This window comes from Saccoglossus kowalevskii, chromosome 8, assembly GCF_978046115.1.
Source record: "Saccoglossus kowalevskii chromosome 8, keSacKowa6.1, whole genome shotgun sequence".
NCBI classification, from domain to species: Eukaryota; Metazoa; Hemichordata; class Enteropneusta; family Harrimaniidae; genus Saccoglossus; species Saccoglossus kowalevskii.
Window position 1 is genome coordinate 38864349 of NC_140648.1, and position 72089 is coordinate 38936437.

At 34.9% G+C, this 72089-nt stretch overlaps 2 protein-coding genes across 2 annotated transcripts in view; one reads left to right on the plus strand and one right to left on the minus strand.

Annotated features, from left to right (window-relative positions):
* The first annotated feature begins 2585 nt into the window (after positions 1 to 2585).
* On the plus strand, positions 2586 to 30299 carry LOC100373423 (ras-related C3 botulinum toxin substrate 1). Its single transcript, XM_085502592.1, has 6 exons — positions 2586 to 2788; positions 7645 to 7716; positions 21577 to 21694; positions 25609 to 25671; positions 26491 to 26625; positions 29670 to 30299. The coding sequence occupies exons 1-6, from the start codon at positions 2754 to 2756 to the stop codon at positions 29823 to 29825; spliced, it is 579 nt and encodes a 192-aa protein (XP_085358718.1). The 5' UTR covers positions 2586 to 2753; the 3' UTR covers positions 29826 to 30299.
* Positions 30300 to 69212: 38913 nt separating this feature from the next.
* The window catches only part of LOC144355844 (four-jointed box protein 1-like), a 6459-nt gene continuing 3582 nt past the window's right edge, over positions 69213 to 72089 (minus strand). The window contains exons 2-5 of the mRNA XM_078010877.2: positions 71445 to 71624; positions 71159 to 71342; positions 70862 to 71008; positions 69213 to 70263 (exon numbers count right to left, since the gene is read on the minus strand). Of these exons, the coding sequence (XP_077867003.1) occupies positions 69777 to 70263; positions 70862 to 71008; positions 71159 to 71342; positions 71445 to 71624 (998 nt within the window). The 3' untranslated portion in view covers positions 69213 to 69776. The remainder of the gene's footprint in view (positions 70264 to 70861; positions 71009 to 71158; positions 71343 to 71444; positions 71625 to 72089) is intronic.

Consider the following 72089-nt stretch of genomic DNA (forward strand, 5'->3'; position numbering starts at 1 on the left):
TATTCCTTGGAGGTATCTTATTAAATCCATGGTTTTTTTTTTCCAGCGATTAACCGTTATAATGTTCTTATTATTTTTATTTTCATTCATATATACTGCTCCCCCAGCTACAGACAATATATATGTGTGAGTGTATTCACATTGGGTGAGAAAAATGGTATAGATGATGTAACAATCTGGTAATAACCGCGTTGTGTTTTTAAATATATATGCATTGTATACATAGCTTGGTTCCGCGCATGAAGCATTGTAGCCTTTTCCTGTTTGCCAAGCACAGTGACAAGTTAAAAATAAAGAACTTTTGGTGAGTAAATCTTGCATAAATCTTGTTTACCCACTACAAAGCCATCCGTGAATCGATCTAAACATGGAACTATAGTTCCATGATCTAAAACACTACTGCCTTAGTTCATTTAAACACACCGTGGGTTAGCGCCGATTGTGAATCACACTTGTAGCCTTGTCAAATGGATTATTATCACGGTGACATGAGTCAAGACGCATGTGAATCATACTCAAGCATAGTCCATTATTATATGGCCGAGTCTCGTGCCACGCCCGTGGCAGGAGACAATGTGGCTATTGCCACGCCCCGGAAGTAAACGTACCGACGTTCTATGTGTAGTTTCGGTCGTCATATACAGATTTTTCACTTGTTTTACCATCGGTGTTTGAATAAAATACTTTCACAGTGGTGTCGTTGTCAGAAATAATTTCAATTCGCGCATTTTATACGAAAATGCGAAGTCCAACCATTGACGGAAACTTCGTACGCCCTCCGGTGTTGGGAACTTGGAACACTACGTTTACCTAAAGCCAACCTCGGCGTTTATCAATCTAGTAAAACTCGCAAATTACGGCGTCGTTACCGTAGTTTTAAAGTTTTAAATAAAATTAATATAGTACCAATAATATATTATTTCCTCTTTTTTACAGTCAGAGAAATGGTTAATGTTAAATGTAACTGGAAATTACCAATATTCAATAATATGCAACAGGTGATACTTTGAATTATGACGACGAGGCCATCGACTGTACGAATGAAAACCCAAGTTATTTTATCCGAATAATAAAACAGGTTTTATAATTGAAAGTGAGCTTATAACAGAGAGCATGTAGCACGACGAATATCAATAGTGTATTCATTGTCATTGCGACCTGTTGTTTTTTTTAGAGAAAAAACCTTGCAACTTAGCATAGTAAATTTCCACAGTATTTCCACATTTACTTTTAAAACTGACTGTGTGGTACCTTCACACTATTTCGCTGTTATACAAGTCGTTAATCGACGCAATTACACCATGATTACTTTGAAATATGCCCGAAACTTAGCATAGTACATTAACAATTTTTACATGTTCCCCTATTTAGTCAGCCGTTAATCTATGCAATTATTACACTAGTGAATTTTAAAAAATCCAACAACCTTATAGTTTATTAATGTGATGAATGCCTTCAGATTCAGAAATATGTATACACACGCGATATAGATCGATTTTAGAATTATTTTCCAATTCGATAGCTGCAGTATTTGCTCAGAAGGTGTCATCTTTTGAACCTGTTGCACATGAGATGGTGCAGATATACTAGTAGTTTATTTTACCGTAACATAAAGTTTATCTATAACAGAAGTGATTTATTAAATGCAACTCGTAAATCTTCACAATATTTTGTAATGGATCTGAAAAATAAAATGCATTAAGGATCACACAATAAAATGTTGCGCCATACAAAACTGCTACAAATTGAAACATTAGTTTTAGTGTTTTTACATAGCAGAGCTTTTTCTTTGAAAACTTGCGTCACTGAAATCGACAATGTTCAGCCAATGTTGAAATCAACAACTTGTACATGTCGGAGAACCAGTAGCGTTTGTGTGTGTATGTAAACTTGCGTTGTTGAAATCGACAATAAAACAGTCACGGGAGTTAGTCAAAAACAGTCAGTGAAACGGATGCGTCACTGGGTATGTTGTGTAGCATATAACATCTGGAAATAAAATGCCGCCACGGCAACAGACGTGAAAGAAGGTGACAATGGTTGACCAATGACCAGTTTACACCTCGACATTCACAACTGGCCGAGTTGTGCATTTTTTTCTTGGCCGAGTTGAAATCTGGCCGAGTTCGGTTGTATTCGTACGCTTACAAAAAATAATGAACTGACGATGAGACTCAGTACTACTTCCTGTTATTCTGCAATTTGCACTTACTGAATTTGCTTTGGTATTGTTTTATAACCGTGGAACAAACTGAAAATGTAATCATAGTTAAAATGACTGGAGATTCCTATATTAACAAGTTTTAGGTGTTCCCGGTCGACCGTACTGTCATTGTTGTCTACTCCCTTGTGTGAACGCAATTGGGTCTAGCCAATATGCAAACGTATGAGACTTAGCCCGTACTTGATGTAGCCTGAACATGACTATTATAGTTAAGTTCAATCCTAACACAAACAATATTGTGAAACAGATGGTTTGTCATTGGATAAATAAAACGATTTCATTGTATACGAACGATTTAAACTTCCTGGCGGCTGAGGGCGCAATGGCTGGCAACATAAATATCTGTGAAATCATCGAGCTGTTTTTAGAACCTTCGCAGGGGGTGTATATAAAGGCACGCCATTTTGCGTTTGTTACACACCCTATCCTATGCCGGACTGTGAGATTTACTTCTGTTTACAGTCGTTTGCTGCTCGATGCTGACAACACATTCACATTTCTTACTCAGTAAATTTCACATTTAGACGGAATGCAGGCTATAAAGTGTGTTGTCGTCGGGGACGGGTAAGATATCACTTTTACCTTCATTTGGCGGTATTTTACATTCCAAGTAAGGCAGTGGAGAGTTTTACCAATATGGCGACCGTGTTAAGAGGATACCCTGTTTCCGCGTACATTTTAACCCAAGTAATTTACCATTGCAGGCCCTACATACACACCAAAGTGTCATTTATAAGCTTTACTCCGCTGTTTATTATTAGAACTCACGATGACACGACAGCATTAACGCGATCTGTGGCTTTTGATTTTAAGTGTGTTATGGGCATGTATCTGCACCATTTTTTTCATTCTATTAATGAGTATACACATGGGTGATATTTGCAAGGCCACGGATACTGTCCACGACTTTCATGCTTAGTGAAGTGATTCGGAATCAAAAAGTTGCAACACTGTCTGGCAATACAATTAATTTAGTTTGTTAAAAGTTGATTTAATTTAATAAGTTCCAGGGTTCAAGTTCAAAAAATATCCCCACACCATAACGCTTTGCTAAAAATGTTAAGATTAATTTGGTAACTGTAAGTGTGTGAAAACTTTGTAAATGAGTGATCTCCAAATGTGTGAAAACCTTGTAAAACAATGGCGTGGTGTCAGTTGTGTAAATATACAGGCACTTTTGTTTACCAACCCTACAAGGAAGTACATGGGACGAAACAGAACACTTCCTGGAGGGACGGCTTTCAAAAATTTCGTAGTTGAACAAATAGGAAATAACTGCAATGATATGTAAATTTTACTTGGAGTGCATTCTTATTTATCCAGTGTTACTTCCCTTTCATTTTTCTTGTCAACAAATGGTAGACATACTTTAGTATTTACACCCTTTATTTATGTTTATGTAAACATCTTGAGTAAAAATAATCATTTAGCCATTTTTACTAAATTTGTTCTCACCAAATTGACAATGGACTTTAAACCCTAATGTGACAATTGTTTTCCAATATGTCTGTACATGTTGTACCTCAGACAAGATGAAGGGTAAAATGCTTTAGAAAGGATCTCTATAATCTTTACCGAATGAGTTATTTCTACTTTAGTTTATTAATGTTTTTATAAATATTTGCAAACAACAATGTCTAGTTTTCATTCTAATTCAAATATTTTAATGTTGATATGGTCAACATTGTCGATGGGCATACATCTGCAGGACGTGCTTGCATGTCAATCAAGAAATAATTTCCATATTGTTTATATCATTAATACGCCAAAACATAGACCCTATAAACATTCATTTTGTGTTTTTTCATGCATTGCACTATAGTATGTAGAATACTTACCAATATGTGCATTTCATCTGCATTTAAAATTTGTATTACTGTAGAATACTTTATTTTCGCTTGGAATTTATTTTCGCTATTTTCGCTGAAGGGATGATTCCGTGAAAATAAAATCCAGCGAATACTGTAAAATGACTAATGTTCACTGCGTTTAAATTTCACTGATTTACCATTTCAGGCATATTCAGTAGGTTTTAAATTCACGGTTTTATCATTTAGATAATGTATTTTATGCTAAATTTTACATATTCGCTGGGTTTTAATTTAGCGCATTTTCCCGTCAGTGAAATAAGCTAAATTAAAACCCAGTGAATAATTACCCCCTTTACAGTATACTTTTTTTCCTATATTTCACATTAAACTCATGAAAAATCAGTGAAAATAAATTCCAAGCAAAACGCTCACAAATCCTTTTCAGCGAAAATTAATTCCAGCGAAAATAAAGTATTCCACAGTATGTTCATAAAGAAGGACCAGACAATTCGCTGTTAATCTGAGCAGGTCACAAATTTCAAATGAATATGACGTATCATGCAGAATCCAAGAACATGGCTATACATTTCTCCAATATTGTTGTAATTTTGATCCTATTTGTAAGGGCATATATTTTGTTCAAAGCCAAAATATTGATGGCAGGATTTGCAGCCACACACTTATTCAAAATGATCTGGTTACTGATTGCATGATCTGAAACTAACATCACTAAATTGATCAGCTGGTATTCTAACAGTCATGATGAATTTGAGAGCCATTTTTACCTTGCCCGTACCATCAAAGATGGAAGGGAAAGGTATATTAAGGGGAAAATTTTGTCCGGCGTTGTTGTTGTTGTCGTCGTCGTCGTCGTTAATAATTGTTATTGTGTGCATAATAACTTTACTAATTCTATTCCAAACTTTATCAAACTTGGTCACCTTATTCATCAGTATAAAGTCTTCCCTGAGTTTGAACAACAGATGTCCTGTATGAAAATATCATGTAAAAATTGAGAAAATCTGATAAAATATTTTGACTGTTTCTACTTGACTGATCACTGGTGATACATATCAAAGGTCACTGATCTCAGTGGAAATATGCATTGTTGTATGTGTTCAATGAAGCAAATGATTTATCTTGTAATAATATCCTTGGTAATGTATCTCAGAATCTCATATTGGGTTTCAAAACCAACTCATGGAGAGATTGCACAGTCTGATACACATTTGCAAACCTACCAATAAAATCTTTACAGAAAACAAGATGTCAGAAAACCACTCCTATGAACTGGGTGCCTAACTTTGATCAAGATCTGAAGCTAATAGAAAATCTGTTTAGTTCAAAGTTATCAAATCAAAAACAATACATAAAAAATACATTAAAAGCAAAACATTTCATCCACATTTTAAAAAGAAAATTATTCTAAAATATATGTATTCTGTATTTGACAAACAGTTCATTCGACAAATGAAAACTCACAGGAATATGTTTCAGCTATTAGAACAGAAAGATAGAGTTTTTATAATACTGGTTTAAAAACGCACTTCAAAGATTGCAGTGTTTGAAGATGTAGATTTTCAGGAGGCAACAGTACTGTTGACTTCTCCCTCCACTGGACACCAACTAACTATTTAAGTTGATTTGCATACAAAGCAGAGCTTGAAACATGATAGCTATTCATAAAGGGTGTTTTTTTTTATTTTTCATATACCGTACTCGACCGCGTTAGCGCCCAGGGGCCTCAACTCGGAAAATCACGATTTTGTAGGGGTGGGCGCTTACGCGAGCACCCCCCTCGAAAAAAAGTGCAAATGAAAATTTTGATTCATCAAGTGACAGATTACGTCTTTGAGAGAAAATCAAATTACTAAATTAGTTGCGTCGTCATTTATTTTCACAATGAATAAACAGAAATTATCACAAAAAATACGTACATTTTATTACAATATTAATTACGTACCGCCATAATTTACGGAATTAAAAACATTTGAGTTTGTTGGAACACAGTCGAAGTCAAAATTGTCATATTTCCACTGACGAAGTTGTTGGATCGTACGCAAACTCTCGATGAAAATCACTTTCCGCCATGATGCAATTGCAGATTTGACCTACAGCAGCGTCCTTTGACCTAATGGGTCAAGTTGGTTATTAACTAATCAGAATGCTGTGTTGCACTGACGCGATTCTTCGAAAATTCCCGAAGACTTTCCGGTAACGCAATGCGGAAGTGAATAATCGATGTTGAAGTACGATCTCTTGATTTCAGCGAATAAACGACATGGTTTTCCGAAAAACTAGTAACTAGCCATTTTTGAGAGGTAAACTGAATATGGCATGAAATATTTATCGCATTTTACTTGTATTAACAGGTCATTGTCGAAACGTAATTTACGCACGGTTACCGTGTTCTACGCATTCACATGTTCACAGCGATCGATATCCACGCTATATCATATAAAAACGATTACCAAGATTCATTACGCAAGACCAAGTTTTAAATTAGTTGCATTTTGAAGGGGTGGGCGCTTTGCCAAATGTGACCCCAAATATAAAAATTGTGCAAAAGTGGGGGGTGGGCGCTTGCCCGGGCATGGGCGCTAACGCGGTCGAGTACGGTAATACAGTGGTCACACAATGAGGCAGTTCATATTTGTCTCAGTGAATCATTAATTTTTGACAGACACCTGTACAAAATACTTGGACTAAAGCCAGCTAAAATTTTCTGTTATCTTGCATGTTTTATGAATCTAAATGCAGCACTTTTTTTTTCAATGAGACATTTGTTTTTATACTAAAATATCTGAATTATGTCCCTTAAAATAATTAAACAAATAAGGCACCAATGTTTTTGTAAGATATTTACATCTTTTAAGGACATTCGGTAGACTGATTCCCCACTGTTGGTTCAACCCCAAAACTTGTTTGTATTCAAAATTAATTATGACAATGCATATTTATATTGAAACAAACTATGATAAAGGGAATTATATTATATAACAAAGGGCAACGCCACCAGAGTTCAACTATGTTTTTTTATTTTATGTCATTCTAAATATTTCACATTTAGTGAATCTGTAATTGTGTCAGCAGTTATTTTTTATCATACCATTGCCCTCACCCACTCCAATAATCCAGCTGGCAGGCAACCATGCTACTTGTTGCTTGCAACTTTTTATGATAAACATTTTGTAATGACAGTATATAAACGTAACTGGTATTTCCCACGCCCTACTCTTGATTTCCACTGACGTGATACTTTACATGACAAATATTAGAACAAAATTGTCTATAAAACATTATATATGTTACTATGTTCAACGGTATTAGGATATTTAGTTTCTCATAGACTTAATATTCCATACCCCTGCTAGCGAAAATATAATTTTAGCCACCTTGGTTGAGCCAAGTTAACATCTTGTTAGGCAAATTGGGCTATATTGTAATAAAGGCTTAGTTTGACCAGGAACATCGTTATTCACAGAAATAAATGTGCTGCTAATAGTGGAATAATGATTTTAATGTGTGATATTATTAATTGTCAATTAGTAATGCCATAAGCCATCATACAATCATACATCATATGACATTATTTTTGTTCTCTTATAGTGCGGTTGGTAAAACCTGTTTACTCATCAGTTACACAACAAATGCATTTCCAGGGGAGTATATCCCAACTGTGTAAGTACGTCTTCTATTACAAACAAAATGAACATCTCTGTATTTTTTTTCAAACATGGTTTACATCATTTCATGGATCATGATATAGTACATAATGTACATAAGCATATTTTATATATATATATACACGGTGATAGAGGAATTAATACACAACTACATGAATATTGAAACTGGACAGCTCTGTTTCGTAAGGTACAAGTACCTCACTCATCAGGTGCTTTATGTTTAATAGTTCACTGCACCAAAGAGCATACATTATAAGCTTCGCAAATTAACATATTAATTAAAATTAAATGGAAAGTTTAATTGTTACATATTAGAGCTTTTGATCTGTGTCGGCATGATGATACAAGTTCATTTCTTTTGTTTAGTGTGGAGTGGTGGGGTCTAAAAATTATTATAAATTTTTCATTCAAACATAAAATGCATCGTTTGCTGGAGCTATTATACAAGCTACCATGAGCATGAATTTTCCATTGTATTTTTACCTTGCCCGTACCATCAAAGATGGAAGGGAAAGGTATATTAAGGGAAAAATTTTGTCCGTCGTTGTCGTTGTTGTCATTGTCGTCGTCAATAATTGTTATTGTGTGCATAATAACTTTACTAATTCTATTCCAAACTTCATCAAACTTGGTCACCTTATTCATCAATATAAAGTCTTCCCTGAGTTTGAACAACAGATGTCCTGTATGAAAATATCATGCAAAAATTGAGAAAATCTGATAAAATATTTTGACTGTTTCTACTTGACTGATCACTGGTGATACACATCAAAGGTCACTGATCTCAGTGGAAATATGTATTGTTGTATGTGTTCAATGAAGCAAATGATTTATCTTGTAATAATATCCTTGGTAATGTATCTCAGAATCCCATACTGGGTTTCAAAACCAACTCATGGAGAGATTGCACAGTCGGATACACATTTGCAAACCTACCAATAAATTCTTTACAGAAAACAAGATGTCAGAAAATCAATATAAGCACTTTTATGAACTGGGTGCCAAACTTTGATCAAGATCTGAAGGTAATAGAAAATCTGTTTAGTTCAAAGTTATCAAATCAAAAACAATACATAAAAAATACATAAAAAGCAAAACATTTCATCCACATTTTAAAAAGAAAATTGTTCTAAAATATATGTACAGTCAAACCTGTGTTAACGACCACCTGTGCAGAGCGGCCACCTGCTCATAGTGACCACCTTAGTACAGTCCCTTCGCAATTTACACCTTAAAGACACTGGATATAGCGACCACCTGTCTAACGCGACCAGCGACCACCCTATTGTAGACCTATTCACACTTTAGCCATTGTATAAAGACCACCAACATTTCCGTCAGACGGTATCAGCAAAAAGACAATACCTACTTGCGAATCGCTAACAGGAAAGTGGCCATGTGTTACGTTCAGATTACCGAGTACGCAATCTTTAGGGCTAAGAGACAGGGGTGATCATCGCAACTTGGTTTGTAAAGTTGCGAAAAAGTAAAAACAAAAAGTTGAATATCATCTGAATGTAACGTCTGGAGACTGGAAAATTTTAACAACAAATTAAAACAGTTTCATTTAAAGTTTGAAATGACAAACTAGCTTGTTTCTGATCGGTACTATACTATGGATCCCCAGCCGGCCAGCGGCACTTCTGTGGACTGTCTCGCACATGAAGAGCAAATACCTCCCGTCTCGAAAACAAAATAAACAAATGAACCAGTTTTATTAAATGAGAGATGTTTTATTTACCTTGTCGACATGAAATATCCAAACAAAATTGTAAAACATTCGTTTATTTCGTTTTCATCGCGGGATTGCAAAATCCAACCTATTTTGGCCGCCATGTTGTTTGTTGTTGATCGTTATAAATTATGCTAATGAAGCTAGCGCATGGGCAAAACGTATTGTTATTGAGGGGTCATCTCAGGATTATTCTCAACGAAAGATGTTTTTGACTCCCATGTGCGAAGCACAAAATGGGAGTCTTTGCAGTTAGTGTGTCTGTATGTGTGTATGTGTGTATGTGGGTATGTGTGTATGTGGGTATGTGTGTATGTGTGTATGTGTGTATGTGTGTGTGTATGTGTGTATGTGTGTCTGACTGTTCCACTGCTATCTCAAGAACCATACATCGGTTTTTGATGAAACTTGGTGCATAGATGCTCTGGGCCAATGCGCAGATTTGATTAGGTTTTGGTAAAAATCCATGCTCGTTAATTACCTAATTTGCATGATAATTAGCTAATTTTTAGCTGTTCTATGACTGTTCCACTGATATCTAAAGAACCACTCATTGGATTCTGATGAAACTTGGTACATAGATGCTCTGAACATATGCGCAGATTTGATTAATTTTTGGTAAAAATCCGTGCATATTAATTACCTAATTTGCATGATAATTAGCTATTTTTTAGTGGTTCCATGACTGTTCCACTGATATCTAAACAACCACTCATTGGATTTTGATGAAACTTGGTACATAGATGCTCTGAACTAATGCTAGGTTTTGATTAGTTTTTGGTAATAATCCGTGGATACTAATTACCTAATTTGCATAATGATTAGTCAATTTTCGGTTTTTCCACTGATATCTCAAGTACTAATCATCACATTTTAATGAAACTTGGTACATAGATGTCATACGACACTGCACAGACCTGATAGTTTTTATGGTAATATCAGTACATATTAATTACCTAATTTGCATAATTAATTAATTTTCAGCATTTGATATAAGTAGTTAGCATTACATTTCAATGAAACTTGGTACTTACATACTCAAGGACTATGCAGAGATTGATTGTTTCCGATAAATATTTGTGCATATTAATCACCTAATTTGCATAATTAGTTAATTTTCAGCTTTTCCATGGGTATCTCAAGTACTAATCATCGCATTTCAATGAAACTTGGTACATAGATCCTTTAGGACTATGCAGAGACCTGATTAGTTTTAGGGTAAATAATTGTGCATATTAATTACCTAATTTGCATAATTAATTTTCAGCTTTTCTACTGATATCTAAAGTACTAATCATCACATTTCAATGAATCTAGAATTATGCAGACCCAATTAGTTTCCGGTAAATATTTGCGCATATTGATCACCTAATTTGCATAATTAACCAACTTTCACACTGATATCTCAGGTACTATACATCACATATCAATGAATGTACATGGATGCTGTAGGACAATAGACAGACCTGAATAATTGTGGGTTACAATCTGTACATATTAATTACCTAATTTGCATAATTAACCAATTTTAAGCTTTCACACTGATATCTAAAGTACCGTAAAAACTCCAAAATTTCGACCGGTTTTAAATAATTGGTGTTAGAAATGTGACGTGTTTTTAGAGTCAAAATTAAGGTGCTGTCACGGGGTAGGCTAGCATCCGACCACAAAGTGATAAGAGGCACGCCTTCACCTCGTGTTGTGGGTTCTTTGACACCCTACTGATTGAAATATCGAAAATAAGCCAGCTAATGCCTGGATTGTTCCCTGTACAACTTATGGTAGTACCAGACCCACTCGCACACAATTAAATGCACAGTAATATCGTAAAGGATGGTTTAATTGTACAACCGGTTATGATACACAGAATTCGCTGATATGAATCAACGTAACAAAGATATAGGTCGCTGTACAATAGGAAAAATTAACACGCATGTCAGGGCAGGATAAAGCAGTGGCGTCCCATGAATAACCAGTTTACTCAACCCGAAACCGGGATGATTCACAATAGGCAATGCACCTTTTACGTATGGAACGACGCCGCTGCTTAACTGCGCCGACGTGCGTGCGAAACGTTGAAGCAGGAAACGGGCTGTCACAAAATACAATTAAACTAATACTGTTACAATTTCAAATAATACAATAATTTAACCACTAAATTAGCCAAATAGTTACCCAAAATACATTCAAAACACAGCCAATGGTCCCTAGCCTAATGTGCGTGTAATGAGCGTGATAATTACCGGCTTCTGTCGGGTTATAGTAGAAACGTTGCTACATGTAGATTCAGTTCGATACTCAGGCCTGGTTTCTCGTAGGATACCTTGTAGGATTCGTGTCGAACACAAAAGTTCCGTGGAACAGCACGTAGAAAAGGAGCCCAGTCTTCCACTGTATCTACACAACGTCCGTCGACTAGGCGAGTAGCTTGCACACCACGTGGGGATGAACTAACTCTCCCCGTTCACTCGCAACACAAGGCTGGCTCCGGTTGCTGTCGCTGCCTCAGTTCTTAATGTTCTCTCCCGCGGCTGCGTCTACCTTGACCTTTTATAACGTCCCCCACCTGGAATCATTGTCATGGCAACTGAACATAGTTGGAATCTGCTTACACAATACACTGGTGCTATCATTCTTGGTAGTCACTTAACCGGTGTTTGTAATCAATAGCCGGCACACGTATGGCACGCGTCTCTTTATGAATGGAGTTTTGGGGTGTGTAAGTGTTTCAAAGTCTACTAGCTCGGCTGTGAAATAATCCTACCTCTGGCTGTATTTTAATATACCTTTTCTCCAAACCCTAAATTTAACCCGGCATGTATACCATCACGAACCTTGTGACAGGTGCATTTTCGGACGGTCGAATTTTTCAGAATAGAAATCAGCAAATGAAAAAATGGGGATGATAGACAGTGTGCTTCATTAGTTTTTAAAAAATGCAATGTCCGTCAATTGACGTAAACTTCCTCATGTTTCACGGTAAAAGCAAAGGTCGTGGCCGAGTTGTAACTCAAAATCTAAACAAAGTCATCAATCAGTGAGTATTATGACAAGCAAAACAAAACATCAAGGCGGAGAAGAGGTCAGCACAAAACTAATAGGTCAAAAGACAAAGCTGTCTCGCACTACCTAGGAAAACTTGCGAATGTTTGAAGTACAGGTACCCATTGGACAAAAGATACATGGAAGTTTAGCAAACTATCTCCCCGACCCAGTGCAATGTATCCGGTTAGAATCAAAGCTCACGTGTCCCTTATTTGCCGTAAATTCGCCCTTGGATTAAAAAATAAAATGGGATTTAAGAAAATAAAATGGGACTTTTAAGGTGTATTTTGGCGTCATTTTTCGGACATTTCAATCAATCCTGCCGGCTAAAATAGAGTCTAAGTTTTACCGTAGTCATTGACGTCTGTCTATTCAAGAGTACACGTGTATGATTTTTATCGTGACTAGCGTGAGCGGGTAAGCTTCCTTTCGAGAATGAGCTGTTATCACTGTGAACAATGTTAAATTATTCTTCAGATGACCAGTTTATTTTTTAAAAAAACTAATTTTTTTATTTAAAAAAAATCATGCCGTTTTCGCATCAAAATCCAAGCCAAAATATCGTACTACAACATCAATCTCTTCCGCATTGCGTTCAATAACATTAACATATTTAAATAAGCTATGGTAATTTGAACACGTTGGCATCATCCAGCTTTTTGATTGGTTAATTAGCGATTTGACCTATTTGACCTAAGAGAACATGGCGGATATCCTACAGCATCAAACGTTTATACGAGACCGGAATCATTCGCTTACGATGAAACTAAGTTGACTTTTATTTGTATTTCATAACCATTCAACAAATTTATTTTGTGTACATTATTATAATCACTACTGAGTACAGTAATAATCAACAATTCAGAAACGCAGCATGCCGAGATTTTTGTGTTCGTTTTTATTTGAAACTTCGTTTATTTAGAATATATTTTCGTTACCAATAAAATAAAAATCTCTCAGTCAATCAGAAACCCGGATTCATGCCTTCGAGGAAGGTCCCGTTTGAACGCTCACATCGGTTTTTTTTTTTCGTTTGGGGGAAAACTAAAACTGGTCGCAATTTTCGAATAAGAATGAGTCGGCAATTTTTAGTGGAGTCGAAAATTTGGAGGTAAATAAAACACCGAAACCCGGCAAACAAATAGGCGATCGAATTTTTAGAGGGGTCGAAATTTTGGAGTTTTCACGGTACTAATTATTCCATTTCAATGATACTTAGTACAAAGATGCTCTAGGACAATGTACAAACCTAATTAGTTTGGGATAAAAATCTGTTCATATTAATTCCCTAATAAGCATAATAATTCATAATTTTTTGGTTCTAATCACATTTCAATTAAACTTGGAGACATAGATTTTCTGTTACATTGCGCAGACCTCATTAGTTTTACACTCAAATCTGGTCATATTAATTTTCTGATTTGCATAATTAGTTTTCAGCTAAGTAATTTCGAATTATATTTAATGTGTCTCCAATACTCTCAGCACATGGGAGTTCTTTCTAAGCTTTCTTTGATTTATTTTGATCCTTTTTTTTTTATAAAAGATAATATCAATAATTTGCAATCGAGAAAATTCATTTCGTTTGGGCAGTTTTGACACGTCGATGCTTGCAACAAATAACTGTAAAATTGCGTGTACGATCATTGTGTTTCATTTCCGGTTCGTTTGACTTTCTGATTCAACACTGACAGTTGGATCAATCGTTATGAGTTTGGTAAATTTTGTTTATTACCAATGCTTCTTCATTTTTAATGCTTGTTTGTTTTTTCAAACACGGCAACTTTGCCTGTGCATTTTGTCACAGTCTACAATCGACAATACTAACGATGGGACTGATTACCGCCTGTGATGGAATATGTGTAAGAGACTAGGGAATAAGACTGCATGGCGAGAGTCTGAAAAAGCTGAAACGCCAATGCGGCCGATCGTTGACAGTCGTTCTGATGCATTAAATACATGAATGAATCCATGGGCAGAATCACTTGGTTTCAGTGAATTTACATGATATAATTTGTAGTAAAAAAATAAAGCTGTGTAATTATCCAGATGAAAATGAGTGGCTTTTATTAAAAAAGACCTGTTCATTGTACAATGTGTAGGTTTGCTTTTATGTTTTACTTATGATCTCCCTTAAAATTCCCGCCCTAATTAATATTCATGATTGAATGAATAAATTAGGCCACCTCCATATAAAGACCACCTGTCTATAAAGGACAGTTTGGCTTAGTCCACTGACTGTCCTTTATAGACAGGTTTGACTGTATTCTGTATTTGACAAACAGTTCATTCGACAAATGAAAACTCGCAGGAATATGTTTCAGCTATTAGAACAGAATGATAGAGTTTTTATAATACTGGTTTAAAAACGCACTTCAAAGATGCAGTGTTTGAAGATGTAGATTCTCAGGAGGCAACAGTACTGTTGACTTCTCCCTCCACTGGTCACCAACTAACTAGTTAAGTTGATTTGCATACAAAGCAGAGCTTGCAATATGATAGCTATTCATAAAGAGTGTTTTTTTTTTTACTTTTCATATAATGCAGTAGTCACACAATGAGGCAGTTCATATTTGTCTCAGTGAATAATTAATTTTTGACAGACACCTGTACAAAATACTTGGACAAAAGCCAGCTAAGATTTTTTGTTATCTTGCATGGTTTATGAATCTATTCACGTCTAAATGCAGCACTTTTTTTTTGTGATGAGGCATTTGTATTTATACTAAAATATCTAAATTACTTTGAATAAAGCTGGAAATTATGTCCCTTAAAATAATTAAACAAATAAGGCACCAATGTTTTGTAAGATATTTACATCTTTTAAGGACATTCGGTAGACTGATTCCCCACTGTCGGTTTAACCCCAAAACTTGTATTCAAAATTAATTATGACAATGCATATTTATATTGAAACAAACTATGATAAAGGGAATTATATTATATAACAAAGGGCAAGGTCACCAGAGTTCAACTATGTTATATTCAATATCTTTTTCTTTGAGTGACCAGACGTATGTTTACTTAGTTTTGTCGCATTTCTGGAGGCCTGATTGTGAAATGAGTGTGGTTTCTGTATCTTGTTTTGAACTCATTACTGGTAAGTCTGACGTATGTTTCGCTGGTGTGTTCGTCTATACGCGTAAATTCTGCTTGGTATACGACGCCAGACTGCAAACACTTCCCGTCTAGTGGACATGTTTTTTTTTTCTGGCAATTGCATAACTTGTTGGCTTTCATTTCGTCAGTGGTAGTGTTATTTTTGGTCGCGAGTCGGTGTTTGCTTTTCTTGTTGATGGTATCTTTGATGTTGTTCATACAGCTATAGCTGACTATGATTGTATTTCTGTTAAATATTTTCTTGAGGTTGTTGTCGGTTTAACGCCCAACCATATAAACGTACACTAGTCTCCTGTTAATTGGTGAGAGGAGCAATATTGGATGCCTACTGATGTTAGTGTTATATTGGGTGCCTACTGATTTTAGTGTTATATTGGGTGCCTACTGATTTCCAGTGTGTATTGGGTGCCTACTGATTTCCAGTGTGTATTGGGTGCCTACTGATTTCCAGTGTGTATTGGGTGCCTACTGATTTCCAGTGTGTATTGGGTGCCTACTGATTTTCAGTGTGTATTGGATGCCTACTGATTTTAGTGTTATATTGGGTGCCTACTTATTTCAGTGTATATTGGGTGCCTACTTATTTCAGTGTATACTAGGTGTCTACTGATTTTAGCTTATATTGGGTGCCTACTGATTTCCAGTGTATATTGGGTGCCTACTGATTTCCAGTGTGTATTGGGTGCCTACTGATTTCCAGTGTGTATTGGGTGCCTACTGATTTCCAGTGTGTATTGGGTGCCTACTGATTTCCAGTGTGTATTGGGTGCCTACTGATTTCCAGTGTGTATTGGGTGCCTACTTATTTCAGTGTAATTTGGGTGCCTACTTATTTCAGTGTATATTGGGTGCCTACTTATTTCAGTGTATATTGGGTGCCTACTTATTTCAGTGTATACTAGGTGTCTACTGATTTTAGCTTATATTGGGTGCCTACTGATTTCCAGTGTGTATTGGGTGCCTACTGATTTCCAGTGTGTATTGGGTGCCTACTGATTTCCAGTGTGTATTGGGTGCCTACTGATTTCCAGTGTGTATTGGGTGCCTACTGATTTCAGCGTATTTTGGGTGCCGACTGATTTTAGTGTATATTGGATGCCTACTGATTTTAGTGTTATATTGGGTGCCTACTGATTTTAGTGTTATATTGGGTGCCTACTGATTTTAGTGTTATATTGGGTGCCTACTGATTTCCAGTGTGTATTGGGTCCCTCCTGATTTCCAGTGTGTATTGGGTGCCTCCTGATTTCCAGTGTGTATTGGGTGCCTACTGATTTCAGTGTATATTGGGTGCCTACTGATTTTAGTGTTATATTGGGTGCCTACTGATTTCCAGTGTGTATTGGGTGCCTACTGATTTCAGTGTATATTGGGTGCCTACTGATTTTAGTGTTATATTGGGTGCCTACTGATTTTAGTGTTATATTGGGTGCCTACTGATTTCCAGTGTGTATTGGGTGCCTACTGATTTTAGTGTTATATTGGGTGCCTACTGATTTTAGTGTTATATTGGGTGCCTACTGATTTACAGTGTGTATTGGGTGCCTACTGATTTTCAGTGTGTATTGGGTGCCTACTGATTTTAGTGTCATATTGGGTGCCTACTTATTTCAGTGTATACTAGGTGTCTACTGATTTTAGCTTATATTGGGTGCCTACTGATTTCCAGTGTGTATTGGGTGCCTACTGATTTTAGTGTTATATTGGGTGCCTACTGATTTCCAGTGTGTATTGGGTGCCTACTGATTTCCACTGTGTATTGGGTGCCTACTGATTTTAGTGTTATATTGGGTGCCTACTGGTTTTAGTGTTATATTGGGTGCCTACTGATTTACAGTGTGTATTGGGTGCCTACTGATTTTCAGTGTGTATTGGATGCCTACTGATTTCCAGTGTGTATTGGGTGCCTACTGATTTTAGTGTTATATTGGGTGCCTACTGATTTCCAGTGTGTATTGGGTGCCTACTGATTTCCAGTGTATATTGGGTGCCTACTGATTTTAGTGTTATATTGGGTGCCTACTGATTTCAGTGTATAATAGATGCCTACTTATGATGTGTTCTTAGCAGTTTGGTTGTTGATTTTCTTGGCTTGAAATTGATTTCTACTTAAAATCTAATTTTCACTTGTCACACGAGTTTGAAATGCCTGTATGGTTGAAGTGTGGTACACAATGTATATGTGACTAGGAATTGATCTTTGTATGTAGATGCATCACATATCAGTCTTGCTGAAATACTAATATAATAATTGTGTATATACCAGTATACATAAGTCATTTGTTTTAGGTACAAGAAAAACTTTTATGCTAATGTTCACTATAATAATATATATTGATCTATACCTAGAAGTTTGATAGTAATGGTGTAACAACTACTTTTCTGACCAAATTGCCTTGGATCCAGCCTGACTTCCTTGATGCCATTGAACATGGCCATATTTCATTCAGAATCTCTTGTACCTTGAAATTTAGTGACTCAAGAATACGAAAGAAATTAGTTTAAAATAGTTGTATAGGATACATGTCAAATTTGTGTTTTTTTGTGGCCAAATTTTTTTGTAGTTTTATTCAGGATTATTAACCGTTATTGTGTTTGAGGAGTCTATAAGAATATTAATAAGCAAGTCATAACTATGAAAATGGAGTTGCGAATTCTCTGCTCTAATTGTGAATGTTGAAGATAATCGGTAGTCTGGTCACCCACCCTTCTTGTAAACTATGCTAGTCATCAATATGAGAAAATGTTTTCTCCAAAAACAGAATCATAGAATTCATGTCATTTAGGTGAGCCTAGGTGATCAAGCTTATTGAGACTGACCCTATATTAAAATAGATACACCATGTTTTATCTTCCATCAGGAAATCCACCAAATTTATGTGGTACACCAGCAACATTTCCTGTTTAAAAAAAATAGTGTTTACAAAGTGTTGCATTACTGCTTAACATATCTTATTTCAGTTATAAGAATGATGATTATTTTTTGATGACACGTAGGTTGAGAATGTGAAATTAATTCACCCGAAGAGACCACATACGACTGGTTGAATTCTTGAGCTATAACAAACAAACATCATTGATCTTTGTTCTGCTGTCATTTGTAAATTGTGTGAAATTTGTATAAATATTGACAGGATTCATGGCCATGACTTGGACATCTCAACTAACAGCTGTTATATGCCTTACTTCAATCATACTACATGTCATATGTGTCAGTCAGTAATACTGCAACTAACAGCTGTTATATGCCTTACTTCAATCATACTACATGTCATATGTGTCAGTCAGTAATACTGCAACTAACAGCTGTTATATGCCTCACTTCAATCATACTACATGTCATATGTGTCAGTCAGTAATACTGCAACTAACAGCTGTTATTGGCCTTACTTCAATCATACTACATGTCATATGTGTCAGTCAGTAATACTGCAACTAACAGCTGTTATATGCCTTACTTCAATCATACTACATGTCATATGTGTCAGTCAGTAATACTGCAACTAACAGCTGTTATATGCCTTACTTCAATCTTACTACATGTCATATGTGTCAGTCAGTAATACTGCAACTAACAGCTGTTATATGCCTTACTTCAATCATACTACGGTACATGTCATATGTGTCAGTCAGTAATACTGCAACTAACAGCTGTTATATGCCTTACTTCAATCATACTGCATGTCATATGTGTCAGTCAGTAATACTGCAACTAACAGCTGTTATATGCCTTACTTCAATCATACTACATGTCATATGTGTCAGTCAGTAATACTGCAACTAACAGCTGTTATATGCCTTACTTCAATCATACTGCATGTCATGTGTCAGTCAGTAATACTGCAACTAACAGCTGTTATATGCCTTACTTCAATGATACTGCATGTCATATGTGTCAGTCAGTAATACTGCAACTAACAGCTGTTATATGCCTTACTTCAATCATACTGCATGTCATGTGTCAGTCAGTAATACTGCAACTAACAGCTGTTATAGGCCTTACTTCAATCATACTGCATGTCATATGTGTCAGTCAGTAATACTGCAACTAACAGCTGTTATATGCCTTCAATCATACTACATGTCATATGTGTCAGTCAGTAATACTGCAACTAACAGCTGTTATAGGCCTTACTTCAATCATACTGCATGTCATATGTGTCAGTCAGTAATACTGCAACTAACAGCTGTTATATGCCTTACTTCAATCATACTACATGTCATGTGTCAGTCAGTAATACTGCAATTAACAGCTGTTATAGGCCTTACTTCAATCATACTGCATGTCATGTGTCAGTCAGTAATACTGCAACTAACAGCTGTTATATGCCTTACTTCAATCATACTGCATGTCACATGTGTCAGTCAGTAATACTGCAACTAACAGCTGTTATATGCCTTACTTCAATCATACTACATGTCATATGTGTCAGTCAGTAATACTGCAACTAACAGCTGTTATATGCCTTACTTCAATCATACTACATGTCATATGTGTCAGTCAGTAATACTGCAACTAACAGCTGTTATAGGCCTTACTTCAATCATATTACATGTCATATGTGGCATGTTATTAACAGACCATAGTTATACCTTTTACATAAGCATTTGAATTTTCTAATGCTCATCATATATCTATTATATTATGTATCTGTCAATAGAAATCACCTGGCCAAAGTCTGTCAACATATTATTGGTGTGTGGGCCAAAGTTATCATGTTTGATAATATCACTGGCATCACAAGTATACCTTTCTTGTTTAGTCTGAACTTCCCAAACATATCATGTCGGCTATACATAATGTACTTTGGGGTGCATGTACAGTATTAATTTATTGTTCCAATCAAGACTGATTGGTTTCCTGCTTCATATGCTGTAGTGTTTATAATACATGTCTGGAGGTCATGCTGACACATGCATTGACCACACCCAACTAGAACAGGCTTATTGATATATTGTATAGTTATTCAGCTCTTTACCTCAATTATCATGCATATTTTGGTAAAAGCTAACTGAAATGAATCATTAATTTATTCTATGGCACTGTACAAATAGGTTGGTACTTGTATGTAGGGTGTATGCGATATGGAGGTCAGTTCAGATATATTACAGTGGAAGTGAGGGTGAATGTTCTCACAAGACCTCTGAATGACAAAGTGGGTGTGTCCCCTGTGTGCAGATAATAAAAATTGCTCTAAGTGTAATTCTTACTTGCTGGCATACATGATGATCTTGCTTGTTGTCTGATATTTTAAATGTTGTCCACCTATAAGACAGTACTTGAATGGGAAAACACTCTGGACCATAATAGCTTGATTCTGAATAAGACATGTAGACAAAAAAAAATTGTTTAAATAAAATTTAACCGAATGAAAACATATTTAACCTATTAGTATTCAATAAACCTTGACTTTATTGTTGCCTGTCTGGTCTATTTGTGTGTGACAGTAGTACATGTATCTATGTTAATCAGCTTTGCATTACTGGCAATACAAATATTCCATTTTACCATACGATCTATACAACTACCTGTGTATGTTACATGTATTCATAATAGCCTGGTTACCCGACTACTGTTCTACTAGAACTGGATAGTTCCCAAGTTTTTGACTTGTTAAGATTTTACTCATTAAACATGTAAAATTTTGTCATGAAGAACGACACTGTACTTCTGTTGCTATGGAAACTGTTATATTATTGCATGTGAGGAAAACTGTTGTCCATTGTTTAGAAATTTAGTATATTCTGATTACATGTATCATTAATTAACATCGCGTTTATCTACTATCTAAGATCTAAGCAGCGGGTTCAGTCTTCATTGAATAGAGGGTAACCAGCAAAACGGTATTTCTTTTTTGCAATTCAGAAGTTAGTATTACAGTTATATTTTAATTAACAGTAGAATCGTTTATAATATTTATCTTGCCAATTCTGAAATGTACATTTTTTCATCATCAGATTTGACAATTATTCAGCTAATGTTATGGTTGATGGCAAACCAATAAATCTTGGACTATGGGACACAGCTGGACAAGAAGATTATGACAGACTTAGACCACTTTCCTACCCACAGACTGTAAGTACAACAGTAATGTTTTTATTCATTTATTGTGAATATTATTTCTATGTTTATTATGTTTAAGTAACTGATGTGTGAAGGAATGTGTAACAACAATATTCCAATTAATTTTCTCTCTTGTAAAGTGGAATTGAAATTCTTGTTTATGTGTGAATATTTCCCGTTGAAGATGTAGGGGTATCGGTTTATAAGTTTATAACAGAAACTCTCAACCTCTGATCTTTGTTCATTTTCAATCAGGCAGTTTCAACTTTGCACTTTAACCTCTATCCTTTCATGTTGCATTCACAAGTTAAAGTTGTTTTTACTGAGAATAAAACAACATTTGATGTTTGGTGTTATTTCAAATGAAAACATTGATGTAAGCTGTCTGTTGGTCTGTCACAGCATGGTACTGATAAAAGATATAGCGTGGCAGTATTAAAGTTTTCAATTCATTGCTCTAGGCTTTAGTAATTTGAAAACGTGCATTGTTTTTCATTTATAGATTGCTTTTTAATGACAGATTTGAGAATCTGCGAACTAAGAGTGCATTTTAGTCTTCCTTGAATTGTGTTTAAGCCCAAATTCTGCTTCTAGGGTCCTAATTGTTTGAGTAATTTTGAGCATTTTAAATACAAGAAAGGGTCCCATTTTTGATAAATTGTCAAGTTCTTCAAAATTGTACATTGGTAATCCTTTCATCTGCATTAAAATACATAATTATGACCATGGTTTTTTTCAAAGTCAGTATTCCAAATATGGTATTGATACTGGTTGCCAAGGAGATTAAAAGGGGAATTATCACAAGGCAATTACAAATCACCACTATCAGAATTAGAGGTTTCTATGATGTCACAGTTATACATAATCACACAACAATGTTCGCAAGTAAATTCTTTTCTTTTTTTTAAAAAGGCCCCCATATTTAACTAAATTTGTTTAATTCTGATCGTGGTGATTTAAAACAATGATAATGAATCCTCCACATCATGATATTGGATTTTATAAAGGGTCTAGATGTGATAATGTGTTCTGTGTGCACATTATGTTGCCATAGATCCTTCTTCTCATCCAATATGACACTGTGTGTGATTGTTCAAATATGGGTGGGTGGTAAGAATGCATTTGGGATGTCACTAATATATAGAAGATATTATTTGGTAATCGTAGTCCTAAATAACTATTAAAAATAACTAGACGTTTCAAGCAATGGCTCTTTATCGATAGCATAGAAGAAAGTGTAGTCACTAATGTCGACTTTTGCAATAGTGAGTCTGCCATATTGAAATTGAAGTAAATTGTTGGGCAAGCGTTGGAGAAAGACTTATTCAGTTTAAGACTTTAGTGTCATGTTTCTAAACTCTAATTAGTTTAGTAGAACTTGGGTCAGGGTGCAGTGATTGAAGTTGTGCAATTTAATCAGCAATGGTTTGTGAGTGCAGAGTTTATAACATATAGAAAGCAATAAACATGTGTATAGTTGTTACTTATGCACAAACTCTTTGCATTATCAGTTTTGTCAACCACAATAGTATCAAATTAATAAAGGAATGGGATAATCACTAATTTCTGGGAATCTTGTGTGTGGGTGTCACATGTCATGTGACTTGCAATATCATATGACTAATCATGTAACTTGCGACCTATATATATTTAATGTTATAAGGCTGAATAAAATAGTATGTTTCTGAAAACTTTGAATTGGTAGGGAAGGAAGGTAGGTGGTGGAAAAACAAAAAAACAAACAAGTCTATTTGAGATGAGGCATTCTCAACCATTTACAAAGCCCATGATCATATATATGTTTTCTAAAAGCTATAGGAAAATTAGGTTAAGAATTGGCAGTTTCTTGCTGATCTTTCATTCTGTTTTTCAATTTTTTTTTGTTACTTTGCAAAATAATAACCTTTGAAACATGGTCTCAGTCTCTATGTGCCTCATACAGTGTAGTTACATGTGGGAATAGTCTTTCAAAGTCATGGTGATGTCTGTGATCTTTTGGCTGTAACTCAAAATCCTAGTCCCATAAAACTGTCTGATATGTCAAACACACAACTGTGTTATTTTGGATCATATACTATTTCATTGATCAGCTTATGTTATATAATAAACTCAGAGTTCAGCTAATTATGCTAAATGTTTTGCCATTCGTGTAAAGAAGCCTTATTGCTGGGCTGAGGTTCTACCAAAAATGTACATTTTATGCATTTCAAATAGCAATAATATACTAAGAATATATTCACTGAAATATAACATATGGTTACATAGAAGTACAACATAGAGAAGTACAACATAGAGAATTACAACATAGAGAATTACAACATAGAGGGTGTCCTTTCATCACACATGAATGGTGGTATGATTAAAGTCTGACAATGAATGAATGTTTTTGATTGCAATAATTATTTATTTCATTCCATGGTGTTTGGTAATTTTAAAAATAAAAACTTTAGACCCATATCTATTATGTGGCCGAATGCATTATGGCAGAGTGTCAGCCATTTTAGTGCTGAAAAATAATCATAATCAAGCATTTGTGTCATTCTAAAACCTGATGTATGAACAGATTATATTTTACAGATCAAATTAAAAATGCACAAATAGCATGTTCACATGTGTTTGTTTGGTTCATTTTGTGCTTGAGCAGATTACATTGAACAGAATGGGACCATGGTGCGCATTATTTTGTTGTTCATATCAGAATTAAAATGGCTGACTGGTGGCCATTTTGTATCAGATATTGAATGTCGAATGCCAGAGCCATATCTCTGGCATGCTTTGGCTGATTACAAATATTAGTTTAGTTTACTATTGCCCAACATGAACTGTCATATCATGAAATAATTGTTGCACAAGTCCTTGTGCAAGGTTCAATGACATGCAAGCATACACATGCATGAGTCACATTTCAAAGAACCATATGTATCTGTGAACATTGCATTATGGGTAACGTAGGAAATGAAATTATAACAAGATGGGTAACCTGTACATGACATAGCATAAACTCTCATAGTAAGGTTTGCGCAAGGGAATAGTCTTGTCATATTGGCTAATACTACATTGTTTTTATTAGCCAATTTCAAACTTGTATGCATGAATATATCAAATGTGTGGAGAAAATTGAAACATGCTATTATAATACATATGTTGTATTCAATTAAAACAATAGGTTTTTCTTGATGTTTAAGGAAAATTGCTGAAGATGATGACATACTGTAAAATAATGACCATTTTAATGAAATAATTCATGATTTGAAATCATACAATATATTGTAATCAAAACTGAATGAAATTTGCCGCTGGTGACCGTTGAAATGTTAGTAAAAACCCAGCATAGTGTATATCCTGATATATATTCTATAGATTGCAGTATTACTTGTACTATATATGTTTGCATATTGTTTCTGGTTGCTGTACTCCAATGCTATTTTATTTGTCTATTGAGTATCGGAATTCAGTATGGTTGCTATTTCATTGATTTTTCTGTTTTATTGATGTCCTTGTTATTCAAGGGAGCATCTCCTATAAATGTTTTTATCATGGATAAGCAATTTTAGTTTCCTATATCTATAAATTAAGTGATGTCATTTCACTGTTCATCTTAGTTGCCTTTAAGTTGCAGCTCTTTTCATCTAATTGTTTTTGTTTTAAAAGTTATTTAAACATTTTTATTTTGGCCTGTTGTAGTAATTATGTGTGTTATATATTGAAGATACCCAAACATACACCTTAAATTACTGCAATTTACAGTCCCATATTTGCTCAATTAGAAACACATCAATAGAAGTGCACATAAACCATGTACTTACTTTGGCCATATAAAAAGCCTTTTGTTATTGACATTAGCATAAAGCGAATACATGTACAGCATACTGTGTTAACAGGTCAGCTTGGTTCTATATCTGAAATACACATTTTATTTCTTGCAGGATGTCTTCCTTATTTGTTTTTCATTGATAAGTCCAGCATCTTATGAAAATGTTAGAGCAAAGGTAAGTTTTACACCTAGTACCTAGGAAGCAAGAGTTTATTAATATTCTCTCAACTGTATATGCCATATTAATTCAGTGTGACTTATCTTAGTACCTCTGATGATAAGTTAACTTGATTGTAGACACAAATTGCATGCTACGAATCAATATTTGTTGGTGGTTTTTAGACAGTTGTTAGCCAGACTGTTGGAGCAGTGGCATTACTACTTCATCAACTAAACTGTATAACTCTAATTTTCACTATCTGATGGCATAATACAATATAAAAACTCCTCATTAACATTATTTTATTTTTTTCATATTATTTCTCTATTGTTAAAACACTAAACTTATTGGAAAACATAAATAAGACTTTAAATGTTTTATTTATTTAAAAACAGCAATGACTGTATAGTTGATTATTTCTTAACTTGCTCCCAGCTGTCTTCTTTTGTTTGGACTTGATGCTTTACACCGAAGACTTGCCTGAATTAAAAAATTGGTGATATAAATGTCAGGTTGGAAATGTATGACATTTTCAGGTGGCTGCAAAAACAGTCATGAATATTGGGATACTTAAGAACAATGTGCAATATTGTCTATTCATGAATTTATTTTATTGAGAAAATGTTTTATGCCAATTTATACTATAAGATAATGACATTGTGGCAGGTGTTTCTGAACATGTACACAATGTAGAACTGTATACATGTCAATAACAGGTGTAGGTGTAATAAAGTAGAGGTAGGTGGAACATAAAACCAACAAGTTATTTGGACTACATGGAATCTGCATTGAACGCTTGTCTAACTTGTCTGCCTATGGTGTTGTTTCTTTCAGTGGTATCCAGAAGTTAGTCATCATTGTCCGAACACTCCAATCATATTGGTTGGCACAAAGCTTGACATGAGAGATGATAAAGAAACAATTGAAAAGCTCAGGGAAAGGAAATCAGCGCCAATTACATTCCCACAGGTAGGAACCTCTTGATATAGTCAAACCTGTGTTTTTTACATCCAAGGGACAAATATAGAAGAATGTAATTTATATTTTTATATCATTTTTTTCTCCAGATATTAAATTTTTTTTTCTCCAGAAATACTTTCCTGGTTAGGGAGACATCATAGCCACTGTTGTAAAAAAATTGAGTAATTGATTTCATCTATAACTATAACTTTAAATTGGTTGAAAGTTTAGAAGCCATATTGATGCCAACCAGACATGTTGTCATGGCTAAACGAAAATATTTTATTTCACCAAATGCTCAATTCTTTGTATATTTTATATAAGTTATTGATGCAAGTAGCTTATATATAACCTGTTGGCTGCAAAAAAGGGGTAAAAAAAGTATTGTTTTATTTTCATAATTGAAATAACCATTTATTTTTAACTTTTTGGCAGTATCTTTTTGTGTCTTTGCAATTTTCTGATATTATAATTAAAAACACAAGTAATCAGCACTCTGAAAATTTGAACTAATAAATATCAGTATTTCTCAAGCTACAGATGAAATGATTTTCTTAATTATGTCATACTTGCCCATAATCCTTTGCTAGAAAATCAAGATAAATACTGTTTTGAATAGTGATATAAAAAACTATAAATTGCATTCTCTTGCATTTGTGGACTCTATCATCTAGGAACATAATGTTTGTTGCTGTGTCTTCTCCTTTAAATAGGTCTTTTTATTTGGATTGGATAATTTTTTTGGAATCACCAATTGGTACATTTGACATAATAGTAATAGTAATAAGTAGATATAAAAAAAAACGAACAACAAAATTAAATCAGTAGTTTCACATGCTTGATAATTTGCATTCTAGGAATATATATGCTTGTGTTGCATTTTGTGATCATAACACATTTTGTTTCACTTTGTATTTGGGTCTTTTATATCACACTGGTAGCATGCCTTAGTGTCATTCATTTTACCTTGACGCAAAGTCAACCTGATTTGAACTACTAGTATTCTTATTCATTTTGTCATTGAGTGCAATGGTTACAAATTTGTTTTCATTTTTCTCCAAATTTAAGAAAAATGCCTGGGCTGACTAAGTTCAAACTTCACTCATATCATAAATCCAACCAATCATTTCATGACCTATTTCAAGATGGCCGAATAGCAGCCATTTTTGTTCTTAAAATCAAGCATTTCTGTTATATTGGATCGAGATCTGTCATATATGGATGGACTATATGGAAACATTGTATGTACATATGTTGCACATTAAAGTGCCTGTGCAGTGCCCACCCTCACGTTTCCCATTTTAGATCTGTGTCCCACTGAAATGGGCAGTTATTGATTTTTTTTGCTGAAAATGATTACTCGTATCCAAGTAAATTTGGTATATTTCTCGTGTAGTAGCCACGCCCACCTATCCTGAAATGCTCGACTGTTTTTCGGATTTCCGACTCTCGCCGAAAGTGCGACACCAAATGACAAAATGTGAGAGGAAGTCATACCCCTGAGCCGTAATAACACTGGTCATTCAGTATACTTTTAAACGATATACATTTTTCGATCTATTTTATTTTTTTTTTGAGAGAGTTTTTAGATGTTGTGTTGTGGGCAGTTGCAGTGAAACGTATAAGCATAGTGTATGTATTCACACGTTTCTAATCGATCCGAAGGTGCGACATCAGTGGACAAAAGCCACTTAACCTCAGATTCTTTTTATTTTGGAAAAACTGTCCTCGTCCATGAAAAAAAAAACTAGGTTTAAAGAGAAACGCCAACGACGTAAACCTGGCGCAACACTTTCAAATTCTATTTTGTCCAGCGACAGTGTACAAACGTGCACCGGTGTCGGTGACGATCAAGGTGACCAGCTACACCAGAACAGACATATTTCGCATCTAACTCAACCCAATGCAACAAAAATTGATACTATGTGTTCATTATGGTCCATTCTTCCTCGACGAACAAGTACATAAGTGACAATTTAGTCAAAGATGAGAAAACTGTACAAGAAATTTGCCTTATTTACATGTATCGGCAATGCAAGCTGCCATGCGACTGACGTCACAAGGGGAATTTCTGTATGCAAATGAGAAGCTAATGAGGAGCCTCGTTTTAAAATACACAAAAATAAAGTTGCCATAGACTGAGCTTAAAACACATTTTTTCACTTAAAAAAAAAATTCATGCTTAGAAACATAAAAATTAATAATATTTATGTATCAATGGATAATTTTAGGCGTGAAAATGGCAGCCATTTCACAGGTACTTTAAAGATTGTTGATTAGTGGTTATGTTAATGTTAAAAATTTATCAAAACTTGGCATGCCATGACCGGATCTCATGGAGAGAATTTCGTTCAAACATTATTGGACTCTGATGCATATCATTTTGTTTTGCCCTCGCCATTCATGGTCAAACTTTATATATAATAACTTACACGGACTAATGTAATGCAGATGAGAGAAAAGAAAAAGACTCAATATTAATCAATTAAATACTACAAATGTTTAAATTTTTGTGTCAATGAATGTTGAATGATCTACATCTTACATACATTTTAAAACAGTGGTGGGGTAGTTTACCTAAGCATTTGGAGTTGGTACCTTGCTTTTAGTACTTCCAATAGCTATGTGTGACTTGTGTCAGTGTGAGTTTTATTTGATTCTTCATATATCTACTTTAGTAAGTCTGCAATATTTAATCTAGTACTAATTCAGTGACAACCATGCTACCAATAAAATACCACAAAACTCTGCATCATTTAATCTAGTACTTATTCAGTGACAGCCATGCTACAAATAAAATATCACAAAACATGTGTATTTTTTGGCTGTGGCATTTAGTAAATGTTCTATTCATGTCATGAACAAAAACATTGTAACCTACAGTGAATATTGCAAATGTTTTTGAGCAAGTTACCAATCAGGAATGAAATAAACTACCCTGTCTACTGTCTACTCTAAGCATAATGCATCAGTACATAACAGTCATCTGCTCCATGCATTTATAGCTTCAATCATTTTTGTCTACCATGCTGTTATACGCTGTTCTCTTATAGGGTCTTCAAATGATGAAAGAAATCAGTGCCGTGAAATACTTAGAGTGCTCAGCCCTCACACAGAAAGGCGTTAAGACAGTTTTTGATGAAGCAATTCGAGCCGTTCTTTATCCACCAAGAGTTGCTAAGAAGAAGAAGCATTGCAAGATACTTTAAATGAACGCTTTCCTGCATTATTAAATAGCTAGCTTTATCGCCACCATCATTGTATCAATATCTGAAAGTGTTTTTTTCTATTCCCATTCTCTATAATCCTTTGGTCCATTTCCTAATTGAATCATCATAATTAAAAATTCACAATCTCAGTTAACTATTCAGCTGATAATAAACCTCTATCGCTGTAATTGCAACTACCGGCGCACCATAACTTCACCACGGTTTATTCCTAACTTTCAGGGCATGAAATTGGCTACGGATATTGGTCCCAGTGTGGTAAAATATCTGGAATGCTCAGCTCTGACGCAGAAAGGGATCAAGACAGTATTTGATGAAGCTTGCAGGACTGTCTTGTACCCTGCTAAAAAAAAGACATCCTCATCTAAGCGTTGCATGTTGCTGTAGGATGAAAGTTGACTGCTTGGTGCATTCTCTTTTTTTCATAATTGAATACACAGTTTTGTATGCTCAGTATTTGTTGTCTAATTGTTTTTTGCATTTACAATGATGAGGTAAAAGTTCGAAGAAAACAAAATAATATATCTAAAAAGAGACAAATTGTGGGTCAATAGATTTAATTATAGGTATATTAATGATAAAGCATCTTTACATCGTCCATAAAAAGAAACACTCGCTGAAAGTTGAATGAGCTCTATTGTCTCAATATTTCTGATTGTACTATTTGTAAAAAAAAAAAAAAGTTTTGTACTAAACTGATGAGAATCAATTAACACACTTTAGCATTTGTGTTTGTGAACAAAAGATCTCTTTTCATTCGACCAATGATTCCAATTTCAAAGTCAGGTTATACTTGTCTCCATCTGGCATGCAGTGGCTGCACCTGAGGCCGTGGTGCCATGATACTTGTCTCCATCTGGCATGCAGTGGCTGCAACTGAGGCCGTGGTGCCATGATACATGTTGCAATCCCATGCAGTGGCTGCAACTTAGGCCGTGGTGCCATGATACATGTTGCAATCGCATGCAGTGGCTGCACCTGAGGCAGTGGTGCCATGATACATGTTGCAATCGCATGCAGTGGCTGCAACTTAGGCCGTGGTGCCATGATACATGTTGCAATCGCATGCAGTGGCTGCAACTGAGGCCGTGGTGCCATGATACATGTTGCAATCGCATGCAGTGGCTGCAACTGAGGCTCTGGTGCCATGATACATGTTGCAATCGCATGCAGTGGCTGCAACTGAGGCCGTGGTGCCATGATACATGTTGCAATCACATGCAGTGGCTGCAACTGAGGCCGTGGTGCCATGATACATGTTGCAATCACATGCAGGGGCTGCAACTGAGCTGTGGTGCCATGATACATGTTGCAATCGCATGCAGTGGCTGCAACTGAGCTGTGGTGCCATGATACATGTTGCAATCGCATGCAGTGGCTGCAACTGAGCTGTGGTGCCATGATACATGTTGCAATCGCATGCAGTGGCTGCAACTGAGCTGTGGTGCCATGATACATGTTGCAATCACAGCACCCTGTACCTCATTGTACACACTGAAAGAGTAGACTGGCTACCCTGAGTGTCAAGCAACAGAAAAATCTATTTTCTGATTGTTTGCAATTAAATATGGCAACCTTGTTTATTATGATAAATCTGAAGTAGTATTGATTAGGTGAAGCTCTTAAAAGGTTTCTGGATGAAGGTGGAGTTTTTATTTAGTTTACATAATTGAAACTTTGTAGATATGAGAGACATATTAAATGTATTTTTCTAAACAAGTTAATTTCAACCCATTATTGCGCTTGTAGTGTCTGTAACCAACTAGTATTTGTCTTGTGAATGTTTGAATTAACTCTGTAGGAGTAGGTTACCTTGTAAATGTAGTACGGCAGTATTGCTCACATAATTATAAATTCAATGATTTGTAAATTACTTTAAATTGGTACTTCTGTATACCAGGGGTTTATAGGGGCTGTTGCATTATGGGAAACCTACAAACCCTCTAGATAATAAGTTCCAATATCTCTGCTCTATTAAGTGTATCTTACACTAATGTAAATGAAACATTTATTGTGCTTAAAATAAGACATATTCACTGATCTAGCATTCAATGTAATTGTTGGTTTATGTTTGCTGTTAACATATTGCCTGCTGATGTCATTTTATTCATGTTGGCGATCCATGGGTGGGGGGCATTTTAGCCGGCAGTATGTTAATAGGGAAATATGGTATGCTAATAATTGAGATTTTAGTATGGTAGTTGCATTTATCCACGAAAAAAAGGTGAATGTCCTGAACTAATGAAATTTTAAACGATATCTTGAATCATACATGTTTATAATGGCCAATTTGAATATTCAATTTCTAGTAATTTTTGTATGTATATAGCATCTGAACTGTTATGTTGATATGGTGCAGTACATTAGTGGAGAGTTTTTTTTTATACTTGTGCGCATATCTTGGTGCATTTAACAGTGACAATATTTCATAACCATATTAGCCTAGTACCCGGTATGTCAACTTTTTCAGTTCACTGTCAATCTGTTTTTTCGGAGGAAAACTGTAATATGCACAAGTGTCATTTCAGCAGCAGTTTCCAAAGACCACTATAAAAACAAATTCAATCATAAAAATTACTAAAAATATATTTTTTTCGCCATATGTCACCGAGCAAAATGTTGAGAGGTATCCTTGCCATAAGAAACAATAGTAAAATGCAAAACATGCTATTTTCACCTTATTTCTCTGAACAAAGTATGGTGACCACATTCATTTTCTTCTTCCTTGTAACATGATAATCAAATATGTAAAAATAAAGAAAATGACAATATTTAACCTTGGAGTAGCATTCTACCTTAAATCTGTGACCATCGTTTCTCTTTAATTTTGATTGGTTTGAAGATATTCAAATATAAAAAGGTTGGATTGGATTTGTTTTAACCACTTTGTTAAAATTACCACTGAAACAGTTGCCATCCACAAAGCTTAGTCACCCCCCCCCCCCCAATATCCAGTGCTTGCACATCTTGAAAATGGTGTTGAGAATTGGGGTGGGAAATCCTAGGTTAAGGACTTGAATCTCCTTACCAACAGTACATATAGAGCAGGGAAATACTGTGCTGCTGGATACCCGAAATGAAGCGAGATGTGACTAGAGCAGCCAACTTCAGCTTTGTGTAGACCGTTGCACTTGTTTACGTTTTGTTTGCCTGTATGTGCAATGACGGGTTCACACAGAAAAAGATGAATTAACTACATTGTTTGCTGCTGTTATTAAATATATATGCATGTGTCACTCTTATTAAAACAAGCTTGTGTTTGATCAGTGAGCAACATTTGTAATAAGACATTCTTATGCCGGTAGGCAAATATGTAAACATGTCGCAGTGCAAAGATATATACAACAAATTGCAGTTTTCTATACTCTGCTCAGGTGACACTCCAGCAAGCAAACCACTGTCAAATATTGAAGGTCATCTGCCAAGATGGCTAAATATAGAACCGTAACAAATTGGTGAACGCTGCTGACTGACTGATGGCAATTATTCAATATAATCAGTTTCTGATATTACATCAAACATCTGGTAATTTATTAATTGGCGAGGACAAAGATTACCTATTACCATTTTCTATATCTATAGAAAAATTTTTGGCTGACTGTATTAAATTCCACATGCTTGAATGAATATGCTAGTATAGATGTTGCAAATTTGTTCAATCTTGATTATATTTTACGTAAAATGACCATATGTAAATATTAAATTGAGCATTGTATTTAGTAGCTTAGAATAACAGAGGGATGTTATAACTTGTATGCTTGTGGTCGGGTAGGTGGAGTGGTTTGTCCTGGTTGTATATTAAGTTTGCTGCATTCTTCCACTTGTTATACCCATCATGCATTGCAGCACCAAAGTCTTCCTTTCATTATATCAGGTGTGCCACTTAGTGTCTTGTAAGTTAGTTTGTGTGTAATACTTTAAAAGTGTTAATTTTCACTGCAATTTTAATATTTTGGACATGTTTACTAAATTTTAAATTCATGAAGTATTTTTTCCAGAACACAAGTCTAATTTTGTTTACACAGCTCACAGAATGTAGTTATTCCTTTAGACTAATTGAGGTTTTTTCAGTACCAAGATTCTTACCAATATTCATCAAAGCTATTTTTCCCATATATTAACCAAGCAGTGTATCACCATTTTGACCTATCAACTTGACAGTGACAGTCCCATGACTTACTATTTAGGGGTATTGGAGGGAGATGGAAAGAGTGCAAGAGGGATGTTGTAAATTGGGTAGGGAAGTGGAATTGTTTTTTCAGACAGTACATGTTGTGGTATGCTCCATAACTTTCAGTAGTAACTTGAACAATTAACATATTAATAAATGATCAATAAATGTTGTGCCTCTGAAAGAAAGATTACTCACCTCGTTTTGACTCTTGGATAGTACGTCTTTTATATACCGGTACTTCAGAAAGTATGTTACTGAGGGTTATCTATCTCATTTCTAGGCAAGTGTTAAAATACTATGAATTGACTCCTTACAAGAACTAATGTTGATTATATGTAGTGAGCGCACTGTTTCGTGTAATTGAATGAAATGTCTGTGTAAATAGACAAATATCTCTCAATTCTCTTTAAAATTGAAATTTTTAATACACTAGTGTACACTATCCAGATTTGGTGACTAGATGTAGACATCTAAATTTGCCTAGTATATCACGAAACTCATCTTTCGCCATCCTGTAATCAGTTTATCTTTTGCACATTGTATTTTTCTCTTGGTTACCAAAGGTTTAAAAAGTTGGTTCAACTCCATTCATATTTGGTTTCTTTTATTTGTTTGCTTTGTCTGGTCATTTAATGTAACAGTTAAAATGGTTCGTATAATATACACACATTGCAGGAAATATTGGAGAATCCTCAGACTTGAAATACTTTGGAACGCATTGAATACTATTAAAAATGTGAGATATTGTAGAACTTTTCCAAGAAAACTGCACAACAATTAATAAAGCTCTTTATAAAATCATTGATAGTAAGTCTTCTGTTCATTAAAACTACATTAAAAGTCTGAGCTTTCAATCTGGTATGATATTATGGCACTCAAAAATACCTTTAATGTCTGTATCCGAAGGGCACTCAACTTTACGGCCAAAATTTCTAAAAATGCCTTAAAGTTACAGTGAAAATATTTGACCATTTTGAAGGCCATCAATGCAAATCTTCATAAATTTTAAGCTCTGCACTAATGATATCTGTATGCCATTTCATCATGACTGATAAATATTCAGTTAAGACAATGGATGTTGAAAATTACTTGATATGAAATGGCGTTTTTGTGACCCCAGTCAATGACATTGGGATTAACTATTGTTTTTTTAAATTGATTTATGCATGTTCATATTAGTGATAAAGTAAATACAACTAGTTTACTATATGGGGGGTGGGGCATTATCTTAAGGTAGAAGTAGGCTACTCATGATTTCAAAAACCCAGAAATTATTCATTTTCCAATAAATTGTACATCCAGTCAAATACAAGGATATTGAAAAAAATTGGGTTCACCAGCTTAATTTTCATGAAAATGATGGTTGTATTTTAGTGGATAGTGGTCATTATGGCAGTATTATAGTGTTTTACCATGAGTTCCTATGCCAAAAATAATATGCCATATCACAAATTGTAATCTGGTGACAGGCTGAAAAAAATTATATATTGCTAATGATGGGGTACTTTTTGTTCCTAATTATTTCAAAAATCTGGGTTTTAAAAAGTGACAAAAATGCATTTGCATTTTTTCTTTAACATTGTGCTCTATGGTATTGTTATAAAAATAGAGATTTTTGAAAAATTTTAGGACAAGTTTCTCATAATACGTTACTGTTACCGTCAAAAGAATGCTATTTCATGGTCCAATGAAACAATAGCTCCATGATTTTACAGAATAAACCAATGAACATTGTCATGAGATTTAACTAACTTTCTATCCATGTCTTTGTTACTGTAAAAACATACTGAAACTGTTAGTTGCTATTCATTTTAATAAGTCTCATTTTAAATTGAAAGTTAATAAAACTACAGCAAACTCGTGAAACAAAATAATATAGACACATGGTGACAGTTGAAATGGAAAAAATGCATATATAAATAGAATGAAAAGTTTTTTTTTTACTCCATGAAATGATTTATGTTGCAATATTTGTTACACTAACATTTTCTTCTAGTCCAAGCTTTGATCTAAACTTGTACCACTCACAATACTTCCCATTCCGTTGACACGAAATTCAATGGATATTTGGCTCGGGTTGATGTTCTCATCAAAACCTTCGTTGTAATCTGGCACATCGATTTCAAAGCGACTTGGCTTCTGGGTTTGGAAATCAAAATGTTCCATCATGGGAACACAGTCCTTTTTAATGCTTACTTGACTTGGCGTATATTTGAAGACCGATTGGACTGACTTGCAAGTTCCGGGGTAGTATCTGGTCAGGGAACACTGACTTGGCTTCAAATTTCCGAAATCACTTGGTAAGTTATCATAAATTTGATCATCGTCATCGCCAAGCACTCTGCCTACAAGAATAGATGGGGATCCCCGGGGATACGAGTAGGAGCTTGGGGTATCAAGCAACACTCTGCCGAGTTGTATGGATGATGGGTAGCAGCTTCGAGTTTTAATGCACTCCAGTTTTGCCTTACTGCTTGCAACACGACAGCAACGATTTCCACTGATTGTACTCATTAGGCTGGGTTTCACACACAAAGTGGTATCAACAGCACTGTACATTTCATACACCTGAGAAGGATAATATTTTGGAGATGACAAAAATGATCAAACAATGAAAAAAAAAACAATAAAGGCAATAAAAGGTAAAACAAAAATTATTTGAAAAGTGAACCACATATTGGTGTTGCTGTCTTGTAATGTACTGCTCATTTATCACTGTCACTAAATAAATAAATGCAGTCTATGTTCTCTGTATTCTGGACATTTATCACATTCTATAAATTTATCTGTCTGTTTCCATTTTTAAATTGTTACTAAGACGGACTACATTACAAAATAAATATTCAATTCAATGAAACATTTTTTATTAGGATTAGTCTGAGATGAATAGTGTCTTTCCCTCATTCATAGCCATCAAATTTATGCAGAACACTACAAACAAATACAATGTAGATGGAAAATTCAGTTCAGCACTGAACATTTAAATCGTAAAACATTCATTTTTAGAATTTATTCCCAGTTTATGGTGATTTTTTTGAAAAAAAACACAAAATGCTTTTGTATATTACTGTAGGAAATCTGAATCTGGTTGTGCAAAATGAACATTGTCACAAGAATACCAACTTTATAAGGTTTCTACCTTTCTGTTTGAAGTTACTACCAAATGGTCATTTGAAATTTATGAAAGGTTTATGCCTTGAATAGTGAAATTAATTTTAAAACAATTTCAATGATTTATTGAACACTATTCAACAATTTTTCAATTACTTGAAATCATTAGCTCATTTATTGTTTTCATTTACAGTGTACACAGCTACTGATTGAAAACTTAATTATAGTGTTATCAAATGAAATTTTATGATATAATCAATTACGTAAATATGTGATTATTGTTTGTTATGGTGAAAATAAGTTTTTTAAAAACGTCATGATGTTTACAAATATAATTATGCAACGCATTTTTGAGATGTCATAAAAATGATCTGAAAAAACATTACATTAAAATTACACAACTTGTGACAAGTATGCAATTTGTATTATTGTTTTTAGCAAACATCACTATGACATACCCAAAGAAGATACATATATGCTATTTAAAAATAAGTTTATAGCGTTCTAAAATTACGATATAACATTATTTGTGTGATATTGCAAAGCAATATTTTTGCCAACATCATTATAGCAAAATGTTTTACTTTATAAATACATCATTGAATAATGTTATAAAGTTTGACTCGTGTTTTTGATTATAATGTTTATAACACTTATAATTACGTTTTTGATCAGCAGATGAGTATCCTTTGTTGAATTCCAGGATTAACTAAAAATTTTGAAGAAAAAATGAGAAATTTCCGTTTTAAAATTTTACATCGCATTCTTGCCACAAATTATTATCTTTTCCAGAACAAACTTAGAACTGATAATGAATGTATTGTAAACAAGAGAAAACAATAGAGCAGCTCTTCTGGGAATGCAAAATTGCAAATTTGTTTGGAAATTAATTTAAAATTGGAGGAATTTTAAAACTACAGAATAGTCTTACACTAAGATCAGACAATATATTCTTTGGAATTCCAGAGGAAGGTACTCTATAGAATCACCTCATTTTAATAGGAAAATACTTGTTATATACGAGTCGCTATACAAATTTAACTCCTTCTCTAACAGTTTATCAGAAATGTCAAAGATGAAAATGAATGTTGAAAAAGAAATATAATTTTATTTTAAGTGGTGCCCACTGACTAGCTTTTTTGGGACTCGTGTACTTGGTGTTTTGTTTGTGTATAAATGCTTCATTGTCGATGTAACTTACTTTGCTTTTCAATTTTATTTTTGTATTAATTGTCTAGCTTTGTAATTAAATTGATTGTAAGTAAATTACAAATTCAAAATGAAATAAAAAAAAAGTTTTTCGTCAACTTGTTCGCCGTAGATACCACAGAATTTGAGATATTAAGAGGTGAACATCAATTGTTGATTGCACTGCACTTTACCCCCGCCCAATTATCATCGTAATGCACAATAACTAAATACTAGTCTAAAAAACACTATGTCTTTTTGAGAAATAACCGTTCCTCGAAAAGCGCGAGGACGGAAGGGCACATAGAATTCTTGGATTTTTAAATACATACGAAAAATGAATACCCACCGGGTTACAAGTGCCCATTTTGCTGCGACGATAAAAAGCAAGTCCAATGAGATCAATAACAGTTTTGCTACTGGATGAGAATTTTGCTTATTTGTGATCAGACAAAACACAACTTTATTAACTCCATTGTCTGTTGTCTCTTTGACTGTGCGCGTGCTGAGCGCGGCACATCACGAGGTTAGATGGCGCACTGGGTGAGAAAGCGCTAAGAATCTTGGGACGGAGACAGACTAACACACGTGCGTGAGGGGTAGGGCGATTTCAATTTCGCACCACCAGTTAGACTTGGTTCCAGTCTCTTGCCGCCCTTGGGCACGCGGCGAGCCGCTTGCCATTTTGGCTGGTTCCCATACCATAGATAATGTATTATGTCTTATTGTATGCCAGTGACATTATGAAAAATTATATATAAAAAAATCAAGGTTTTAAAAAGTGTCGAAATGTGCAGTTTTTCTTTAACATTGCGTTCTATGGAATTGTTCTAAAATACCGATTTTTTAAAGAAAAGTTTCTCAATAAATGTCACTGTAACGCACAAATCTATTCAACACACTTCATGCCTTTGGGTTTGGTGACAAGTTTATTTCTTACATTCACCTTATATATTTAAATTCTCAGTCCCTTATCCATATAAATAGTGCCCTCACCCTTCCCGTAATGCTGTCACGTGGTATTAGGCAAAGTTGCTCATTGTCCACAGCCCTTTATGCTATTGCCATTGAGCCACTGCTCCATAAAATCAGAAATGATGGAAATATTAAAGGTTTAACAATACCGCATCTCAATAATGAACACTGCAAACTTACAGCTTATGCTGATGATATGGAATTTTTTATCATACATGGTATGAACATTTGGTATGAACATTTCAGACAATTAAATGCAATAAATAATACTGATGAAAGCACTTTAAACGAAGAGATTGCTAAGCTTGAAAATGAAATTAAACCTACTACTGAGCTAGACCAAAATATTTCACAGTTAGAAATACAAACTGCAATTAGCAACTTGAAAAATAAAAAATCTCCAGGCATTGATAATATTAGAAATGAGATGATTAAAACAGGGAGAAATGTGCTCATCAAACCTCTACAAAAAATGTTCAATCTCATCCTAACGAATGGCCACTTCCCTAGCTCTTGGAATTTGGGCATTATCACTCCAATATTTAAAAAAGGAGAAAAATCTGATCCAGGCAACTACAGAGGGATAACTCTCTTAAACAGTCTTAGCAAGCTCTTCACAGCCGTATTGAAACAAAGGTTGACCAAACATGTAAAAAGCAATAATATCATAATTAAAGAGCAAATTGGTTTTCTTCCAAAATTCAGCACAGCGGACCATATCTTTGTTCTCAAACAGCTAATAACAAAATATCTTAATAAAGGAAACTATTTATTTGCATGTTTCATCGACTTTAAGAAGGCGTTTGATTCCATTTGGCACCTCGGTCTTTTATATAAACTTCACAAAAACAAAATCTCAGGAAAATTTCACAACATAATTAAATCTATTTATCAGAATGCCACTGGCTGTGTTAAACTAAAAGGTGGTTTGACTGCTAGCTTTCCAGTTCAAAGGGGTATCAGACAGGGAGATGGTTTAAGCCCACTCCTTTTCAATCTTTTCATTAATGATATCAAATGCCAGATAGAATCATCCAATAATGAACCTCCTTTACTTTTAAACAATCATTTGTCATGTTTGATGTATGCGGATGACCTCCTCCTTCTATCACAATCTAAAAATGGTCTGCAAAATGCAATACGCACAGTAGAAACATACTGCAAACAATGGAAACTAGATATCAATGTGTCAAAATCAAAAATTATCATTTTTAACAAGCAAGGTAAAATACTAAGTAAGTTCAGATTTCAAATTAATAGCCAAAAATTGGAAAACGTCTCATCATACTCCTACCTTGGTGTTAAAATCAATGCTACTGGTAAACTGAACAGAGCTCAAGAAGACCTTAGTCACAAAGCAATGAAGGCACTTTTTAAACTAAAACAATTTCTCTATGCAGACCCAAATATTCCAATCAAAACACATCTGAAATTGTTTGATGCTATGGTTAAACCAATTTTACTCTACTGTAGCGAAATCTGGGCAAGCGATATTATTAATATGCACTCAACAGACTTGTTTAAACAATCCTTGCCTATGGAAAAATTACATCACAAAATGTGTAAGTACCTACTACAAGTAAACTGTAAAGCCACAAACTTGGCATGTTTACTTGAACTGGGAAGATATCTACTTATCATCTCAAGCATCAAACGTATGATTAATTACTGGCTGAAAATAAAACATATGGATGAAAACACTCTGATCTCTGAGGCCTACAAACTTGGCACCAATTTGGACAAAGAAAACGTCAGTAATAGGACCACAGGCATAAAAAAATTACTGAACCTTTTAGAAATTAGTGATGTTTGCGAAAAAAAACAGTATTATCCCATTAGCTACAAAAAAACTAAAAAATATGTTTGGGAAACACTGCACAGAAACAATGCATAATGACAATAAAGGCACTAATCACAAAAATAAACTTCGTACCTACAGACAGCTGAAAACTGATTTTGCACTTGAAAAATACCTTGAAATTATTAAAAACCCCATCCACAGATCATCTATGACTAAACTCAGGATAAGTGCCCACATACTTCAGATTGAAGTTGGGCGATATCACAACATAGATATCTCAAATAGAACATGCCCTGTCTGTGACTCCAATGAAATTGAAGATGAAGAACACTTCCTCTTCAATTGTAACCTGTACAAATTTGAAAGAGATGCTTTGTTTGAAAACGTAAACATATCCGGTAATCTGAAAGCACTTCTCAATAACAAAAATTCTGAAACCGTCCAAGCAATTGCCAAGTTTATCAGCGACTGTTTCACTAAAAGAGAGAATTTCATGAAAAGCAATTTACCAGCTGCCTCAAAATAACACCAAAAAATATTTATATAATAATATTTTCACAGTATTACTATTTATTTCTTTTTTATTATTATTATTACTTATGTATTTTATTGTTCCTTATATCCTTATTGTATTCTAATCTAGATCCCAGAAGGGATACGATATCAATAAAGGTTGTTACATACACATAAACAAGAATTCGCATCACTTGCTGCATGGTTGCGTAATTATGAACGCGCGTCAAATGCGAAAATCAACCTCAAAAAGTCGGAAGGTTTATGGGTTGGTAGCTGGCGCAACAACACGTTTTCTCCTCTCAATATTAAGTGGAACAACGCCGGGTTAAAATTGTTGGGCGTTTTCCTCGAAAATAATAAAATGTATACCAATCAGAACTGGACTGAGTTGGTTTCAAAGATTAATAAAATAATTGAATTCTGGAACCACTTTATTCACAGTATGTCCTATAGGGGGCGCTCTGTGGTAATTAACAACATTATGTCATCCCAACTACTGTACCGCTTTACTAGCCTAGTGCCATCCACTGATGTTGTTTTGAATATACAGAGGTCGTTAGTTGACTTCTTTTGGCAAGGTCGCCATTGGGTTGCTGCTAAAACACTTTATCTTCCTCTGGAAAAGGGGGGGGGGCAAAATGTTACCCATCTCCCTACACGTATCAGCGCCACGCGAATTAATTATATTCAAAGATATCTTTATGGCAATACTGATCATTTTTGTTTTAAGTTCACTGACTACTTCTTCATCCAAGCAAGCAAAATGTCTTATACTAGGCAGCTGTTGTGCACCACGAATAGCCTTCCTTTAAACCTGAATAGCATACCACCATTCTATCGTGAACTTCTTAAATGCTGGAAGTCTGTAGATAAGGTGCGAAAATTAAAGACAATAATCCAATTGATATCTTTAATGAACCACTATTCACAATGCATTTATTAATCATCCTATTAGAAAGGATCCTTTTGCACTCCGTCACTTTGTGGACGCGAGTATAACCAAAGTGATTGATCTGGTCCATGAAACAAATCAAACGTGGTTGGAAGCTTCAAACATCTCAGATAGAGTAAATATACATTCTGAACGCATTCTACAGCTCAGTCTCAAGGTTATCCATGATTCCATGCCTACCAAATGGAAGGATACTGTGAACAATTATTTCAAAAGAAAATAACAAGCGTGTTCATGCTCTTTCTCATCTCAGTTTTCAGCTACACTTTTCTGATGAGCTGAATCTAGCGCTTTATAAACTTGAAAAGGGCGCAATATATAAATATTTAAGGTAGAGATGCAGGTTGGGAGACTATATTTCTAATTGCCTCTAATTACTGTAATTACATGAGTAAAATATACTTTTTACCCATCAAGTTATATATCATTTGAAAGAGTTTTATTTAAACTTTTGAGTTTTATGGTTTACAATAATGTACTATGATACCATATTAAGTGGTGTTGAGTTTGGGTTAAAATCATGCATTTTAGGTGAAAGTGCACTTAAAACTATTTAACTTTTGAAAGCATACCCTGATTTTAATTTAAGAACACTTATTTAAAACTTCTGTTTACTAGGAGCATAATGGCTTATTTATTAGTGCTTCCATTAAAAAGTTTTTACACAGTGCTCTTTGAAACATTCACATTTTATAAATCGTCCACAGTTAACAGAGCCGCTAATTGGCAGCGCTATTGTTTCTGTTCCAGTAAAGACAGCGAAACCATACGAAGCCATTTACTTAGAATAGACCTGAATAATGAATGACCCATGAAAATTTCATCGAAAACAAATGAACCGTCTAGAAGTTAAATAGTTTTAAAGTTGAAATTTGGAGTAAAAAATGAAACTGAGATAATTGCCATTTTGTAAAAAAAAGTTTTAAAACGAATCATTCGCTTCATATGTGTAACAGAAACTCCTAGAAATACACCATTCACTGTAATTTGCCGATGTTAAATACTTTGTATGACGCAGTTTCCGTGGACCGTGCGAAGTTGAAAAGGGCCCTAATATTTTACTACACAACGACTATTCGCAAACACCGGTGAAACAAATTCGAAATAAAGTCACATTGGAAAGGGAACTATTGTAAATCGATGCAGGTTTCATTCAACTACAGACGAGACAGGTCGATGCAAATTGAACGAATTCTGACCTCTGGAAATACCTCATTCATATAGTTCCTTAGTACCAGAGGTCGCCGATCACGACCATACAACGTAGTTTGCGACATCGCTACCGGTGCATGCTAGCTGACAAGGGGGTTTCCGATTAAGGTAATCAAGATGGCATCGCAGAGTGCATGATTTTTCCGCGGTGTTTAAAAACAGCATCTCATTGCCGATTTTTCGGTAATTTCCAGGGTATTTTTTTTATTTTTAATTAACCGAGCATTTTATGTTTGTGTATTTTGGCACTGAAAAGTTAGTTATCGATGACAGCAACAGCAGTGTTGTTTGTCAATTGCATCACAATTTATTCAGCACGATAATCATTACATCGAAACGAAAAATGTTTACTTCAGTTTTAAAACGCCGTTGGAGTAAAAATTTGTGGAAACATTTTTTAGTTTCGCCAACAATGCGAAAAAGCTTGAAATCTATGCACCAAGAAAACAAAAAAAATTGTGGCCTTGTTTTGCGCGAAAATTAAATCGCCCTATCGACGCTACCTCCTACATGAAAATAAATGAAAAACCAATTTATTTAAGGGTGAAAAAGTTTACTTATCAGTTACAAGTGTATGTTTTGTTTCATTCCGCTTGCATTGCTGGAATCGTCTACGTCTTGTCTGTTTTTGTAGTTTGCTAGTTGATCGCGCTTGAGGTAAGTAAACAGAGAGCCAGGACAGGAAGTCGCACACCGGCTGCTCCGTAACTGGGGCTAGCAATCATTTGCATATAACATCAACAGTTACTTGTCAATCAAAGAGCAACGCAAACAAACTTTCGGGACTTTTAATCATATACGCGTGCCTCGGTTTCCTATATTTTAAAATTGATTTTTGAGTATGTTCCAACAATGACAATGCTCCAAAATTTTAACACTATCTAGCCAAGACTGTCCGGGTGAGAAAAAGCAAAAAAAAAAAAAAATTCACGAAAAATGCCCACGAACCTGCATCTCTACCTTAATTGAAGTTCTCAGTACTAGTGGTCGTCAACAACAACCAAGAAACGTATGACATGCTTTGTCTGCCTGAAACAACTAAACCCAATTTTCAGGACTGTTATGCAACACCAAATGCCCAATTACGACGTATGACGGAGATATGCAGTGGCGCATATCCCATGGTGCCTTTGCAACTGATGTTTTCCTTTTCAAAGCTCGGTTATCAAGCTCGGATAAGTGTATTTTCTGTGGCGAGGTGGACACACTTGAACACATCTTTATAGAATGCCCATCTAAGAATGAACTATTACATACATTTAAAATAATCACGTCTGGTCTGCTTCAAACAGGCTTTCATATGCCAATCTGGTGGTTTTTAATTCTGCCAGCGCGTCGTTCTAATGGGTTTCTTTCCCGACAGGCACAACAGATGTTTTGCCTATGAACAGGCATAGTGAAAGCTGCAATTCACACCAGTCGTCGAAACAAGAGGCAACACAAAGGTTCCAGTGATCCTTTAGAAATTTTCCGAACGAGACTTATTTTGAGGATCAAAACGGAATATGAATACCACCGTTTTAAAAATCAGCTACCTGAATTTGAAACAATTTGGGCAGTGGAAGGTGTGTTATCTGACATTCAGAATGATGCACTTCAAACTCATCTGTAATCTCCCATCTTGGTTTTACTTGTCCACTTCGCTGTTTAGGGCTTTTGTCCTATTGAGTCATATCTGGTCTTTATTTATTCTTTTTGGTAATTGTTGTGTTAATCCCTGGTTTCGTGACATTAGTCGTGTCAGAGGATTTTGTTCTCATGGCGGATGTCAGTCTACACACACAAACACTGAATTGCCATCCTCTTGGCTTTTCATTTTCCTCAACACACTGAACGCGCGGATGAACGCGGTGCTTTTCAGCGCTCCCCGAATTATTACAGGCTTGGCCTCACGACTTAGTCGTGTCGGTTTTCAGCTTTAAAAACATTTTTTTATGTCCTGGGTACGACGTTAAAACTGCATCCGGTTGTTTTTGTACTTGGGAGAATGAGGTCACCCTTGGGTAAGGTGTAGTAAGACAGCCTTGGGTGCCAACTTCCCACATAATAAGTTTGGTTGACGTAAGTAAGGGCACACGGTCATAAAAGCCTTGCACCAACTCAGCCTCACGTTTGAGGTATTACCTGATAATGGCAACGTTTACGTTTATTTAAATTTGTATATATTTGTCCTGGGTAAGATTTTAACTACATCCGGTTGTGGAGTCTATGGACTTGGCAGAATGAGTTTACCCTTTGCCACAACTACCTCCAGGTCACCCTTGGGCAAGGTGTAGTACCTGTCAGCCTTTGGTGCCAACTTCCCACGTAATAAATTTGGTTGACGTCAGTAAGGGCATACGGTCGTACAATTCCTGCACAAACAGATCCGCATAGGTGGACAAATTTTCATGTAAATATGTATATATATGTTTCAGTTTTCCTTAGCATTTGGCAGGGGGGATCGTAACCTCTTGTAGTAAGAACCAGGGTGACTGGCCTGCCTACGGGATGCTAAGGTTTTCATAGTAAAAGTAATCAGTCACATCCGTTAATGTAATTTCGTTTTATTTATCCGTAAATCAAAAATCACAAATGAATTTCAACAGCTCCATGATCTTACAGAATAAACAAATGAATATTGTCATGACCAACTTTCTCGAACATTATGAGTAGGGTTCCACCTTAGGGAAAGAGGTCAAGCAAATGTTACTATATCTTCCGCCTATCTATACCCTAAGCTACGTAAACTTGGATTAAATATTATTTTTTCGCAAATCGCGGTTTAGTGGTGGTATGGCAGGGACTGGAAACAGAGTCTGAGTTCAAAACCATATTCATACATATGAAAAAAGATCAGTTACGATGTTAAAGAAATACGAGGTAAATAGAAGACTGGTAAATTTATATATGTAGAAAGAAATACTGCAAAGATTTAAAGTTGCTAAAATTAATTAATTGTATAAAAAAAACTAAATGTTTAGCTAGAAGTGTGTGTTATTGCTTGTTCAAATTGAGCGCATCGAACGATTCTGAGAGGAAAAATTATTTCATACTTATTTCAACATTTTTTATGACGTCATTGTGCACCACACTCAGTGACTGAATGTAGCACCACTAAAATTTAAAAAAATGAAGAAAACTGATATGTTGTGTCGATGCATTCCACGTTCGGGTAAACAATCACCCTGGATTATCCTCGCGCTTCATTCAAATCCAAAAAATGGAATTTCATTGGTTGTAAAATGAGAAACGCCTATTACCAATTAGACTAGATGCCGTCTATAATCATAAGTCTACGAAAAATATACAAATAATGGACTAATGAATCGATCTGAAGTGTTATGGGCGGGCCTTTAGGCACGGATCATGCAAATTTCTATGGTACGGTACTGAAATCTGGAGCCAACAGCGATTCACCAGACCATCATGAGGGCCGAAAATGTGTATTTTCGTAAGCTGTAATCAATTGTTTTTATTTTCGTAATAATGGAATTTAACTAGTAAATAAAAAAAACGTAAATTCGTAGACATGGGCAAGGTGTAAAATTTAATCAGCTATTTTATTCGTCCGTAATTTGTACAAAGATATTTTTTTGTAAGTGTACATTTTTGTATAAAGCATTTCCGAAATTAAATGTCGTAATTCGTACGCAATTTCCAATTTTAATTCTTAAACTCAAATTATCAAAAATATTATAAAAATGTAAAATGTAATTAGAAGTTTGCTTGTAAAAACCTATTTTTTACTGTAAATGAAACTTTCATTTTATTTCCTGTAAAAACGTAAAATGCCCTTTTTATTTCTTGTATTAAATCTGTACTAGTTACCCCCTTGGCTTGCTCCCCTCCACCATGATTCTAGGATGTACTCGGAATGACTGGTTTACATCTTAATCCATAAATCTTTGAGACCTAAAACTGGGTGGAGGGGTGCTGTGTGTGTGTGTATTACCAGTGTTTTGACAAAACCATTACCCATATTTATACCAAAGTACATTTTTTAAACCCATATTTATACCAAAGTACATTTTTTAAACCCAAAATTTTACCAAAGTACATATTTTAAATCTATATTTATACCAAAGTACATTTTTTAAACCCATATTTATACCAAAGTACTTTTTTAAACCCATATTTATACCAAAGTACATTTTTGAAATCTATATTTATACCAAAGTACATTTTTTAAACCCATATTTATACCAAAGTACATTGTTTAAACCCAAAATTTTACCAAAGTACATTTTTTAAATCTATATTTATACCAAAGTACATTTTTAAAACCCATATTTATACCAAAGTACATTTTTTAAACCCAAAATTTTACCAAAGTACATTTTTTAAATCTATATTTATACCAAAGTACATTTTTAAACGCATATTTATACCAAAGTACATTGTTTAAACCCAAAATTTTACCAAAGTACATTTTTTAAACCCATATTTATACCAAAGTACATTTTTTAAATCTATATTTATACCAAAGTACATTTTTAAGCCCATATTTATACCAAAGTACATTGTTTAAACCCAAAATGTTACTAAAGTACATTTTTAAATCTATATTTATACCAAAGTACATTTTCTAAACCCATATTTATATCAAAGTACATTGTTTAAACCCAAAATGTTACCAAAGTACATTTTTTAAATCTATATTTATACCAAAGTACATTTTTTAAACCCATATTTATACCAAAGTACATTTTTTAAACCCATATTTATACCAAAGTACATTTTTAAACCCATATTTATACCAAAGTACATTGTTTAAACCCAAAATGTTACCAAAGTACATTTTTTAAATCTATATTTATACCAAAGTACATTTTTTAAACCCATATTTATACCAAAGTACATTTTTAAACCCATATTTATACCAAAGTACATTGTTTAAACCCAAAATGTTACCAAAGTACATTTTTTAAACCCATATTTATACCAAAGTACATTTTTTAAACCCATATTTATACCAAAGTACATTTTTAAACCCATATTTATACCAAAGTACATTTTTTTAAAATCTATATTTATACCAAATAAAAACAAGACAACACTTTGTTACTTGATTTAATTAATCAAAAGTGAAATCACAGTCTTTCGTCATTCGTCCTTGGACTATCATACTGGCAAAACGTATGAGAGACTCTTGGTCTGATGTTACAGCTGCTTGCCAAGTTGGTTACATTCTCTGTGGTTGGATTTGGCGAGTAACTTGCCCACCACAGCATTTAACTCACATCTAATTTTGTCTGGGGTTATTAGCTGTTGTAAAAGTAGTAATATAATGAAACGAGTTTACCAATATGGGGAAAGCTATGCTGAATCATTCAAATCTGACGAGAATTCAAGGTTCCTCATATAGTAACTATTCCTCAATTTAATTCATTCATTATATAGTCTAAGGGACGAGCAGAAGGGCTTTTAACTACTTAATCAAACAGTATACTTGCATGTGTTTGATTTAGGATACCATCTCAATTTATGTTCGTCGCGCCATGCCCTGTTTGGTATGGAATTCGTAGCGACGTACACAACGCCTGCACAGTGAAAGTCTATCATACATTGTTTGTTTTAATCATTTTAGGGATGACGTCACACCGATATACAAGTACCAAATAAAACAAGTCACATATTATAAGTATAAATAACATTGCATATGTACAGACATCTGATATCCCGTTCTACCTAGTTTCTTTGTAGCTCTTCTCTATTGTCTGTCTCCAATATTTGACATGTATGCTGTTTCATTCTGGTCGCCAACGCCACTAAGGTAACTAAGGAATGCATAAAGCTCATCTTCTTATTATCGACGCCTGCATGCGTTACGTTATGTACGGTACCGTCATGCGATGACTCTTGGAAACAAATTCCACTATAATACACTGATATACTAGGTTGATGAGCATGTTCATCATAGCACTATAATACACTGATATACTAGGTTGATGAGCATGTTCATCATAGCACTATAATACACTGATATACTAGGTTGATGAGCATGTTCATCATAGCACTATAATACACTGATATACTAGGTTGATGAGCATGTTCATCATAGCACTATAATACACTGATATACTAGGTTGATGAGCATGTTCATCATAGCACTATAATACACTGATATACTAGGTTGATGAGCATGTTCATCATAGCACTATAATACACTGATATACTAGGTTGATGAGAATGTTCATCATAGCACTATAATACACTGATATACTAGGTTGATGAGCATGTTCGTCACAGCACTATAATACACAACCGTGTTTAAAGATTCGTGTTTCTTTCGACGATGTGTTTCACTTGTGGCACTTGTGATTCAAAACTGTTTGTATAAATAAACAGAACAATTGTGTATATCCATTTTAAACACAAGAAACCGAAGTCGTAATGTTCAATGCCATGCATTACTACAGCTATTACATTATTTGTTCGTTAGGCTTCCATGATTCAAGGCAGAGATTGATGGATCGTCGATTTCCTGAAAATAAAACAGAAAATAAATTACGCATTGTGATTACATTGTCTTCAAAGTAACAGACTCCAACACGCAATAATCGATCATAGCCGAGCAAATTTTTAATTTCAATGTTGTACATTCATAAAAGCGTAGCTTTCAAATAGCACATTTCACACTATGGTAAATCTCACGCGTTTTGTGTTCTGACCGCAATTGTAGGATCTGACCGTGATGACATAGCTCGCTCATCTGTCGTTATAGCTCTTATAAATAAATCATAATCATAGGGCAGTCGCCGTGAATTTTTATTGTAAGATTATTTAGGAAAGTTTGTGTATAAAAGCATGAACCAAACTACCGTGCCAATCACGATCATTATGAAATGAAACACACTTTTTACACGCATAATTTAAAGAATATCGTCGACGCCTAGTAAAAACATTCTGAACTTATAATCGCGAATGCTCTCAACTCGGATGGGCTTACACTCGGAGAGGGGCCTATGATCGGGGAAGTACGGTAGTTTAACGCGATTGGGCTTCCACTGTCAAAATACTGTGGTTCAAACACATAATGTTCTAACCCAAGTTCTAAAAAGCACATTGTGCATATAAAAGTTGAGTTTATACTAGTAGTACACAATGCTTGGCAGCATGAACGGCTATGTACAATGGCGTATACGAATGCGATCAGATACTAAAACGTAATAGCTTTGAAAGTACCCGGATGCTCGTTCGTTATTTATTCCTCCCCAAACAATCACTGCACTATCTCCATCCTCACACTGTTGTGACAAAAGCATCTACATGGCAACTATAGACCACAAACCAGCACAATTGGACCAGTGGGAGTAGGTACAGAGCCATTGAAGTGGAGAAGCAGATATCCGCGAAATTGTTTTGACTGAACTTATTTTTTATGTGGGAATTTTGTATGACAATTACAAACTCAAAATAGATCGATCCGCAAACTACCAATGTTAAATATTCACCAATTTAAATCGCTATATTTAATGTGGGTATTGACAATTACCACCCACGTTATTACAAAGTGGTCTGGAAATGTTGTTATCTCTAAATTTAGTTGGGCTCTGTGTTTTTGGTATCTGTTGACCCCGAGGTCAAACAAATAACATGGTGTGAGTCGATTACTACTACTGTGAATACCACAGTTAAAGCAATAAGGAATTACTGTCGATGATATGATATTAAGTATTCGCAACGTTATAACATAATAGCGAGTGTAACCGATCTGGGTGTTCCTTGAATACTGGGCCCATAAAGATAAACATTGAGGACGCCTTCGGCTCAAAATGTTTCGTTTTTTGCAAAACTTAATGACTAATTTTTGCTAAAATTACCGAAAATCTTAAAATTTGAGATCAACAGGCTCAACCATGAAAACAGGGGACCAAAGCAAAGGTACGAGAGTGCCTTCGAGAACCGATCGTAAGAATATTGATTTATTTACTACTGCAATAAATTACAGGTACATATACAAACATAAACACGAGATTCGAACTCGTTACTGTTAGCAAACGCCCTCTGCGTTCAACTATAACGCACTTCCCCAAAATAGATTGTAATAAAAGGGAAAAGACGGTGGCGAGATGGAAATATATCTCAGTTGTAAAACTGAGGCTTCCAATTCATTAAATCGGATAAGCAGTGGTTGAAACTGATATTTAACAAATTAAAGCAGAATACACATATTTGATAAATATAATACGTTTGTTTATACACTGTGGGTATTCGGTGATGTCACTGGGACCACGTTAAAGAAAAGAAAATACTCAAAAGTGTTGAAAATGCAGTAATAAACGTACCTGTCTCTTCAAAACACATAAAATGTTGGCCCAAAGGAAAGCAGCAGTACCTACATAAACAACTCGATACACTGGAGGTACTAGGAAAAAGTTAACCACCTGTGATAAGAACAAAAATATTACAATGTATAATGGCTAGATTTGTTAGCATATGTGTCGATACATTAGCTCTGCACAGTTAATTAATACGTACTGATGTGATATGTGCATATGTTCGTTTCGCTGATATTAACCGTATTCAAGTTCATATCAACACATATCTGACGATGTTTTATCCACACTTGTAATCCAATCTTAAAACCACGATTTGCGTAAAAGCGGGTTGGTGTAGCGCTGGATTTGTTTCCCATTTTTAGCTTTCGTTATTTATAAAACATATATTCAAATGAAGTGAACAATGTCATTTCCTACCTGAGCTGGGCCCCAGAAAGCCCAACTTGCCAAGTACGAGGGAATGAATTTCTGCTTGGCTTCTGCAAAAATGTCGTCTTTTCTTTCAAATATTGAAAACACTGCAAAAAACACAAAAAATGTATTATGACATGCAAATGTTTTACACAGTCTTATTCATTTACCATTTTATTGACAACACCGGTAATTGAAAAATAGTGCCATGCCAATCTATTTGAAATCTAAGGCTTAGTCTACAGGTGAGAATAAAAAGCTGGAAATTATTAACCTCCTTATCACAAATTTTAAATGATATGTTTAAAAACAAGCACATACACACACATACACGATAATACACAATTTATGTCCAAAATAACTCACCAACGTAAAATAAAAACATCATGATTGGATTTACTGTGCACGCTTCAAAAACTACTTTTTTCGCGACGGTCTTGGCCGCGACACCGGATAAAATAGTGTCTAAAAATCGATACCATACATGGTTGGCCGGCCCGCTGATACATAGCCCCCAAACACCGAAGTGGATGATTTTCCTACGGTCATACTGGTCGGCGATAACAGACTGCTGCGTAAATTCAGAGACTGCATAGGTAGTACCCATAAACAGCGCATTCCGTACAATATGACTTTTTGCGAATCTACGTGCTATCTGCATGATGATAAATATCCAATGAATTAATCACATCAATATGTTTATATCCTCTGTAGACTAGCTGTATTGTGCTCTGAACTCCGGTAAACGCCCGCTACATGGTGATGGACGGCCCTCAACGAATATACTAGTAGATGATCCAAACGTATTAAGGTAGCGGGACTATTATTTGCATACTTGTTTTCATCTTCTAATTGTGACTAAATGACTACAAATAGACCCAGGAAAGTATATATTTTTAGAATCGCCAGACTTCAAGCTTTTCACAAGTGTAATTTGCATGCCCGTATCTGCATTCTACGACGCGTTACTCAACCAAAGGTGAAAAATTACTTTTTCTGTAAAAAAAAATAATTACGCATTTATGCTGGCGATAAGAAGTATTTTTTTCACTTTTCCTAGTTGTTTAATAGTCTGGTAAATTGAATGTGTCTGGTCAGTTTTATTCAAGCAACGCGTTTTAAAAAATAGTGTGCTGAATTTCAATTACTGTTTTAGTCGCATTGCCCCCAACTCAAACCACAACTCGTTGGTAAATAATCGATGAAATAGTTTGTCTGGACACATTCAAGTTCCTCTCACTGTCACCTTAAAGCTGTGAAAATTTGGTGTTAATCCGACGATAATAAGCATACGTTATTTTTTGTTAAAGACCTTGTATTTTGAAAAACATAAACTCCTAGAAAACGTCCATGAAGTAACAGCAAAGATTTTCAAGCTTGTTTATCGGCACAATCAATTAGTTTTCCCATCAAGGTCTGTTTTTACATGTGTAGGGACATCCACATGTGTAAGGCTATTGGAAACCAAACAAATAAAGGAATGGGATAGCTATAATTGGATAAAATCGGCAGATGAAAACACCATAATCAATGATTTTTTTCAGTGGCTGTGTGACCTTGTGTCTGACACATTCATATGCAAATGACTAATCTGTGAAACAAATAGGGGCGGAGACAAACCACTCAAATGTTTGGAAACACTAATTGTGTGTCAGATAGCTACTGATAACACATCCTAACATTGCTTTGTCTTGAGTTTATCTTTGAAACTTATAGGCACACAGATTAAACCTGTGTTGTTGATTTTGGAAAACACTACTGAAGCTGCCTTGCTTCCCTTCAGAAAATCCACATTTTAACCAACTTACATGACATTCTATGTTATGTTGACTTTATCACATGAAAGTTTATAGTGCATTTCATCAATTAATAAATAAATGTGAAAATCGTAATTTTCAACACAAATAATAGTCTCGCTACCTTAAGCTTGGTGCCAGCATCCTAATAGCAATGTATATGTGCCGCCCACAAACTTATTTCTTCTTCTTATTATTAATATTTTTATTAATAAGTGCGCATTTGAACTTATCCGTGATATTTTGCGACAAGGTACGAGACTGAAATATACAAAAACATTTATTATATTCGCTGCCTGGCCACTACTGGCTCGGAAGGTTGTAAATGATTAGCTAGTTTGCATTTGCATAACAATACTGACAATGAACGTGCATTCAACGCCACAAGTTTTTTTGTTTTTTTAGCCAATCAGAATTCATCTTCCGAGCCAGTGCAGATCAGCCGCAGACTACAGGCGAAAAGCGGCCCAATCGCAGACATCGGTTCTCAGGATATTGATAGGTATTTCGTTTATAAATGTAAGATATATAAATTTATGGTCTTACAAGAATAAATCATTAGATATTCTACATTAAACAGTGCAGCAATTAAAACATGAAAATAAATAAACAGCACAATATATCAAATAACTTCAACCTCTCTTCTATATAAGTTCCATTTGTCACGTGTCCAACAATATGTGTTTTTCGAATATCTCTCAATATGATTAGTTCATGGATACTGTATATAGCTATTACTTAAAATCACCATATTTACTCACACGAGCTAAGATGAAATACATTTCTCTAACAGATTTGATTAATTGTGAAAGTAAGTTTATAACACATTTTAGATCAAAATGCAATTAATTATGCCATGAAAATATCATTTACAGACAATACGCGCTATAGTGTATATAACACGTTATATTAGGATATGCATATATTACGATTTTATTAATGTATGTATGAATCATTTGAAAACAGGCCAGAATTAATTTCTATATTGAAATAACTTGATTTACAACTAGGTCACAATAGGTTAAAAATGGCATGTGTCGTTCCATAAATGTCAAAATAAATGTAATTATGACTGGATAAGTGAGGGGGGTATTTTCATCACTGAACGCAAATTCAGACTTATGTATTTACATTTTTTTTGAATTTTTGTTGGGGAATGATAATTCTCCCATAAAAACCTGTTATAGTACGTAAAAAGATATTATTATGGTTTGATTTCTATTAAATGTGGCGTTAGTGATGGATTATAGGGGCTCTGAGCCTTCTTGAAAAATACAACAATTGTTACTTTGTATTAACAACAAATTCTCATACAAAAATCTGAAATTAATAGACTGAGTTTATTTAGCTGTTGATAAGTTAGAAACAATAAATGAAAAGACACTTGTTTGTTGTGTCTGTAAACTACATTTATATTGTTAACTAAATACAACTCTGTCAGGAAATGTGGGGTTGCATTCTATGAATACTACGTTACACAACTAACTGACACTATGGATATAAACAGATAAAAATACAAACTATGTTATACTTCTTCAAGCAGAGCTCGGTATCTAATGATTTTAAACATGGTGAATAGTTTATTTTATATAACATTTTATATTGTAGTGTAGGGACAGGGACATAGCAATTCATTTTACAAACAAACTAGTAGCTTCGCGATAAGTGGCTTGCGCGGTAAGTGAGTTTCGTATCGACTGGCTTTGTCGCAGTAACTGGTCCTTTCATCGTTGTTGAGAATTAAAGTTTTATGTTTCTTTAACAACTGGCACTATTCTGGGAATACCATCCTTAGAAACTGTTAAATTTCCCTTATGATTTGTGCAGTTGCTCTGGTAGGAGTTCCAAAATAAGACCCATGCTCTGATAGTGCCCCTAGTTTCTAAGACTAATAAAAATTTGACTATTTATAATGGACTTTGCAACATGTATTTTTTATACTGCTTAGTGATATACTGTAATTAATGGTCTTATTGGTATTGCAAATGATAGTTGAATATTGTTTATTGAAATTACTAATCCCCCGGGAACAATTCTTCATGGTGTATTTATTTCACTTCACAGGGATAATTAAAAATGGCGACAAAGGTCAAAAACATTGTTATGCTAATTGTTTTTTTCGACGAAGACGTTTTTAAATTTTTATCGGCGATAGCTATCTGAATTGGAACAAAAAATAATAAAATAATAAAATAATAACAGGTAATATACACATGAAGCATAAATAAACTGTTTCGAGTCATAGCGTAAAATAGAGGACTAAACCATTGTTGACTTTTAAGGGAATGGAAATGACTCGATTTGAGGGTGTCGCAATACGCGAGGGAGAACTTCGTTGTTATACTATGAAAAAGTGAAGACCTTGAACGTACTTTAAGTACTTTAGTACAACGTCATATTTTTTGTTTGATCACCTAACACTTTTTAGGTTCATGTGCTGCAAGTTTGAGTGCACATACCTAAGCGGCCGTCCCTCAGCAAATAATTTAGCCAAATCGCGAAACTCTCCGTTTTTACACAATCTGGAAAGTCCGAATTACTGAACGAAGTACAGGACGACGAAGCTGGAATATCCAAGAACCAACACATAACAAAAGTTATATCTCGAAAGTGAATATTCGTGGTGTATTTTAAGTCTAACCGGACCGGAAGGGGGAATTTGTTAGTACTCTAAATATCCAAACATATTTTAGTATAAGGTAGTAATCAGAGTAACTTTGACTATTATTACTAATATATTTGCACAAGACAGTCCTGCTAGTCTTATACCATAATGTGTACAAGTCAATGAATGAATAAACACGTTTGGGTCACGTTGGTTGTGCCATATCTCTGCAAAACCTTACCATAATCTGTTTCAGGTTTTATATCCAATAATCTGTGTTAGCCATGTTACATTGAAAGTAGGAGAAATAATGTGCACAGTGGTCTGCTAACTAAATACCAACACAAGAAGAAGTGCTATGGCTCTACTGCTAATGTTTGGCGAGTACCGAAGACCCGGGATATATGGCATAAACCATATACTAGTATTGTATAGCGAAAGCTATATCGATATGTAAATGTACCCAGGTAATGTTAGCATCCAAGCAAACTAATATTTTTATTCCAAATTGGAATCAGAGCACTCGTTGTAAAGTGTAGTTGCTGTAATTGATCAACGCATAAGCTAAATTATTCTGTGTTTTCAATGCTTTGTACAGTTATGACGTATTAGATATTTTTTATAGATAATAACATCTCTTGTCTATTTCGGGTAAATAATAAAGAACATTACTATTCTGTGTTCTGTGTCTTTTAATATCATATTTTAATGTAGTTACAACACGTAATATCTATCTATAAACTGTCACAGTGAGCCAGAGGAGTTAATACTCATAATCGACCATGAAACTCATAATTTGACTTTTGTTCAAAGGATGTATTTAAAATGATTGATAATAATATATCCACAAATTACCATGTTGACAAGACAACTAGACAACAATCTGACTGCTCCACTCATATTCTTTATGAACTGGATACGACTGAGGACAGCAAAAGTCGTATTCAGTTCATACAGGTTTTATCATATACCTTATAGGTGAATTACAATTTTATCATGGCGTGACCTCGAACATACAACGTAATTTGGAATGACACGTTTTGTTTTGATTGATGAAAATCGAGCATGCTAGACTGGCATAAAACGGGAAATTATTGCCCTGTTGTGAGGGCGCACTTCCCGTAGCGTTATGAGTCCCGGGTACGAGGCCGGGGAGTACGAGGCTTATGATAATATCATTTACTCAGGGGGAGCTGTTTTTAACTAAGTAATATAAATATATATTTACTGTCATTTTCTTTACTGTGGGTTCCTTTTGGTAGTTATTATGTGCTAGTTATCAAGTGAGTAAGTACCACAGGATATATGATGATAAAAAGCATGATTATGAGTCTGGAGATATCTTAGCACCGGCGCCTAATGTACCAACTACAGCACCTAGTATTGCTACTCCGGCTGTAACAGCTAAACAAATTAATATGGTAGCAGCGAACTACTTATCTGTAGATGTTTCCTGGATATGCCGCATATGAGAAAGATCACTATCTCGAAGCCAAGTTTGAAAAATCGTGTTATGCAGTTCATTTGTCTTTTCACATTCCCAAAACGTTGCGAAATGTTTCAGAGTTGTATGACAACAATCAACGGGTACCAAAGGCAATTATTCCAGGAATTCGTAAGTGTGGCATTGCCGTCCTTCAACATTTCTTGCATGTTCATCCATTCATCACGGGTCCTATCATAGAAGTTCATTTCTTTGATTCGAAGAGGTACAACGTAGCCGACCACGCTAGTTACGAATGGTATTAAAGCAGGTGCCGTACACAACGACTAATGAGATCGGTATTGACAAATCATCGACTTATATATTTCGACCTCATGATCTACCCCATAAAGTAGCCGAGAATATGCCCCCAGATACTATGTTCATTATAACAATTTGTGATCCAGTGAGGCGAGCCGACTCTAATTACTTGGAATACAATCAAAAGAAAACTACCGCAGAAAAATTATAAGACTTACATAAGTTCGAGGGGAAACGTTCGAGAGTTCCGTGATCAGACTTGAGTTTATTGATATGGGTATTTACATAAAACATATTATACGGTGGTTAGAATACATTTAGTTGATGGGGAGAAATTAGCAGAGAATCCTGCATTTGAATTAAGAAAAATCGAAACATTTTTAAAAGTCCCACATTTCTCCAGAGAGGAACATTTTTATCGAATTGAAACACTAGGTCTACAGTGCATGTCATTTCTTCAAACGCAGCATTGCTTGCCCCTGAACGAGGGTAAACGCAGCATTGCTTGCCCCTGAACGAGGGTAGACGCAGCATTGCTTGCCCCTGAACGAGGGTAGACGCAGCATTGCTTGCCCCTGAACGAGGGTAAACGCAGCATTGCTTGCCCCTGAACGAGGGTAGACGCAGCATTTCTTGCCCCTGAACGAGGATAGACGCAGCATTGCTTGCCCCTGAACGAGGGAAGAGTTCATCCAGATATTGACCCCAACGTTTGCAAAATGTTATGTGACTGTTATTGACCATATAATAACGCATTGGAGAATCTATTCCAACAATCGTCTATGTGGACTAAAAATTGTTAAACATTAGGTCACATTATTATACAATTACACAAAACTACATCGAGAATCGTTGAATAAATCATTGCAAATTGAAATATTGTACAAACATTTAAATTCACAGAAACAATACTTTGCAATATGGGTCTTTATTTGCATATATAGTAAATAAAAGTTTTTTAGTGTATGTTTATTGAAATATCAATTTACATATCTAAGATAAACTGTGACAAATACATGCAGGGAGGTGTCATATAGTTATTCTAATCATATAAGAATTTTGGGGTTTGCTTCACCTTGTCTACAATGTTGTGGTAGTACATGTAGTGATGTCAGAATCTTTCTTATCCCCATCAAATGAAAGTTCAGTCAATAAACTCGTGGCTATGATAGACAATGTAGCAAGTGATATGTTGTGAATTAGGATAGTATTGTCTTTCGTAGACTGTGATTTTATTTGCTCCATTACACATGTTCCATATTTTATTTTTGTTTTCTCAATGTATTTGTTTTCCGTTATTTGCAATAGTATACAGACCACAGGGAGCCCAGGAACTATAATCAACTGTAATACACAGTCTCTATGAGCGGGGGGGGGGGGGGGTATCGGCTGGTATCTAGTGTAAACTCGAAAAAACAGACGAAAAAAATAAAAAATAAAATCTAAAAAAAATACCAGGTTGAAGAATATTAGTTGCTTCTCCAGTTGAGCAAGGCTAACCGAGTCGTGACCTCGATGTGGTTCGTAACCAGTCTTGTGATTGGTTGTTGACAAATGCTGAACAGGCCACGCCTCCAACTGTGCCGCGCGTTCGGCCAAACCGTTAGGAATTCCTAAATGGAGTAAATTTGTGTAGTTTTCTTGATTTATTCTGCAGATATCGGTAAAATGTAGGTAAGGCTTTGGCGAAATTTGAAGAAGCAACTAATATTCTTCAACCTGGTATTTTTTTTAGATTTTATTTTTTATTTTTTTCGTCTGTTTTTTCGAGTTTAAAAAAATGTGAGCTGGCTGGAGCCTTCATCCCTTGTCTATTTCTTACACTAGATACCAGCCGATACCCCCCCCCCCGCTCATAGAGACTGCGTATTACAGTTGATTATAGTTCCTGGGCTCCCTGTGATACAGACATTAAGTTCTGTATGCCACATATACGTGTGACTGGACGCCAAGATACACGATTAAACGAGCTAAAATGACATACATAAAACAAAATGAACGTGTACAGACAGGAATGCCAAAGTTTAAACAGTTAGATGAAAGCTGCCAGTACCGAGCCAGGCTATTTACATTATTAGTCTACTCGATGATCATTGTGAATGCACCATCTATCATAAATCTTATTGTTGAGAAAGATATAAACGACCACATGATAGATTATATTCACAATAATGGCGGCATAAAATGATGAAGCTAGCTCACACTTTTAATAGTTGTTAACCTTAGCATCTATGTTAATCATAGCATCTGCTAATACTCGGACGTGGGTATATGTAATATCATCATTTCTCTATCGATGTACTTTTGTTGTAGTAGTACATTGACCGTTGTACAACTTTCGTTGTGGTTTACATCAAACAAGAAGATCACTGAGAAATTTTACGTCTATGTCATAGTAAACGAAATACGATTGAGCGAGATAGTTGCGTAGTGGCCCATAAATGCCGTTTACAAAAATGTTTTGTACAAATCTTGTTAGACATACTCTCTTGGATGTAGGGCAAATTACTCACTGTCACACTAAATCTGGTGTTAGGTCTGTTATGTGCTAACCCACTGTCTGTTATGTGCTAACTCATTGTCTGTCATGTGCTATTTCATGGTCGGTTATGTGCTAACATATTGTCTGTTATGTGCCAACTTATTGTCGGTTATGTGCTAACTTATTGTCGGCTATGTGCTAACTCATTGTCTGTTATGTGATAACTCACTGTCTGTTATGTGCTAACTCATTGTCTGTTATGTGCTAACTCATTGTCTGTTATGTGCTATTTCATTGTCGGTTATGTGCTAACTCATTGTCTGTTATGTGCTAACTCATTGTCGGTTATGTGCTAACTCATTGTCGGTTATGTGGTAACTCATTATCGGCTATGTGCTAACTCATTGTCTGTTATGTGGTAACTCATTGTCTGTTATGTGCTAATTCATTGTATGTTGTGTGCTAACTCATTGTCTGTTATGTGCTAACTCATTGTCTGTTATGTGCTAACTCATTGTCTGTTATGTGCTAACTCATTGTCTGTTATGTGCTAACTCATTGTCGGTTATGTGCTAACTCATTGTCGGTTATGTGCTAACTCATTGTCGGCTATGTGCTAACTCATTGTCTGTTATGTGCTAACTCACTGTCTGTTATGTGGTAACTCATTGTCTGTTATGTGGTAACTCATTGTCTGTTATGTGGTAACTCATTGTCTGTTATGTGGTAACTCATTGTCTGTTATGTGGTAACTCATTGTCTGTTATGTGCTAACTCATTGTCGGTTATGTGCTAACTCATTGTCTGTTATGTGCTAATTCATTGTCTGTTATGTGCTAACTCGTTGTCTGTTATATGCTAACTCATTGTCTGTTATGTGCTAACTCATTGTCTGTTATGTGCTAACTCATTGTCTGTTATGTGCTAACTCATTGTCGGTTATGTGCTAACTTATTGTCTGTTATGTGCTAACTCATTGTCGGTCATGTGCTAACTCATTGTCTGTTATGTGCTAACTCATTGTCTGTTATGTGCTAACTCATTGTCGGTCATGTGCTAACTCATTGTCTGTTATGTGCTAACTCATTGTCTGTTATGTGCTAACTTATTGTCTGTTATGTGCTAACTCATTGTCTGTCATGTGCTAACTCATTGTCTGTTATGCGCTAACTTATTGTCGGTCTCACATTAGATATGGATCAGAAAGTCTGTAATGCATACTTTCATCTCGACTTATTTCGGGCAGCCAATCATAGTTACAATTCTAAATGAATCCTAAGAGCGCTTGGACAGATGCTCCCATGTACCATCATCAAAATATGGTACCGATCTCATATATGTCAATAAGAGCCACCGCCTCTGCTGCGCATGGCTGAATAGTGTTTAAGAGGGTGGAAAAATATGTGAATGGTTGCATTCACATCTGTGTATTTCAGTCAATTTCAAAATCACTTTACCCTAAAACATGTTTAACAATTAACACGATTAAGCAGGTTTGGACTCACGTTTCTTATTACATTGATGTCATACACAAGATCATCGGTATGCTTATGGCATCAAATATATTGGTAGCTGTTTTCTTGTTTGCCAGTAAAATTCGGCTCTAATTTATTTTCTTCGAGAGAAAAACAATAGAGACATACATCTTCTGATACCACACCCACAGTTTGCTGTATTCCTTGTGTGTTGTGTGTTGTTATTGTCAGATTAGTATATCTAGGATTTTCGGCAAAAATTGCTAAACTTTTAGCATTATTTTCTCATAAATGATATAATCAATCGGCATAATATTGTGCATGTGGAATGTACGATGCAAGCTCTTTGTGAGGAAAATTGAACAATGTGGAGCCAGTCACGTGATTTTTCTCCGCCTTTTTGGATTTTCTGCCAAATCTTCTCAAAATAATGTTGATCAGTCACGTGATCTGGCCATCATCTTGAATTTTCGGCAAAGATAGTCGCACTTCTAGGCATTTGTTTCTCACGAGTTCTTTAACTAAACCACTTGGTATTCGGTATGTAACATGTATAAACTAAACCCTATTAGAAGAGAAATAATTTTGTTTTGTCAAGTTTTGTCAGCAAAAATGACTACAGTACGGAACACATGATTTAATCGACTTTGGACTTTTGCCAACACGAAGACTGACATTAGTATTGCTGAGTACAGAACACACGTGTGCGACTGTCCCGGATTCGTGGTAAGAGAATGCTACATTGTGAATATTGTTTGTTGACTCTACAAAGTTTTTGTAAATATTAGTTACAGCCATGGGAAAATTGTTCTGTCCGCACACATTAATTCAACTGTTGTTACATTCATAAAAACACAACGAAAATAAATGCTTTAACAACAATTAATGTACACATTTTGTTGTCTTTTCAGCCATACTTGTACTGACAATATTGGAAATACGTATTCGTGTACGCCTTTTTAAACTGACTGTTTTTTGTTGAAATTACACAAATATGAGGCTTGATTATTCTTGTCTTGTATTTGAATAAAACAGTTTGCAATACAAACAATATGCCATCCTTTGCCAATAGTATTGTATTCGTCTATATGACCCCTCGCCTTAATACAACGTATTGTGGCGTAAAGTGTCAGTAAGTATCCCACCAGTTAAACCACGGCAAACAGATGTACCTCTTTATACCGATAATTCACCCCACGCTACCATACTGAGCAAAGCAGCTAGTACAACAGGTGTGGAGTAGCATAGATCTACCAGATGCTACCGATAATTTATGACCACGCCTGACACAGCTTAGTTGTCAGTACACCAGATATTTCCACATGTGAAGCAAGTACACTATGCACCTCATTTCAGCAGAAAAATATCTGTTGTTTATAGTTTTAACAGTTGTATACAATGTGTAATGTTAAATCAACTCTTAATTTATTAAAAGTATTTGATAAACTGAAGTAATAAAATATACAGCGAAATCCAATTTATGCGAATAAAGTTCTGACTCATTAACATATTGTACCAAATAAGTCCCCATGAACCTTATGAACCTGTCTCTATTCCGAGATAGTGTTTTGATAATGTGTCTCACTGATGTGCTTGCTTTCAATTAGAATTTCGTGTTGCACACACCAGGTGAGAATTTCGAACTCAAGGGAGCTAAGAATTGGTGACCGGATCCCCTCTTTTTGAGAGGTAGTATGATTTATTTACCCTGAAATAATGTCAGATACGTTGAACTTCCCAATGCAAGCTGAACAACATTCAGTTCCTTCTTATATATATGTGGTTGTCTTGGAGACGATGTATTTATTGGTTCACCATTGTGCCCCATTATCATTCGACACATCTGTTATTATCGACACTACAAATATATCCGACGATTACTTGGTCGCAATACCACCTGAACAGAATTGAAAGCAAACGCTCTTTTTTATCAGTCATATAATAAAGGGTAATTCTTCTGGTAATAAATTATAAAATTTCAAATTACGGACTATTTTGACGTGATTTTAATGATCGGTGATTAACTAAGGACACCACATATTCTGAAATTTGCACAAAGACACACCCTCATCAAGCAATAAACGAAGTACCACGATTACGTGTTAATTATTGGCGAAGGACAACGATTAAACAATAAACATGAACGAAAAACACGATTATATAATAAACAAGGACGAAGGAAATGGGGGGAAATCCTAAATATTTCTTGCAATTAGAAACAAATAACACAAATAAATAAGTTAATAAAAACAGATGGCTCAGCAATCACATAACATCACAGAAAGGTATTAATGCAGAGATTAAACCATTTTATACCAAGCTATACTCCCCAGGGCTGCACTCTTTACTGCTTGTCAGGCAACATAAAACAACTTTTAGAGGACCAAGTAAAGCAACAGTTTGTGAGGGTTATGATAGCTTTGAGGAAGCCCACCTAGCAATCGATATGTTTCCTGTAAATAAAACGCCAGGAAATAATGGAATGCTGATTTAATGGAATGCTGATTTAATGGAATGCTGATTTAATGGAATGCTGTTTGACTTCTGCAAGTGTTTGCGGGTGTTACAGTGCAAGGCCTGCTTATTGCAATTGAGAGGGCCACCCACATAACTCACACTGGACAGGGTGTACTGCTAGAATGGGGTAGACAATACAATAGTACTGGAAGTGAAATACACATATACCATAATATCGAGTTAAAGCTCCTGGCGTAATACCTCTTAAACTAATTACAAGAAATAAAGCACAGAAAAATACAATGAATAGAGTCACTAAAATAGGGGATTGCTTAGGGAAATGTGCATTGGTGATATAGAAATGGACGACAGTCAATTGCTTCTTCAACACAACAACGAAGAAATACAGGAGTCTTGCTTGCAGAGGAACGCTGGTATTCTGGAGGGCACCGCTGAAAGCAGGAGATCGCAGAGCACTTCATACAAGTCTTACAGAATGATGTAGCCTGTATACTGTATGACTTGTCTCACAGTATCGTAGCAGGATACCAAGTTGAAATGATGGACCCCAACTGTCCCCAGTCTGTCTAATTTATATGCATAAAAGCTCCAGATTCAGTGACACCACCTGGGTTTCCACATGAGCCAATAAGAATGTGATCTAACTGGCAGCTGTGTCACGCAGGCAACTCAGTAGATCATAAACATCCTTTGTTATTTAAATAATACCATACCTGATAGATTCCAAATGTCCTTCCAAAGTTGGAAACAAGTATGACCTGTCAATCACCTTTATGACAGTTATCACACGGCAATGCACACCGTTTCTTCCCATGATTCTATGCACACTTCCATTTGCAGGGTTCGGGGTAATATGACAAAAACATAAAATAAAGGATGCTGAAAGGGGATCTTATTGTAAACTGTGTGGTTAATGAATACTGCCTTTGACAAGAGCCAACACAACAACAACGGTAATCTGAGTAAACCAGCAGGTGGATTGTTTGTTCATGGACAAGATATAAGGCAACGTTCGTGCATTCTTTGTTACTGTGATGTCAATCATTTATAGCAGTAAGTCGTGGAGATTTTTGTATTTTTAAAATTCATGGGAAGCTTTCAAATTTCCTCTAGTTTTCAAGTTATTGATGGTGTTGGCAAATCGTGACTTTAGGCTGTTAACACACGGTGCAAAATTGTGCAAAGTGATTGCAAATTTGGTAGATGTATTTGTATATTTGACCTAAGTTGTTGGTATATAAAACCCCGCAATTGTAAAGACGAAAATGTGAATAAAAGCCAGATGAAAGCAGCCTATATTAGCACACTGTCACATTAGCTGTCTGTAAAATGTTGAAAATCATTGTGCAATGTTGGAAAAAGCTCATGAAAAATTGGCAAAGTTGCTTGTATATTTGACCCAAGTCATTGTCATGCCAACCCGCAATTAAATTGCAAAATAATTAATTAATTGTATAAGCCCACATATAAGAAAATGCCCACATATAAGCAGATTATTTCAACAGCCAACCGAAAAACGAATGACAAGCCGCTTACAAAGCTGCGTAAAGCGATTCAAAGTTGGTCGATTCAATTGATATTGTGACATATGATATTATATTGACGGGACCAATAGTTAAAAGTTCAAAAATGTAAATGTAAATATATTCGTAAATTTCCTACATCTTAAATCTTTAGTTCTGTAATGTATGTTTTAAAAGACTTGACTCAATAAAAAATATCTTCAAATGAAAAAAAAAAAAAAAAAATGGCCGAATCCGAAGCGAAAACGAAACAATTTTACCTTGTACGCCAAATTTACCGACGTTATAACACCGGATAATAATGTAGTAGAGAGTTCTTCATTTAACTTAGTGTTTCATTCATTTTCGAAAATTGTATTCATTGACAAGCAAGAAGGTGAGAATAATTTCACTTTTTTACTTAGTTCTGAGCATCCACACAAAACGCAACACCAATAGTATATTAAAAATGTTATTACAATAATAGCACAAAATAGTGAATGAGCGAATGCACGCACACATGTACGCACACACTAAAACATTGTTTCTGCAATAAAGCTCGGTGAGCTTATATGTTCGTGTAAGTTTTGTGGAAGAAAAAAAAACAAAAACAAAAAACAACATTGTAAAATTTTGCTTTAGTGGAAGCCAACAATGTCGACTGATGGCATTATATATCTGTATGATATCGGCATGAAACGTTAGCGGCGCTTGTCACGAGTCGTTGGAAATGTTTGCTATCGCATAGCGTGTCCCTGACACATGCAGTTGTTAATTGTTTTGAATTGTACCACATTGAACTCAAAGGTAGGGTTATTCCATTAACAAACAGTTTGAATTCTGGGATACGATGATATATGTGTAGAAAGATATGTTTAAAGGGCCGTCGGTTTGTCAAATTCTTCGAAATCTTTGATACAAGGAATACTAAGTTAATATGTCATTGGTGGTGTCAAGTGTATGTATATTGGGTAAACAAATTGAAAGTTATTCTATATTAAACAGTTTCAAGACAGATTAAAAATTGCTTGTTCAGCAGATGTTGTATATAAGAGTGAATTATGTGACACTAGTGCTGTTCTCAGTCGACTAGTTAAATTCATTTTAAATATTTATTACAATATATGTTAATCTGTATCAATTGCTTCTATTAAATGATTGGCTATACTTTAAAAAATTAAAGGGTTTCCCTAAAACGACTGTCAAAACAAAATGACTAACTTAACATGCCAGACCGCGATGCTACAGCGACAAGTGCAGACATGTGTATGTTAGTGTTGAATTGTATATGTGACTCAAATGACAAGACAAGTTGTGTTGTTCATTATAATTGGTGCAATGGCATCACCTGTACGAGATGCAGTGTAGATCAGTTTATCTCGCGATATATCTTGATTTGCATCTTCTTCACATGTCGCGCCCTCTAGCGACGAATTGTTTCTATGACGTAGGTGGGTGAATGCACTACGATATCGTTGAGCCATTTATATTAATATTAACACGATTAATCAATATCATTTTATTCAGTGAAATCGCCGTCCCTAAATGAGTGATTCGAATACCTCGAACACTTTTACGTGTGTATGCAACCCACTACCTCGTGGGAGCACCCTGATCATATATGTTTACTTAGCGTCGATTCACACTCTTGATGAAAATGAGTTTGTAGCCGGCGCGTGTTCAACCGATTGGGATTTGTGGATAGGGTTTAATAAGAAGGTAAAGCCAAATAATATAATAATTAACATTTTGAGCGCAAAACTTTCACAAAATAAAACATACATAATTTTACTGATGTGAAATTGTGTTCATTTGGTTGAAAATTTAAAATTTATAGATTATAGATACATGAAAATGGGCAAAATATTACATCACAATGTTGACGAGCCCGGGATAGGAAAAATTTGAAACAATTGATATTTCCAAATACATAACTGGATTTGTGTGTTTTTATTGCTGAAGTTTATGTGTCATCTGTTGATAGTTTCAGATGAACGAGAAATCCTGCTTCTTTCAAATCGAAAGTGGATGCTTTCAATGGTTGTAGAAACCTTAGTAATGCCTATGAGTCTTTGCGTGGTTTATTTAATCATTGGACGATTTACTGCCACCATCGCAAATTATAGTGATATCGTTATCATGTGACACAGAACTTAAAGGTTAACTGATCTCTGTGCAGTATTCTACGAGTTGTATTCATCCGCCAAATGTTGGACTAGTCAAGCAAAACTAAACACACACTTCCAAATAAATGAGTAGCTGAACATTATATTATGTGTTTCAGGGACTATTTGGCAATTTGCAAGTCACAGGTCCAGATCAATATATACAAAAGTTGAGAGAAATTGATAATTGGTGATATAGCATCATTGACATCTTGTGGCTAATAATCAAGAAAAGAGCAAAAAATCAAGACATTACCAAGCAACCCTAACCAAGCAAAATAAATCTATGATCAAACAACTCAGAGTAGCTACGTACCATGTTCATGTGTCATGTTAATTTCACTGAACAATCGACCAAATCGAATTCATGATTAGACAAACCCACACACAGCCAAATATGTCAACTGATGTGCATCAGTAACATATGTACGATTAATATACATAGACTAAATGCAATCGATGAAATAATTGTTGAACATGTTGACTTAACCAATTTGACTTAAACAAAAACCTTGATAAACTTTTTATAACAATCCAAAATAAATATGAATTTTTTAATATTATATTTAACTCACCATTTTTCCGCATTGCTCAATATTTCAGAACGCAGATATTTAGTCATTTAATAAGCAATGCAAACTTAATTTAAAATAGATACATTCTTAACTGTGTTTACAATAAATAAAATAATGCACTATGAATGCAATAGGTTGAAACTAATAATTTATGTGTAAATATTTACATTTTTGACATATTGATATTTTACCAGTGGCTCACATATGATAATCCAGAATAGGATGCCCTTATATACCACCACTACAAATCACGTATGTACATTCTACAGGATATTGAATTTGTAACCCAGATTTATTAAATTCGTGTAATAATTTTGTTCCGAGCTTTTTACAAGGAAAATATGACTGTGCTCGTTTAATAAATCTGATAATATAAGGTCACTCATCAGATACCCAACACACTCTAGAAATTAACCTTTGAATTAATACTACTGTAAGACAGTTTAGTTACCTTCCAAGTGATATTAAATAGTACGCCTAGGCTCACGCACCAGTCATGTGACTGTTTTAATTTTGGTAAGGCATTGTAAAATTAGAACTTTTTAGAAGTAGGTTATAATCATTCTGGGAACATGACGTCATCCAGTTATACACATCCTTTATTCGCGTTTCAAAGCTTTCAGCCCATTTCACAGTAATATTCTTATTTCTGAATTGTTTTGACTTTCCAGTTTTGCACATCATCACTCTGCTTTTAAAACTAAAGTGAGCATTGTCCGTGAGTACATTCACGAGTTTCAATAAAATTTCAGACGCATTGCCTTCCTCGTATAGTTGTTTTATCTTGGTTGTCGTCTGTGCTCGAAAAATGCAAACTGATCTCAACATTCGTTCCAATATGATTCGATTATTTTTTAAATGAAAGGTATCACCAAAGAAGAACGCCATTTCGTTGTCTATCATCCATGTTTTGCCACTTTTATCGACGAATAAATTGTGCACATATTTCATCTTCGTGTGACGTGTTGGATGCAAACGATAAGCTCGTAATATTCTGTAAAAATAGAAGAAAACCCAGAATATTAAATTTTACTGGGAATACTGTTATAGCATTGTATAAGTATTATTAGATCGCTATTAGTTTAAAACAAATTGTATAAATTCATGAAATACGAATTGCCAGCTTGGTTCAAAATTATGTAATGTATACCGCGTGTCAATTTGAAAAAAATCGACCAATGAACAGTCTATAACTATGTCGACTGACTGACACTAGAGTGTATTTGAGATATTCCTCGTATTGTTGTATTTTAATAAATAAAGTCAATACCAGCTCTGCTCTGCTGTACGACGTCATTTTAAAATAAAAACGAAAGAATAAGCATCTATAGGAATATAACCCTTAAATAACAATTTTGTGATTTTGAAATTACGCTGATTTATCAAAATACAAAAGCAATTAAAGAAACGAAAGTGACATCAACAAGTTGGCGGAGAAATATGAAGTTCAAAATAAATAGTTTTTTGACATTGTTATTAATTTTATGACTCATGACGTCATTCATTGTCTGATAATATATTTTTAAAAAGTGTATGTTGCCATGGAAACAACCGGCAAGATAGTGTAATAGATAATACGTTGAATGTCCTACCTGTCAGTCTCCGCCATCAAATAGTCTAACACCACTACGTCACTGTACACTAATAAATTTAATAATTGTTGCTTTGTAAGATTGCTGAACATAGGGTTATCTACATGCAACAATTTATCGCCCTTTACCATAATAGATGGCTTCTCACTAAAATAATGAAACAAAACTGTTATCGACCATTATAATATTTTCAATCACACATTTCAGCGACCAATGTAATACACGTGTCAAAACTATGCTGCATAATATATTAGTATGTAGTTGAACCATATAACATGAAGGAAACGTTATTAGTACCATTTCACCAAATTTGGAATCCATTTTGACATCGATATTGTACCATTAGTTGCCCAACGTTTTCTCTTAACATATCTATTGACACCGTCAGCATTCCATTTCGAGGCGTCTGGTTTGGTAAGTACAACAGGCGGAATGTAATTCATACACATTATTAAAGACAGGTAGAACGCCATTACTTCGCCTATTAAAATACATTGGATGTGTTATTTGAGCCAGCATCACTTTGCATTAAACACACATAACGAGTTTCTAACAGCTCAAAACAATGAAAAAGCAATCTTACCTAAGGCGTGACACGGCATTTTGGGCCTCACGCACCAGTTACTGCCGTCGACAAGACCGACTGCTACATTCCCTGGGGATGACCATGCACCACATTTGTAACTAGTTATGTTAAGAATATGATGAACTGGCACGTCTACGGATTGTTTGCTGTTATTAAACAAATCAAACACTGTTGGACCTTGGAAATAAAATTGAATATTAGTATGAGCAGATTGATATAGTCTTGGATGTCCCATAATAAAAATACGCACTCTATTATCGTTAAAATTTAATATAATATTTTTTATAAGCAAGTCGTCTAACGTTCTGGTGGCTTTCGGTAAAATATGATTGAATACCATCTGACACCAATATACACGTGGTGATAACTATCAAAATATAGTATTCATAGAATATATAGATGCAACACACATACATCATACAAGTTTGTGGATGTCTTCATGTAATTTGTTGCAGTGCAAATTCCTTAGCTGCTATATTGGCGACGAAGTAACATTCTTCATATTTCCAACATTGCGAGCCAACAGGTTTTTCAGAACAATTGAACTCGTGGATTCAAAACCTCAGTGTAATATATATACAAATACGTTAAGAAAAGTGAGATCATGCATTTATTAGATCAACAGATATGAATGTTTGAAGA

Excerpts from the sequence above, each read along its gene's own strand:
- LOC100373423 (XM_085502592.1), top strand. The coding sequence starts at position 2,754 with ATGCAGGCTATAAAGTGTGTTGTCGTCGGGGACGG. Across the intron at positions 21,695-25,608 it reads CACTTTCCTACCCACAGACT|GATGTCTTCCTTATTTGTTT; the intron begins GTAAGTACAACA and ends TATTTCTTGCAG. Across the intron at positions 26,626-29,669 it reads CGCCAATTACATTCCCACAG|GGTCTTCAAATGATGAAAGA; the intron begins GTAGGAACCTCT and ends GTTCTCTTATAG.